The sequence below is a fragment of the Balaenoptera musculus genome, chromosome 2 (assembly GCF_009873245.2).
Source record: "Balaenoptera musculus isolate JJ_BM4_2016_0621 chromosome 2, mBalMus1.pri.v3, whole genome shotgun sequence".
Classification (NCBI taxonomy): domain Eukaryota; kingdom Metazoa; phylum Chordata; class Mammalia; order Artiodactyla; family Balaenopteridae; genus Balaenoptera; species Balaenoptera musculus.
In genome coordinates, this window is record NC_045786.1 from 99,543,270 (window position 1) to 99,606,037 (window position 62,768).

At 37.7% G+C, this 62,768-nt stretch overlaps 2 protein-coding genes and 2 non-coding genes across 11 annotated transcripts; all 4 read right to left on the reverse strand.

The window, feature by feature from the left end:
* Positions 1 to 12,960: 12,960 nt before the first annotated feature.
* TTC5 (tetratricopeptide repeat domain 5) lies at positions 12,961 to 31,313 on the reverse strand. 4 transcript variants are annotated; one of them, XM_036839557.1, is made up of 10 exons: positions 31,235 to 31,313; positions 26,973 to 27,105; positions 25,832 to 26,043; positions 25,320 to 25,470; positions 24,032 to 24,123; positions 20,904 to 20,960; positions 20,174 to 20,320; positions 19,612 to 19,826; positions 16,473 to 16,617; positions 12,966 to 13,573 (listed from the first exon to the last, which is right to left on the reverse strand). In XM_036839557.1, exons 1-10 carry the CDS (start codon positions 31,283 to 31,285, stop codon positions 13,454 to 13,456), a joined length of 1,323 nt encoding a protein of 440 aa, XP_036695452.1. In that variant the 5' UTR covers positions 31,286 to 31,313; the 3' UTR covers positions 12,966 to 13,453. The 4 variants fall into 4 exon arrangements, with proteins under 4 accessions (XP_036695481.1, XP_036695462.1, XP_036695471.1 ...); XM_036839586.1 differs by lacking the exon at positions 16,473 to 16,617 and having other exon boundaries at positions 12,961 to 13,573; positions 31,235 to 31,306; XM_036839567.1 differs by lacking the exon at positions 20,174 to 20,320 and having other exon boundaries at positions 12,962 to 13,573; positions 31,235 to 31,306.
* Positions 31,314 to 33,538: 2,225 nt separating this feature from the next.
* On the reverse strand, positions 33,539 to 60,280 carry CCNB1IP1 (cyclin B1 interacting protein 1). 5 transcript variants are annotated; one of them, XM_036843466.1, is made up of 7 exons: positions 60,108 to 60,280; positions 56,857 to 56,934; positions 55,464 to 55,528; positions 54,040 to 54,146; positions 41,517 to 41,837; positions 36,249 to 36,582; positions 33,539 to 34,474 (listed from the first exon to the last, which is right to left on the reverse strand). In XM_036843466.1, exons 5-7 carry the CDS (start codon positions 41,811 to 41,813, stop codon positions 34,272 to 34,274), a joined length of 834 nt encoding a protein of 277 aa, XP_036699361.1. In that variant the 5' UTR covers positions 41,814 to 41,837; positions 54,040 to 54,146; positions 55,464 to 55,528; positions 56,857 to 56,934; positions 60,108 to 60,280; the 3' UTR covers positions 33,539 to 34,271. The 5 variants fall into 5 exon arrangements, with proteins under 5 accessions (XP_036699361.1, XP_036699362.1, XP_036699360.1 ...); XM_036843467.1 differs by lacking the exon at positions 55,464 to 55,528; XM_036843465.1 differs by lacking the exon at positions 54,040 to 54,146.
* LOC118891557 lies at positions 54,441 to 54,588 on the reverse strand. Its single transcript, XR_005019113.1, has one exon. It is a non-coding gene; the product is annotated as a small nucleolar RNA SNORA79 (small nucleolar RNA).
* On the reverse strand, positions 56,311 to 56,387 carry LOC118891569. Its single transcript, XR_005019124.1, has one exon. It is a non-coding gene; the product is annotated as a small nucleolar RNA SNORD126 (small nucleolar RNA).
* Positions 60,281 to 62,768: the final 2,488 nt, after the last annotated feature.

Here is a 62,768-nt window from a genome sequence, read left to right on the forward strand (position 1 = left end):
CCTCAGAATGGGAGAAAATATTTGCAAACGAATCAACGGACAAAGGATTAATCTCCAAAATATATAAACAGCTCATGCAGCTCAATATTAAAAAAACAAACAACCCAATCCAAAAATGGGCAGAAGACCTAAATAGACATTTCTCCAAAGAGGACATACAGATGGCCGAGAAGCACATGAAAAGCTGCTCAACATCACTAATTATTAGAGACATGCAAATCAAAACTACAATGAGGTATCACCTGACACCAGTTAGAATGGGCATCATCAGAAAATCTACAAACAACAAATGCTGGAGAGGGTGTGGAGAAAAGGGAACCCTCGTGCACTGTTGGTGGGAATGTAGAGACTGTCATACAGAGTGAAGTAAATCAGAAAAAGCAAAACAAATATCGTATATTAACGCATATATGTGGAACCTAGAAAAATGGTACAGATGAACTGGTTTGCAGGGCAGAAATTGAGACACAGATGTAGAGAACAAACGTATGGACAACAAGGGGGGAAAGAGGCGGGGGGGTGGGGTGGTGGTTTGATGAATTGGGAGATTGGGATTGACCTGTATACACTGATGTGTATAAAATGGATGACTAATAAGAACCTGCTGTATAGAAAAATAAATAAAATAAAATTCAAAAAATTTTAAAAAAGACTATACAACACTGGATAGAAGTGAGAGTATATTAGGTCATTAAATGAGAAAAAATAAATATGAAGTCAAATGACCTTCCCCATCTTCCTTTCAAAAAAAATAAATAAAAACTAACATTGTAAAGTTCCATATTTTAAAGTTACATACACAGAAACAAACTCAAAGTTTTCATTTAAAACTTGGAAAATATATATTTTAGAAATGTTATGGAAATTCAGTATTTGCTATATTTTAATTTGTTATAATTTTAATCATATTACATATTTTTTCTTAGAACATAAAAAAATAATGAATTTTTCACCAAAATCTATAGAGATGCCTCCAAATTCCTTCATGTTTATTCTATTGTCAGACAAACAACATTTTCTTATGTATCATTTTCCAAGCATTGCCTTAAGGGACAGCAAATCTGTTCAGCCAATAATTCTTCATAATACCTTGTGGAAATTTAGTTACTCTAATTTAGTTCCTCCTCCCAGAATTGTTCAAGAAGATGAATATATTTATAGCTTTGAAACTTTATGAACTCTAGAAGGTTGGTTCTACATCAATACAACCTGTCAATATTATGCTGATTCTTTTCTCTCCTCAGCTCTTTAAACACACTGTTCCCAGGCAATCATCTCTATCCTTGATAACAGTACTTACTATAACCACTAACTCAATGTCTTCCTCGGTTTAATAATATTTTTCTCATATTTCTTATAATAACGTATGCCCTCATTTTAAGGTTTGACTTTGGCTGCTTATTTCTTCCTAGAGACTTGGAGGATAACTAATGTTAAAATAAACTATCACACTGGTTATGTCCTTGTATCTGAGCAACTAGACATCCAACAGAAGTGCTTTACTTGGATTAATGGATTAACACAGTTTTATCCTCAATTATACATTTTTCTTTAAAACAGGCAAGTATAAACATTAAGTATATGAAAAACTACATTTAAAAATTAAATCTAAACACCTAAGAAGAATAGGCACTCTACACACTAACCTTAACTATTAGAATTTTAGTCCTTCCTGCATTATCTCTTCCTGGGTTTAAATAAGAACACATAATTCCTTTCACTTTCTTACTTTGACAAAAGAACCCCACAAAACAGCCTGGTATAGTGTCAAAAGCAGTAAACTTAGGTCAGTAGACCCAGATTAAGCCCAGATTTACCATTCATTAGCTGTATGACCCTATTCATCTTAAAACTCTCATATTGCTATATCCAATACTAGAGTAGGTGTTCAGTCAACATTTATGAACTTAATCAGGAACTGAGTCTAGCAGAAACCAGTGAAGAAGTAAAAGAGACCTCCTCTTTGCTTGCAAAATTATGAATTGGGCTACAGCAATAAGCAAGTAAATAAAAGAAAAGGTATAGCCCTCCCTCCCAACTGTTCAACCAACTGGCAGGGCAGAGGAAATGTCCTGTGCCAGGGAAGAAGCACAAAGAGAAGCAAAGCTGGACAGGGCGAAAAGACTGGTAGGCTTACACCCTGACTAAGATTCATAATTCCCTGGGATGCATAGTTTTCCCTGACCACACTGGTAAACCACATACTCTCACATCTAGTGGGGCCATACCCGCAAATCCCAGCATTCTGGATCTACTTCTACATTCATCTGATGGAATTCTGGTTAACATCTTCTACAGCCACCCTGCCCTGACCAAAGATAAGCAGGACTATGTAGTCATTTTGTTTACCTTCTCTATCCATATAAACACGTAAAATACATGAAAAAACATGTGAGAACCTGACCTTCTAAATATAAACAACAACAACAAAATGTGTTCAGAGAATTGTAGTCAACTTCAGAATGTTTACTCATTCAATATGTATTGAGTGTGTACTATAAGTAGACACCATGGTAGAGTTAGGGACACATTCTAGAAAGACACAGAAGAGTTCACAATCTCTTGGGAGTTATATATATAATAATTTACAAATCACTTATATATTACATAGTGATAACAAATATATACATATGGTTGCTTTATCTAGAATGCAGTTCTCAATGAACACTGTTGAAAGTATAGACAGATTTCTGTGTCTTTCTTGGTCTTGTCTCAAGACATAGCCTTGTAAGCAAGTTTATCTGTAGGATAACAGCTACCTTATCATTCAGTATAAAAGTCACAATTCAACCCTCAAACAAGTGTTTTCCAACCTGGACCATAATTGTGGCGTGGTCAAAGAGTGTTGGTAATAAGGCACTCAAAGTCAAGTCTACTATTGCATTGCTTCTCCAAAGGTGAGCTTGTACAAGGACAATTTCCTTTAGCATTATCCATTTGTTCAAAAAGAGGTCACACAAATGTGCTTGTGTTTGCCAGAGATATATTTATTCTCTATCATAGCTTTAAAACCATGCTAAAAATAATTTTTAAATGTCATTTAAAAATATAACCCAAGAAGCCAACCTGAAAAGGCTACATACTCTTATGATTCCAAGTGTATGACTTTCTGGAAAAGGCAAAACTATGGAAACAGTAAAAAGATCAGTGGTTGTCAAGGGCTAGGAGAGAAGGAAAGAATGAATAGGTGGAGCACACAGGATTTTTAGGTCAGTGAAACTACTCTGTATGATACTATAATGGTGGGTACAAGTCATCATACATTTGTCAAAACCCATAGAATGTACAACATCAAGAGTGAATCTTAATGTAATCTGTGGACTTTGGGTGATAATGATGTGTCAATTTGAGTTCACTGACTGTAACAAATGCACCCTTCTGATGCAGGATGTTGATGGTGGGGGAGCAAGTGTGTGTGTGTGTGTGTGTGTGTCTGTGTGTGAGGGCAAAATGTATATGGGAACTCTCCGTACTTTCCACTCAATCTTGCTGTGAACCTAAAACTGCCCTAAAAAATAAAGTCTATTTAAAAAATACTTTTAGGGTTTCTCTGGTGGCACAGTGGTTAAGAACCCGCCTGCCAGTGCAGAGGACACAGGTTCGAGCCCTGTTCCAGGAAGATCCCACATGCCATGGAGCAACTAAGCCCGTGCGTCACAACTACTGAGCCTGCACTCTAGAGCCCGCAAGCCACAACTACTGAGCCTGTGTGCCACAACTACTGAAGCCCACACGCCTAGAGCCCGTGCTCCACAACAAGAGAAGCCACCGCAATGAGAAGCCCGCGTACCACAACGAAGAGTAGCCCCTGCTCACCGCAACTCGAGAAAGCCCGTACCCAGCAACCAAGACCCAAAGCAGCCAAATAAATAAATAAATAAATAAACAAAAAATTTTAAAATAAATAAATAAAATAAAAAAATAAAAATACTTTAAAAAAATGTAACCCAATCATGATTATTGTCAAAAACTGTACAACTAGTGTTTTTTTTCCCCTTTGGGCAGTGACAAACAGAAGCAGACACAGCAAGTTTTCCACAAGGCTTTTTGCTATAGAGGAGTCTGTGCACCAAAATGTCAAGGCACACACCTCAAATGATAAGTTTTTCATCTACTCCCATCATTCACCAGGCCCATTTTGGACACCTCAGCCAGAAATCTCCCTCTCTGCTAGGAGGAACAAAAAGCTCCAGGCCACACGCAATAGTTGGCAAAATCTAGAAGTTGGCGCTCTTCAAGCTGCCTCGGTGAAACCAATGCCCTAAGGATCCCTATACCCCCAGGCCTAATCCAAAGATAAGTTGTTTTAACAGATTAGAAAAAAAAGTTGAAGAAGGAGAGTCATAACAGAAAAAGCTAGGGTCCCCAGGCACCAGTTTAAGACTCTCTGCAGCAGCTCTGCTTTGGTTGATTAAAGCAGGAGTTGGAGGCCCCTGGGAGCCAATTAAAAAAGGAAGTTAGGATGAGGGAGGGAGAAATGATTCCAGCAACTACAAATTAAACGTGAATGGATCCCACAGCACGAAGGGACGGTGATTCAAACTGTTGCATCAGCCAAGTTGCAGCACCAACTCCCTGAACATGAAGAGAGAGCAAAGGGGAGGGGTGAAGGAGGGGGGCAGAGGTGTCCCACAATCTGGCAAGCTTCCACTGCTTATCCCAAGTGAATACATACCTGACAATTAAAACGCAAGTGGAATCTCTTGACTAGCCATGCAGAAAACCCCAAGACTGTGCCATAAGAGGGACAGGACCTGTAGGCAGGGAAACATGCCCAAAACAGTTAGGCAGGATGCTGCTGACACAACAGACCTGCTGCCAATTCAGAACTGCTCTTGTCAAATCAGATCACACGTGACTCACTGTCCTTTGTGGAGAAAATGCTACTTCCATCACTATCCCTCCCCTCCACCCTGTACTTGTAAAATACCTGATGATTTTCAAGCATGTTCACAAATACTACTTCAGTGATTGTCACAAACAAAATCCCTGTGGGTTCTGTCAGGTATGGATTAGTATTTTCATCTAGGAATTTTTAAAAGTTAATGCTGAAGTTCAAGAGATCTAAGAGCATAAAAGCAGTATTATTTGTATATTTTAAGTGATATGCCACTAAGTTTATATATACATAGAATATCTCTTGAACAAAATGTAAGAAAATGGAGCGATTACTACAGCAAAGGAACTAGGGGTCAGGAATGGAAATGAGGCTTTCTTTTTTCTGTTAGCTTTTTTATAATTTTACAATTTTACACTATTGTATATATAATTTCCTGAAATTCAATGAAAAAGAAAGTTACAATTAGGGAGCAGAAAACCACAATCCAATTCTCTTTCCCACCGTATAATGCTGCCTCCCATGTTGGGTAAACAGGACAGAACAGTTTTCTTTCTCCTGTATCTTGCCACTTATTCCCCATTCCATCACCACCATCCACATGTACGTATACACACACAACTTTCCGTGAGAATTTCCCCATGATTGCCTGCTCAATGCAAATCTGCCAGGAGCTGAGGGTGTGCTGAAAACCAACCAAGTGACAGGAAAGTTGAAAATGTGATTCTGGCTTGTAGGAAGAGTGATCCTAAACCATACATTTCATCTGGAAAAAAAATAGCATTTTTCTTCAAATATTTTGAGAAAACAGAAAAATAAGCTAGCACTTCAGCATGAAGGATCAATATTAGAAAGAATGAAGGCCACAAAATCTGCCAGTATTGAGAACGTGGTTCCCTAATACTCTACAGCCTGGCAAGTCACTGACAAAAAGGGAAAAACTTCTTTTCCTGGAGATCAAGGGAGATTTCTTGGCCTGATACAGAGGGAGTCTCCCACAAGAAGAAAGGTGAGAGGCTATATGACGCAATGGGAAATGCAGCTATGCACATCTAAAGATAAAATATATAAATTAAGTTAATGGAGTACTGGAAGACACTGCTTCTCAGGTCACACTCAACACTGATACCCTGACTCTACAAATCACAGATGTAGGTAGATCAGTAAGTAGAGAAGGAAAATGCTAACAGAATCCTGACACCAAGAGGCAGTCATTACCACGGACTAAAGTAGGAGACTACCATGGGAACAGAATGCATACTCTTTTAAAATGTATTCAATGGTTCCATGTGAATTATTGAGCACTTGTGTCAGGTACTGAGCTAGGATTTAAGACCACTAAGATGAGTACCTTCGAAAAGTTCACAGCCTATAGGAAACTGGCAAATAATTAAAACACGGTAAGTGCTCTGAGAGTATAGAGACAGGCACGCCAAAATCGAATATGCTCAGAACGGTTTTACAAAAGAGGTAATGTTTGAGCTGAATCTCAAAGGACAATCAGGAGCTCTCCAGGAGTGAAGACAACACATTTCAAGCAGAAGGAATCACATGTGCAAAAGTGCTGAGGTATGAAAGAGCATGGAAATTTCCAGATATTAAAAATATGCTGGGATTGCCATGCATTAGGATTATAAGAAGAGGGCAGACATGAGGTAATATAGATAAGCAGACCAAAACGTGATGGCTGTGGCCCATGTGAAGGAGTGTCTTACTGGAATTAAAGAATTGTTGAGGGTTTTTAAACAAGGAAATTATATGATCAGATTTGTTTTGAGAAAGGTGAAACTGTTGGCAGCACTTCCCACTTCTGAAACAGCAGAAGAGCACATTAGCGTAACGGGTAGAGTACAAGCTCTAGAGTCAGGAGGACTGGGTTCAAATTCCAGCTCTAATACAGCTGGAATTCCAGCATAATTGAGTCCTGCTTATCTCTACTTGTCATGTACCACCTGTAGGACATGTATTAGTTCATTTAATCCTCATAACAATCCTACAACGTAGGTAGTAATATTACCTCCATTTTACAGATGGAGACACTGAATCTCAGAGAGGTAAGAAACTCACCCATAGCCTTTGAAGCACAATAACAGTAAAAATTTCAAATCATGGCTCTACTACTTACAAACATAAACTTGGACAACACTACTATTATGATCATTATTACTAAAAAGTGAAAAAAAATTAGAGAAAGTAAGATTTCAACTATAGGGAGAACAAAGACCACCATTGCCATAGTCAGACAAGAAATACAGAATTACTGAACTAAGACAATATGAATGGACAGAAAATAAATGAAGAGATATTTAGGAGACATGATCAACATAACAGCCATGTGACAGACTGGGGGATATTAGACATGAAGAAGGAATCAGAGATGACTTCCCAAGCTTCTGGCCTAGATAACTGAATACATGGTGATGTCAGCTGCTAATATAGAGACAACAGAGGTGACTGCTAGAGATAATGAGTTCTATTTTAGATACGTTGGATTTAAAACGTCTGTGGCACATATAGCCTAGTAAGCAGGTGTAAACTTATCAGTAGCGCTAGGGAAAAAATCTGGAAATATAAATTTAGGAAAATTAGTAATTTGGTAAATGAACACATGGCTATGAATGAAATGGTTCAGTGAAAATGTTTTGAGGAAGAAAAGCAGTAGGCCACGGGTAGAACTCCTAAGGCCACCACCATTTAAAGAGAGGATGAGGAAGAAGTGTCCATATAGGAAGCAGGATTCAATAAGATTCTGACTTCTCCACCAGGGCTACGCACATCATATCCACGGATCAGAAACAGTTTGTGCTTTGGCAATTACCTGGGTTCACTATGTTCACGGTTACCCTCTCAGACTCAACACCCTAGGTTTTTATCCCTTCAGTTCTTCCCCTAATCACTGTAATTAGGCCTCTTTTCCTCCCATGTAGAACCAAGTTATAACCTTCAACTTCTGCTCTACTCTTGGCGTATCCTCCTAGCAGTTCTACATGTTGGTTTGTACTGTGCCAACCTGCTAAGTTGGAACTACATAAGGTCTTTTTTATATAATAAATATATTATCATATAAGACTTTGCATGAGGTCTAATTTATATAATAAATCCCTTATCCCATAACTCATAAAGGTTCTGCTCCCCTGATTGAACCATGACTGATATATTCCATCCCCGTTTCCTAATTCTGACCTCCATGGCCCACCCCCACAAGTACTGTGATAAAGAATAGCACAATTTCCACTCTCTCTCTGAAGGCTAGAGACCAAGTGAACCTACAAGAGAAGCAATTACCAAAGCAGGAGCCCTGTTCTAAAGGCTCTTCAAGCCAATAGAATAAAATTTCAAAATCATTATTATTCTGCATACAAGGTGTCAACACTCTCTATATTAATCTAATATATCTTGTTTTCCTAACCCACCATCTGTCCAGCCAGCCAGCCATTTGTTATCGAGTCAGGCAATGTCCAACACTCAGAGGTGTATATAATAATGTCTAGAACTCAAAGATAAGTATGAGTTAGTGGCTGTCCTTTAAGGTTCAAACCATATAATCAAGTAATCATAATACAATAAAATGTGTCATATAATATAGATGGTACAAAGTGCTGTATCATTTCCTAAACATAGCTCCCTAAATTTTTTTTCTTTAATACATTTTCCTCAGTCTTGGATGCTCTCTTTTACATTTTACATCAAATTTATAAGTAGCTAGCAAGTATTTTATTAAAAGATGTTCAACATCACAAATAAAGGAATGAAAATTTAAAACAATGAAATGTCATGTTGCCTATCAGATACAAAAATTATATCCCAGCTCATGAATAGGCACTCTTATAACAGGAGAAAAAAAGGATATTATGAAGATAAAAATAAAAACTAATGAAACAGAAAAAATATACAAAAGATGAGGGTAAACAAAGTCAATTTCTTTGAAGACTTGTAAGAGACAAAAGGCTGAAGGAGAAGTGATAAGGTACAAATGAATAATACCGGTAGAGAAAAAGGGGACAAAATGACTGATACCATAGAGAATAAACAAATAAGGAACATACTACAAATATTTAGGAGAGTAAATTTGAAAAGTTAAATGAAATGGATAAATTACTAAAAAATACAAAATATCAAAACTGAATCAAGAGAAACTTGAATAATTCTATCCAATAAACCTTAAAGAATTTAAATCAGAAGTTAATCTTTCCATAAAGAAAATGCCAGGTGCTGATTGATGACTTTATGGGCAAGTTCTACCAAGAAAAAGACAAACTGATTTTATATCATCTTTTCAAATAAACATACAGGAGAAATGCTCTTTACTCATTGTATGAGGCTAGCATAACTTTAATACCAAAACCAGACTAGAATAGATTAAGAAATAGTGTAGAGTCATAAACTAATATCACTTGTGACCCACAGATATAAAATCTTAAATATTACACAAGTGAATCCAGCGATGTAAAAAAAAAATACATATCCTGACCAAGTAAGTTTTGTACCAAGAATGCAAGTTTGATTTATTAATCAAAAGCTGAGTACTCTAATCCACCACACTAACAGATTAAAAGAAAAAAAAAATCTGCCATCTCAATAAATGCAGAAAAAGCATTAGATAAAATGTAATACCTTTTCATCATAAAAACCCAAATAGGCTTGAAATCTAAGATAAGGCATATGTAAAAACTATATAACAAACATCTTATTTAATATTGAAATTTTGAAAATATTTCCTTTAAGTATAAGAACAAGACAAGGACGCTTGCAATCATCACTTGTATTCAGCATACTAGAGATCCTAACTACTGCAGAAAACAAAGAAAATAAAAGGTAAAAGGACTGGAAAGGAAGACACAAAAAAGTTGTTATTTATACACAGAAAACCAAAAGGAATCAACAAATTATTAGAATGAGAGAGTTCTAAAAATGTCACAGCTACAAAATATATAGTCAATTTTATATCTATTCCCAAGCACAGTTAGCAAAATGTAATTTTTAAAATTATACTATTTACAATAGCATAAAGAACTACGAAGTATCTAGGAATAAATCTAATAAAAGATATATAGGACTTTTCCAGAAAAAGTATACAATTATATTGAAATACATTGAAGAAGACTTAAGTAAATGAAGAAAATCATGAATAAGATTCAATGTTATAAACATGTCTGTTCTTCCTAAATTGATCTATAAATTCAGTGCAATCCCAAGCAAAACCCAGAGGAGTTTTTCATGAAAATTTAGATTCTAAAATGTAAATGGGCCACTGGTTAAGAACAACATGGCCCATTGTTATTCTGATTGGATACTGACTTTTTATAAAACGATAAGACAATATGGTATTGGAATAGAAATAGACAAATAGATCAGAATAGATCAGAAGAGAAAGCTCAGAAACAGACCTATATACTATATATAAAAAGTTGGTTTAAGACAGATTGGGCTTTGGGGCTTACCTGGTGGCGCAGTGGTTGAGAATCTGCCTGCCAATGCAGGGGACACGGGTTCGAGCCCTGGCCTGGGAAGATCCCACATGCCGCGGAGCAACTGGGCCCGTGAGCCACAACTACTGAGCCTGCGCGTCTGGAGCCTGTGCTCCTCAACAAGAGAGGCTGCGATAGTGAGAGGCCCGCGCACCGCGATGAAGAGAGGCCCCCGCTTGCCACAACTAGAGAAAGCCTTCGCACAGAAACGAAGACCCAACACAGCCAAAAATAAATAAATTAATTAATTAATTTAAAAAAAAAAAAGACAGATTGGGCTTTAAGATCAGTGGGCAAAGGATGGATCTTTAATAAAAGGTGCTGGGGCAATTAATTACTCATTAAGAAAAAAATTATATACCTACATCATAACACAAGGAAAGGTCATAATGAAAGAAAAGGACAAAATGATAAAAATTCATAAATCAATAGAGGGGATATGTCTTGATGACTTCAGGATAGGGAAGGACTTCTTAAAACACAAATAGCACTAACCATAAAAGAAAATATTGATAAATTCAATAATGCTGAAATTAAGAACTCTGTTCAACAAAGGATCTAATACAGAGAGTTTAAAAAAAAAAAGACAAGCTAAAAACTCTTAGATGTTTGCAGCACATAAAATGACAAAAGATTAATAGAGGAGATAAATAAGTCCTACAAATCAATTTGAAATTCAATACAGAGGTGGGCAAAGACACAAATAGGCATTTTTGCCATGAGAAAATATTAGTGGCTCGTAAATATATGAAAAGATATATATTGGCTCAAACCCATTAACAGTGAGAGAAATGCACATTAAGGCCACCGGGAAATATCATTCAAACTTCCTGTATTTGTGAACCCTGAAACATAAGATGACACCAAACATAAATGAGGATGCGGAAGACTCATTAGTAGGAAGACTCATCCACTGAAAGCAGAGACAAACTGGTACAACCACTTTGAAAGTGTTTGATATTTCTCAAAAAAAAGTTGAACATATGTAGCTCCATGACCCAGCAATTCTATCCTTGTGCCAATATTCTGAAACAGTGGTTCTCACACATAAGAATCACCTGTAGGATTTGTTAAATACAGATTGCTGACTCTTCCCCAGAATTTCTAATTCGAGGACTGAGGCCTGAGAATTTGTATTTCTAAGAAGTTCCAGGTAATGCTGATGCTCTTGGTCTAGGAACACTCTTTAAGAACCATTGCTATAAAAGAAACTCTTGCACCTACACATCAGGACATGTACAGAATACTAATAATGTATTGCCTTAATAGCAAAAAAAAATGAAACCCAATATTGTTTAACAGTAGGATGGATAAATTGTGGCATAATCATACAATGAGATATTATATATCTGTAAAAACAAATGAGATAAGAACATGGAGAGGCACACAAGAGCTTCTAAGATACTAGTGATTGATATTTCCAGTTTTCAAGCCAGGTGGACATTTTCACAAGTATTCTAATTACTCTTTAAACTGTACACACATATTTTGCATCCTTGTTTGTACATGTATTTCATCAAAAAAATCTTTTGAGTTCTGCTTCTATCACCTGCTGGCCATCTTTCTATTGTCTGGCCCAACATGAACATGTCAACTTGTCTCAGGACTTGAGTAAAAGGGGTACAGTTATTGGATCTCCTCTCTACTGACTTTAATGTATACACCTCACCACCCTCCTCCTTCCCAATTGCTTTCAAACATTTCTCACGATATTTTACACCCCCTCAAGTTCCTGATCACTCTTCCATGACTATAGGCCTCAAAATCAACAACCAGAACTGAATACAAGGCTCTACATGTGGCCTGACAGACACTGTATTTAAAACACTCTCTGGCTAGCAGATTCATTGGTATAATCTAAAAACAGTGTTTTGCAATTATATCATACTGGTTACTCATATTGACTTTATCTTACCTACTAAAATTCCGAGTAATTTTTCATACATGATGTAGAAGATACACCTCCGAAAATTGTCCTTTTTGGACCAAAAGAATGGACTTTAAAATTTTATTTTAGATTCAGCCCTTAAAACTTCTTTAGATAGATTGATGTTTATTCTACCATCCATTTTCTGAGGACTTCTCCATGTTTTACATTCTTCATAAATTGAATGAGTCATCAGTGATATTCAAGTCTCTGATCAAGAGTTGAACAGGACTAGACCAAGGACAAAGACCTGAGCCACATCACTATAAGTCTTCCAAATTAATCTGTATCCATTAATGCACTCTCTGGTTATAACCATTCAGTTGGTTAATAATCCTCCCTCACATTTCCCTATTTTTCCATGAGGATATTAAAAGAAACTGTTATAAAATGTATCACTAGAACCTAAAGGAACTGCATATCTAGATCTCTCTGGTCTTTCACCCTAGTAACACTATGAGAATAGTACTGCTGTCATGTTGGACTATGATAAGGGCCACTCCTAAGGATGACAGAATGGGGAAGTGGAAGGAAGCTGGTTCCCAACAACTTTGTGGAACTGCCATTCCTGCCCTGAGCTGCTTATTGCCAGATTTCTTTTAACTGAGAGAGAAATAAACTATTTTGTTTAAAGAAAAAAGCGGGGAAGGAGGTATTACTCTAATGGATTGAAGTGATCCTAAAACCAAGAATTCAAGCCTAGAGAGAATGAAGCAGGCCAAACTACACAGTATTTTTTTTCCAAACAAATTTAATTCTGTTCCAGCCCCAAAGAAGGGGAAGCACCTAAATTTTAAAAATAAAAATTGCTCAAAAACTATGTCATTAAAAAAATTAAGCCCCCTCCCTTAGCAATAAATACTGAAATGATATATACACATGAGGCTCAGGAAGGAGGCAAGAACAGGAACCTTGGGGACTCTGTCCCATGACAAGGTCCCAACACTTCTACCAACTCCATGCTCTTTGCCTAAAACATAGAAGAGCAATGGAAGAGGCAGGAGATATACCAGGGACATGTGTGGTCCCAGAGAGAGCTGGAACATAACAGGAGAGAAAGAAGACACAAAGTGTCTTACAGGGCAGAGGAAAGGAAAGTTGTCATCTAAAACATCCCCCCAATTCCAGTTGCGTCACTGGATCTGGCTGGTGCAGCTGCCGAGTGCGCTTGAGCTTTTCTCCTCGCCTCCACTCCCTCTTTAGCATGCCATCCAAGGAAGGTCATTCACACTGTGGCCTCGATGCCACTGTGGCAGCGGCCTGGCTGCTGGAGCCCTGAGGCTTCCCATTCACCACCAGCAGGAGGGGCGTCTCCACACGAACACTGGAAAAGGAATAGTCCTGGAAAAGACAAATATACAGAGACTCATTACAGATCCTAAGATGAAACTCCAGCACAGGGATACACCACCTGTGGCTTTCTCACCCCCTCCTTTCCACCTCCCACAGTAGATATACCCCTTACCTCCATCTCACATTAAACAAAGCTGAACTAACATAGGGTATGTAATTTTCCCAAAGTTTTCAATCTTCAGAAGGAAAATCTGGGACAGGTAGAGTGCCAGTAACTGTCATTACAAGAATGGGACAATTCTGATTCAAAAAGAACAGGATCCTGGCACTGCCCAACAAAAGGGTCCCACCAGCTCTACAGAATCTTCCCTTCCCACAGTGTTTATCAAAAATTATAACTAAATACACACAGCAGCCAAGCCAGAGCCAATGGAAAGTCTGAGAAACTCTTAGATCAAGTGTTTGTAAAGTTATAAATTAATCTGCCTAATATAAATTAGACTTACTTCTCCTTTAATATCAGGAGGAATTAACAAAATGTAGGTTTAAACATTCTCCTAATAACAGAAAACATCAGCTCAGCTTATCAGTTCAAATGTACTTTAAGTTGCAAAATGTGTTGTTAAAAGATCTTTATCCAAAAAATACTGTTCCACTTGGAGTGTAAAGGAGGTTCTTTTAAGTCAAAGTAAAGAAGTGAATTAAAGAGTTTTCATAAATCAATTTTTAAAACATCCTAACAGGAACATGGGCAAGTGCCAAAAAAAAAAAAGCAATTTATAAAAGAATTATAGTCAATAAACATATGATAAAATTTTCAACCTCACCAATAATCAAGAAACCGAAGCCAAACAATATTGATGCTATACTTTTCATGTAAAATCAGCAAATAATTTTTCAAAGGTTTCTACACAGAGTTGCAAAGAAAATCATAGAAAAACAATTACTGACATCCACTGTTGATATTAACTGGTACAACCTTCCAAAAAATAGTTTGGCAATATGTATCAAAAGTCTTAGAGGGACTTCCCTGGTGGCGCAATGGTTAAGAATCCACCTACCAATGTAGGGGACAAGGGTTCGATCCCTGGTCTGGGAAGATCCCATATGCCACGGAGCAACTAAGCCTGTGAGCCACAACTACTGAAGCCCGCGAGCCCTAGAGCCCACGCACTGCACCTACTGAGCCCACGCACCACAACGACTACTGAAGCCTGCGTGCCTAGAGCCTGTGCGCTGCAACTACTGAGTCCACACACCGCAACTACTGAAGCCCGTGCGCCTAGAGCCCGTGCTCTGCAACAAGAAGCCACCGCAATGAGAAGCCCGTGCACCGCAACGAAGAGTAGCCCCCGCTTGCCACAACTAGAGAAAGCCCGCGCGCAGCAATGAAGACCCAATGCAGTCAAAAAAAAAAAAAAAAGTCTTAGAATTCTGCATACCCTTTGGAGCCAGGATTCTACCTTACAAATTCACTTAATTTCTTTAATGAATTAATTAAATTTATTTAATAATCATGGATATGCACAGATATTAAAATATTTACTAAAGTACTTTTATAATAAGGAACAATTATTAATAATCTAGATCTGGGGTCAGCAAATTTTTTCTGTAAAGAGTCAAATAATAAATATTTTAGGCTTTGTGGGTCACATGGTCTCTGTCACAGAACTATTCGTCTCTGACACTAGTATAAAAGCAGCCACAGACAACAGTAAACAAATGGGTATACTTTGTTTCAAAAAAATTTAATTACAAACACTGAAATTTTAATTTCCTGTAATTTTCATGTATCACAAATTATTATTATTCTTTCAACTGTTTTCATTTAAAAATATAAAAACCATTCTTGGCTCACAAGCCACACAAAAACAGGCAGTGAGCCAGATTTGGTCAATCGGCCAGAGTTTGCTGACCCTTGATCTAAATGGGGAAAAAGCCGTTAAATATTTGCTCTTGTAGAGTTTTGTAAGGATTAAATGATCCAATGCAGGCCATAAAACTCTTTGCACAGTGTTTAGCAGTCAGTTAAGTGTTCAGTAAATTTTAACTATCATCATCATCTTCATCACCACCTCTATGTGTTAATTCAAAACAATGTTGCAGAATATGGAAAACCACAGGAAATGTTCACAAACATTTGCATATAATATTCCACTCATAATTAAAAATATACATACGAATGTGTACATAAATTTATGAAAAGACTGGAGGTTTACATACCAAACTGTTAACAGTAATAACATCTGACTGACAATATTTCAGTCCATTTTTTAAAATTTACTTTTACTGAAATAATTGGCATATAACATTATGTAAGTTTAAGGTATTAATTAACATGTTAATTTGATATATTTATATATTGCAATATGATTACCACCATTACATTAGCTAACACCTCTATCACATCACATAATTATCATTTCATTTTTGTGGTGGGAACAATTAAGATCTGGTCTCTTGGCAACTTTGAAGTTTATAATACCATATTGTTGTCTATAATCACTATGCTGTGCATTAGATCTCCAGGACTTATTTATCTACTGGTTGCAAGTTGATACCTTTAAACAACATCTCCCCAATTCCACCATCCCAGGATAATCACCATTCTACTCTCTGTTTTCACAGTTTGGCTTTTTAAGATTTCACATGTAAGTGATATCATATGTATTTGTCTTTCTCTGTTCAGTCCATTTTTAAAATTCTTTTTGTTTACTAGTAGTTTTTTAGTAAAGAAAAACAAAACAAAAAACAAAAAAAATTACTTTTTAGTAAAACTATTAGTAAAAAATAAATTACATATATACATATACGTGTGTAAATATAGGATATCATACAACACACACACACATATATATGCATTACTTTATATATATTTTTTAAAAGAGGTAAACTTGTCCCACTTTGAGAGCCTATGAGGTGAGAAAGAATCCTAGCCATCACTCACCTTTCCCTTGTGCTGAATTCGGTGAAGCCGAAGGTTAGGCTCAGGGATGGCTACAGAGTCCCCAATGAGCACTCCCCAGCTCTGCACCATATTATATACCATCACTGCACAGCAAGGTCCATCTGAATCTACCAGGCCAAATGTACTGCCAGGTTAAGATGGGTTAAGAGAGAGAAGAGAAAAAAAAAAAGGAAGTGGGCAGGAAAGAAAAGCAAAAACAGGGGTTTTAAAATATCAGCAAAAAAAAAAAAAGCTTTCTTAGTTACTTATTTAGAACTCCTATGACAGGTACTATCATTCACTATGTATATCTGAGGGCTCATTTGTCTTAGATATGTATCTTTAGAGAACATGCACAAGACTCATCAATCTGTCACTTTTGTAAGAACTTGGGACACATTCAACAAATATTAATAATGAACTAGCTCAAAATGTTGCAGCGGAACAGTATTCCTGCTCTACCAATTTAACTATCACAACCTTCATCAAACTCTCTAACCATTACTGTCAATTTAATTTAATTCCACAAACTTTCACTGAATACCTATCATATGTCAGGCACTGTGAGTGAGCTTATTAGTCTAGTGGGTGTCAGACAATTACACCATCACCAACAGTACAACTGCAATAGGTGCCAGAATAGCTTTTTGCTTGTGATGAATTCAGTGAAGCCAAAGGATGGGCTGTGGGAGCCCAGAAGAGAAATGTCTAAATCAATGGAAAGCCAGGAAGGTTTCTGTGAAGAGGAGACCCTCAAACTTAATCTTAAAGAATGAAAAACTACCTGGGTTAAAACAGGAAAACTAATCCTCAGTGGAAATAAAAAAATCTCTAAGGGAAGGGGATATGGCTTGACTGGGAAGGAACATAAGAGAACTTCTGAGGTGGTGGTCATGTTCTCTATAGGTGTTTAGGTTATATGGGTGTATGCATTTGTCAAAACTTAGGAAATATACACTAAGATCTGTACATTTCATTGTATGTAAATTTTACATAAAAAGAATAAAATTATAAACAAATATTGAACTCTAGTTAATGACTACATGCTGAAGTATTTAGAGGAAAGTATACTAATGTCTGCAATTTACTTTGAAATGGACCAAGAATAAGAGAGACCAACAGATGAACAGGGGAATAAATAGATCTGTGATAAACTATAGTAAAATACTAATAGTAGACTATAGGTACACCAATGTTCACTGTAAAATTCTTTCAATTTTGCTGTATGTTTGAAAATTTTTATAATAAAATGTTGGGGGAAAAATGTAATCTATATCAAGAAGCAGCAAAAAGATTATCCAGGCATAGTAACTGTGTGTAAAAACACAGAGGCATGAAAGTAGCTGTTCTGAAACCTACAAAATAATCCCAAGGTTGGAACAAAACTACACAGTACCAGTAAGAGATTTTAAATAAGAAACAGCAATGGTCAGATCTGCATCTGGGAAATATTTCTCTGTACTGTGGAACACTGGAGGAAAAACAGGGAACAGGGAGACTTGTCTGGAGAAGTGTTAAGAGGCTGAATTAAATTAGTAAAGACAAGAAAGTAGGGACAAAAAGGTATATCTATTGGACTTGGTGATTGCCTCAAAGCAAGAGAATGGAGAAGTCTAGAACAACTTCCAGAAGTCTTAATTAAGTGACTGAGTAGAGGTGGTACCATTGATTGAAAAGGAATTCAGGGAGGACAAGCAGGTTGACAGAGAAAGATGAGGTGAGTAATTCTGAACATACTGAGTTAGAGGTTTCTTATTATAGTCCAGAGGCAGCTAGATATAGGAATCCAAAAGTTGGAAATGAGCCCTGGGCTGGAGCTAGACCTGTGAGCATAGAAGAGGCAGCCAAAGCCTTGGGTTTGTATGACATCACCAAATGAGACGACCTATAAGTGAGATGCTGAAGAATCGATGCTCATGCCATCACTTGGCACACCCAAATTCACAGCAAACACTGCAAATCAAGCACAGCATTCTCCTGGTGAAACCAGTCAAAGCCTCAGAATCCTTCTTTACAGTAAATCATGCAGCCACTGCCAAGTGATCAGAGCTGGCACCTATTTGCCGTCCTGATATAGAGAGAAAAGAGGAAAGGAACAAAAACAGAGGCCTCGTAGAACTTAACATTTAGCAATTGCGCATAAAAAGAGGAGTAGCAAAATATTTGTTCTCAAGGGTCCCTAAAACCCTACCTTTGTCTATATTTCTTTCTCATTCCTCTTAGCTCTAGGGTCTGCTCTAGTAACTAAACTTTTCTCAACTATCTTCTTGCTCTTCAATTCTTCAAATACGTATACCATGAAAATGCCATGGAGGAATATCAGGCATACAATGGGAGTTATATTTTAGTTTGAATGGAGCAGAAGGGATATGAAAGGGAACAGTGAGAGAGAAATCAGAATGTTTCCAGTAGAAGCTACTGGATCAAACACTGGTGATCCCAGAAACAAAAAAAATTCAGCAGAAAACAGAAAAAGGAAACTAGTCAACCAGGGATTGGGAAGTGAGTGAAGGACCAAGGAATGATGACACTGACCAAACCCTCATTTTTCAAGAGTTAAAAATTTTCTAAATGAATATTTTTAACTCATTTCCTCTGCTAGACTATAAGCACCCTTCATTTGGGTGTGTTACTTTTTTTTTTTTAACTCCCTACAACACATATAGCAGATGCTCAATGAATATTTGTTGAATAACATCTGAGAGAATCTCTCCATCAGGCCATAAATTCAAACTCCAAGCTCACCTTCCAGAACTGCTTAGGCATACCTAAGTCCAAACAGGACTTAGAATTCTTCCTCTTTTTGCCTCTATGATCATGAAAACACAAAGAAGTAGGAGAATTTTAAGGTTTCCATCTGTCTCATAAAAAAAAGTAGCTGTCAAATTTCAGCTTCGAATATAGGAGTCCACAGAATACCAAGCTCAGGGAAAAAAATGGATGGTGACAGAATCTATAGAGAGATTGTCAGATATCACCTAAACAATACTTGCTCACAGAAGGGAAGACAGTCACAGAAGTGAAGCAGAACTCACTAATCTCTGACCAATAACAATGTCCTCAACTTTTAGAGAAAGGCCAGGAAATAAGAGCAACTAGTTTAAAAGGATGAAGAAGAGAAAAGGCAAGAGAAACTCACAAGGGGACTTTCTCCTCCGTAGTAAGGCTGAACACCACCTTTCCCAGGACCACAGCTCCACTATTTACACCAGGCTGCAGAGCACTCAGGGGCTTGCGCTCCAGGGTCACCTTCTGCCCAGAGGCTGACGGATAGCGCCCATCACCACAAGGGCCTAGATGGGCTGGGCGCAAGCTTCCCAGCATGCTCTGTAACTTTCTGGTCTTCACCTTTCCCTGTAAAGGAAAAGGAAATAGGTAAGAAGCTGGGAACTGATAGGGAGGGTGGGAGGGAGAGAGACGCAAGAGGGAAGAGATATGGGGATATATGTATATGTATAGCTGATTCATTTTGTTATAAAGCAGAAACTAACACACCATTGTAAAGCAATTATACTCCAATAAAGATGTTAAAAAAAAAAAAAAAAAAGAAGCTGGGAACTAGTCACTCTCCTTGAGAGTCTAGACCTCCCCTCCCACCTACCCACTTCTGTAGGGTCACTACTACCGAGGCCTACTTTATTCTTATTTTATTGACCTACAGCAGAATAAAAAAGCAGGATTCAGCATTTAGACATCTCTACCTTGCTCTCAAGGAGGCTGGTTAATCTATTCAGGAAATCCAGGAGTTGCTGCTCTCGCTGCTGGGGCTCTGGCCAGGCAGGGTCCAGTGCTGCAGCCCGAGAAAAGCCTTCCAGGGCCTCCCCATAATTCTCTTCATATTTATGTAACTGCACAAGAAGTAACCAAAAACCTCCCAATTATAAGTGTGTTCAACACAAACTATCCGTGGGGTGGGAGAGGGGCGGGGGAGAGATTAGTAATAGCACAGTGGGCTAGGAATCTAGAGAAATAAACTGTTTTCCTTCCCAGCTGTCTTCCTCTTCTACAAATGAACAGCCTGAGGAGCCAGTAACACCTTACATCCTGGCCAAGGTGATCGCAACCCCAAAGATGGAATCATTTCAAAGAAGCTAACTTCCAAACTCTAAAACAGTTAAGTTGTATATATTGGGTGATTCTATTTTTATGTTTACAACGAACACTTCAGGAAAGTCTTCTAAACTGTGTCCCCTATCCTCTATGTACCCTCCCACCAACTCAGCCCCTTTTCCTTTCCCTCCAGATGCTTTAGTCAAACTAAGCTAGCTTTCCCCAGAAATAATTTGGCTTTCCTCTCGCAGTTTGTACCCAACCTTGTCCCTGTGAATACTCAGTTATCCTCACAGGCTAAGACCTAGATATCTTATGTATTTGACCTTCAGATGACCACTCCCCCACACAAATGATATTTTTTTTTTTTTTTTTTTTTACCGTTGCCCTGTTCAGATGAAGATCAGGATTGCTGGAAGCTGTCCTGTCAACCTTCTCCTATAGTGGGATAAAAAGACCATCAGTGGCTCTTGTCTCAGTCTTAAGGATGGCCATGCACAACATGTCCTAAACCTCCTTACCCTGGAAAAATTTAAGTTTCTTGCTTGTCAAAATGTTGCCCAGGGCTTCCCTGGTGGCGCAGTGGTTAAGAATCCACCTGCCAATGCAGGGAACATGGGTTCGATCCCTGGTCCGTGAAGATCCCACATGCCACGGAGCAACTAAACCCGTGTGCCACAACTACTGAGCCTGCACTCTAGAGCCTGCGAGCCGCAACTATTGAGCCCACGCGCCACAACTACTGGACCCCACGCACCGAGAGCCCGTGCTCCGCAACAAGAGAAGCCTGCGCACCACAACAAAGAGTAGCCCCCACTTGCCGCAACTAGAGAAAAACCCACACATGGCAACAAAGACCCAACGCAGCCAAAAATAAAATAAATTAAAAAAAAAAAGTTTCCTATACCCACACTGTTATACAGTAACTGCTTGTGTGGCACATATTACTCAATCCCTGAAACCTCAAGGATGAAAGGGTTTCGTATGTGCATGAAACTTTAAAATATGATTATAATTTATCCATGCAATAGTATAAAAATAGAAGAAATATGTGATTAACATCTGATAAAGGGACTTCCCTGGTGGCTCAGTGGTTAAGACTCCGCGCTCCCAATGCAGGGGGCCCAGGTTCAATCCCTGGCCAGGGAACTAAATCCCACATGCATGTTGCAACTAAGAGTTCGCATGCTGCAACCAAGGAGCCCGTGAGCTGCAGCTAAGACCTGGTGCAACCAAATAAATAAATAAGTCTGTCATACAGAGTGAAGTAAGTCAGAAAGAGAAAAACAAATACCCTACGCTAACGCATATATATGGAATCTAAAAAAACGGTACGGATGAACCTAGTGGCAGGGCAGGAATAAAGGTGGAGACGTAGAGAATGGACTTGAGGACACGGGGAGGCGGAAGGGAAGCTGGGATGAAGTCAGAGAGTAGCACTGACATATATACACTACCAAACGTAAAATGGATAGCTAGTAGGAAGCTGCTGCATAGCACAGGGAGATCAGCTCGATGCTTTGTGACAACCTAGAGGAGGGTGATAGGGAGGGTCGGAGGGAGGCTCAAGAGGGAGGGGACATGGGGATATATGTATACATATAGCTGATTCATTCTGTTGTATAGCAGAAACTAACACAACATTGTAAAGCAGATATACTCCAAAAAAGATGAAAAAAAAAAACCCTTGAACAACACAGGTTTGAACTGCACAGATACACTTACATGTGAATTTTTTCCAGTAAAAACTACAATACTAAAAAAAAAAAAAAAAAAAAACTGATAAAAAATTTATTTTAATCAATGAGATGCTGGTATAAATGAGGAAAGCCTAGGAAAGAAATGATGTCAATTTAATGCATTTCCTCTGCCCATGAGCCTGGCTCCAGATACAAACATCTACATCCAAGCTCCCTTAAAACACAGAGTGAAAGCCAAATTCTGATTCTCCAATTTAAATACATGGCCAGAAACCACATGACAATGCAGACAAATATGTCACGAAGGAAATGCTGGCTATGTTCATGGCTATGATCACTTTATTTTTTTAATTCTATTCACTGCCTGGCACACTGCAAAAGCACAAACAACATGAATTAAATTGTTTAAATGGTTGGTTCAACTATGTTTAAAAATGCAGGACTGATGAAGAAATTAAGAGTTAAAAGCAACTGTTTAGCAGAAGGCAAACATAAAATTTTAAGGAGTACATCATGCTTTAAAATGTAAACATTTACCAGATTAAGAAATTAGAGTAAAATATAATTCCTCAGCCTGAAAATGTCCCTGATTGATAAAAAGAACAACCCCACTGGCTATACAGGTTGGGCTGAGTTAAATGCCACCATTAAGACTACAGTGAGAAGCACAGTGTGTGAGGAAGTCATATCTGTCATTTCTTAAACAGCCATTTTATTACTGCACGCTCCTCTGTCGTGAGTGTGAGTCCCACCAGTTGAGCTGCACTCGTCAGCACAGCAGTGAGGGCAAGAGCACAGTGCACACGTGTGTGCCCACAGCTCCCGAGTATGGCTGCACCAGAGTTCAACCAGGGTAATGCCAAACAAATAGTATGAGAAGTGTACTTTTTAAGAAATTAATTTGAGTTGAGATATTTTTGAAATATAAAAATTGGTTGTATTTTTTAAAGCTATAATTCTTGTAGATATCTTGTGCTTAAAATTTTGACTGTGCTTATTAAAAATGGTTATCTATGTTTTGCACTTCAGCTTTGTGAAAAATAAAGTTTCTGTGGGATGGTGAAAAAAGAACAGTTCCTAAACTGCAAACATGAGTATAAGGTAGCTATATTCCTTATTCTGCCACTCAGAGCAAAATAAATAATGGTAAGTTAAAAAGCAAGTCTCCATGTCAAGAGAAAACAAAAGAAAGTGAATATGAAGCCTATATAAAAAGTGCTCAGAAGGTCAATGTAAACCTTGTAACAGTGAGCAGGCACTCAAGGCCTGAAGGAAATCCCCCTGCAAGTGGCTATCGATATAAACATAGCCTGAAAGCCTAAGGCAAAGCATGAGCTCCAGTGAATTAATCCCTAGGCTATAATGTAGAATGGGCTACATGCTGTTTTCCATTTTAGTCTGTGGGAGATTCAGAGCCATACTATCTAATGGTTAACCTGGGGATACTGCTTAATTTATACTTAAGCATCAGGGTTTTCATTTTTCTTTAAAAATGTACACGAATATTAATAAGCATTATTTTCACACAGAACATGTTAAAAAGATGAACATGTTGGCATGGGCTCTGTGGTTTGGTTATACATGCCTGTACGAAATCCAAACAGCTCAAGGAGCTACCTAGCACTGAGGCACACACTGCAAGTGGTTGATACATCAACTTTGCACACCCAGCTTTGCGAAACTATGCACACTGGACGCCAGCAAACACTGCCCGTGCATCTTGCTAAAAAGCCACAAGGAAGACTGAACAACACTCTTGTTTCTGTTGCTGCCTCTATATATCTTGCCTGGGTGACCATAAATACTTACTGCTTGGGCATAGGCACTGAGGGCTTGCTGGGAGATCTTAGGGTTCTGGCCAGTGCTGAAGTAAAGAGAAAGGTACGCGTTCCCCAGAATATCTGAAAGAGAAACACAGGGTTCCGCATGTAAGGAGCTTGAAGCCGCCACTCAATCCTAACAAGGAAAAAGCTGAACAGACTGAAAAATCCACAACTCTTCCTGGATGCATAAGAAAGGGGATAACACAGGGCAAACCGCTACCCCCAAAATTGGAGAGACAGATGAATACAGGGAGTTATGGCTTAGCAGAGCAGAAACTTATGAGCTACCACAGGAACACTGCTGGGGTAGGAAAACCTGAACTGAAACTGATGAATTCTGGAGGCTCAGTGTGGACAAGCCCAGGGGTCCCAGTCACAAGGGAGTCCCCATAATATTGTGAGATTCACCTCCAGGAACTGAACCAGATTCCCACAGCAAATATCGGAGAAGAACACCCTCATACTTCCAGCAGAGGGAGGGGGCAAAGGAACTTTTCTGAAATATGCCAGAGCACTCTCTTCTTCTTCTTCTTCTTCTTGTGGGGTTTTTTGGCCACATCACATGGCTTGTGGGATCTCAGTTCCCCGACCAGGGACTGAACCCAGGCCATGGCAATGAAAGCCTGTGACCTTAACCACTAGGCTACCAGGGAACTCCCGAGCACTCCATTCTTAACAAGGCCTGCCCTCAGGAGAAACTAATTAACCAGAGTCTAACCTGCTAGGGTAAGCTACCAGTTATCAGAGGGTAACTGACCTAAGGAAGAGAAATACCCAACTCCAACCCACTCTAGCCATCCTGTCCCACCTAAGGGGGTTGGGGGGGAGGAGAAAAAAACTAAGAAACACAGTGATGGATCATCTCAGAGCTCAAGTTCAAAGTATAACTATTTTGGTTACCCTCAAAAGTCTATAATGAAAGGCCCCGCATCTGAAACAAACCACTGATGACACTAAACTTACAAGTATACCCAAAATTCCACTGGGATAAAGAGGCAAACATGGACCCAAAGGAGGAACTACAACAGACTGCACAAAAGCCCTGCCTTGCTTATATGGAAACACAAGCCTGCTCTCTTCGATGAAAAGGTCCAAGAGTTCCTAGAATAGTAGTTCATCAAAATATCTTTTGGGCTTCTTCAAAGCGAAGATGCCCTGGCTTCACACTGATTGCAGTCAAACTCAATAGATGGGCTCCAGATGATTCTGGTGTGCAGCCACGGTTCAGAACCACTGCTCTAGAAACTTGCTGGAGATCTTTTGAGAGCACTCACACCAAGAGCGGCCATCAAGGATGTCCATCTGCACAGCCAGCTTAGCCTGTCGCACACTGTCCATGACACGGCGAGAATGTTCATCTCCAGAGTCAGTCCGCAGCTGGCGAAGCACCATTGACAGGTTTTGAAGGGAGACTTTGTTCTTGCACTGCAAATGGAAAAGGTGTATATTCAACCTTTGTGATTCTAGTTCCCCTTTCCAGATCTACTCTATCTCAATCTTATTCTAATTTTTCATCTTAATTCTTACTGCCATCTGTGTCTTAGACCCCCATTTACAGGATCAACTTGGTTGCTAACTTTTCTTCACTTCTCATCTACCCCTGAACCTGATCCCATCATCTTCTTCCTTTCTCAGTCCCCTGTCCCTGTTTTCCCTCCCTTCTGATTCTGTTCTCCTAGTTCCAGTACAATTCTACTCTGGTATTCATGATCTAGGGAAACTCACAGAACCAAAGAAATCCCATCCTTCCCATCTGTGTTTTCTAAGGGCATAATGGGTGGCTCACATGGGTGAGAGCTCCTGAGAAGCAGGTGTGGGCAGCTGCAACATCCCCTTTTTTCCAGTACACCTCACCCAGCTGGTTCCAGGCTTCCACCAGCTTGGGCTCCAGCTTCACAGCCTTTGACAGAAGCTCCTCAGCCTTAGGGCTATAGTCAGGAGTCACATTCAGTGCCTTCCCAGTTAGCATCAGAACCTGTGCCTTGCCCTGGACAGAACCTAGGAGGAAGGGAAAAGAAAAGTGGAAAGGAAAGTGGAAACCTAGGCAGTCTTACAGGTAAGACTAGCGTATTCTCTCTCAAGGAATAACCCCATGCCAGTTCTAGGAATGAAATAATTGAGAAAAATCTTCATGAACAAATCATTTATTGAAAACCTACCACATGCAGCGTACCGTTAGAAAACAGGGTACCAAAGAAAGCACCACCCCTACCTTTGAGGGGCTTACAATCTAGTGGAGAGGACAATGCATATCCATGGAAAATCAAAAAAACAATGAAAAGGAGCATATGGCATACACCCAAAGAATGAACTTTACAAAGTGAAAAGGAGAAAAGACCAGACACTCCAGGGAGAAAAATGATGTAAACAAAGAGGCATAAATACATGTAGCATGTTAGTGGGAGAATGGATGGTTCACCCTGAATGAAACAAAAAGTTCCTTTGTAAGTAGGTAGTCAGAGATAAGGGTAGGAAAAAAACGTCAGACAATGGAGACTTGAATACCAAGTGAAGAGGTCTGGACTTCAATCAGTCAAAAGTAGGAATCTTTGAAGATACTTGAGCAGAGAGGCAGACAAGGAATGAGAGTAAATGCGTGAAGTAAGGATTTAGAAACATAATGGCCATGGTCATTATTTAAGTTGATTTGGAAGTAAAAGAAATTAGAGGCAGAAAGGTCAGTTAAGAAGACTACTGCAATAGTCATCAAGCAACAAGCATGCTCTTTTTTATTTCATGGCATTGGGAAATGGAGTTTAGAGAGCTGAAAGGCTGCCATCCTTGCACTGGCACCCTTAGAAGAAATATTCTGTTGTACTATCTTGTGGCAGCCACAAATAGGATACCAAAGAATCTACAGAGAGAGCAAAACTCCACCACATTTCAGTGAGGGCCCGGGGGCTGGCATGTTCTTTTGGGACGCATACCCACTACTTCCTCCATCTGCTGCAGGGTCTTCTCCATCTCCTCCCGCACATCCTGTTGCTTCCTCCCAGCATCCTCAACACTGTGTGTCTCGAAATAGCACTCGCGAAATGAATAGAGCTGATCCACCAGTTCCTAGGAAGTATAAGAATGGTACCATTAAGTGCAGAGAATACCAGACAAGTAAATTTGAGATTGGCTAGCCATTCCAGCTTTTGGCCTGGAAATGCTGATTCTCTATCTTACCTAGGAATGACACAAGAGGCAGGTGGACAGGTCTATCAAAATACCACAGATCGTGAAGGAAAGTAGCCCAGCCTACTCTCACACTGTCCCAAGCCAGTCAGCACCGTGATGATGGTTCTCTCCTCCCAGATCCAGCAGAGCTTCCAAAATGACTAAGCACTTCACATACCATAGTCAGGAGGGAGGAAATGCTTTGCAACTTGAGATAAAACAAAGTTAATAAGATCATCCTATCTGGTACTGGTCCCCAAAGTGTAAAACTTCGAAATTTACCTATTTAAAACTGTACTTCCTAACAAAAACAATCCCTTACCCCTGATTTTCCTATGTCGGTATCTGAAAATACATGACCTCTGTGAATATGACAAGTAAGAGTCGTTTTCTACAACAAACAGACCAATTTAAGCTTGATAATCTTGGTATTTTTTACAGAGTTTTGATTCTTTAAACACTTGTGCTTTTGTTTGTTTTATTTTTGTCAAGTCACCTTCTGGCTCTCTTGCATTCTTTCCAAGTAAATGTTCTCTTTCCTCTTTAAATATTTCTATCTCTGAGTCTTCCTGGGACACCAGTCAAAGCTTTTCCATTATCTAGTCTTTCCTAAAACAAAACAGCAGCAGAAAGGTATAATCCAATCCTACCAAGTCTTATCAACTACCTCCACATCACATCCCACATCCATCCCCGTGTCTCCATCTCTCTATGACTATTCTCAGCTAAATCAGCATCATTACTTGCCTGGACTATTTCAATAGCTTCTTAACTGGTCGTCCTGCTTCTACTCTTTCCCATTCTCCTCACTATAGCTGGAGTGGCCTTACAGAAATGTACCTCATGTCACAAACCCTCAGACAGTTTCCCACTGCAGACAGAATAAAATCCAACTCCTTATTATGGCCTAGAAGACTATAAGATCTGACCTCCCACCATTCATCCTGCCGCAGACTTCTTATCACTCTCCTACAATACTCAAGCCACACTGGCTTTCATCTAGTTCCTCAAATCCACTAAGCCCAATCCCACCTTTACACATGCTGTTCCCTCTGCCTGGACATTCTTCCTCCTGACCTTTGCATGGCTCACTTCTCATCATTATTTAGATCTCAGTTCAAATATCAATTTTTCAGAGAGGCTTTCCCTGACTACCCAAACTAAAGTAACCCCTTCCTCCTCCGCCCCACTGTTAAATCACACTCCTACTTTCCTTCATGGTACTTATTTGAAATTATGTGGCCTATTCATTAATCATCCACTGTCTATCTCCACCACTGGGATGTAAGCTCCATGATGGAAGTATCTTAATCGATTTTGTTTAGAGCTATACCTGAGCACTACCAGAGGGTGTGGGACATGATAGGCTCTCATTAAATAAATTAATGAATCTCCCTTTCTCTAACAAATACTTATGTACTATACTTAATTTAAAATCCTACCCAGAATGAAGAAGTTAGACTCTCGCTTTCTGCAGCAGTGCTTTTCAAGTTGTGTTGTGTGTATTATTTCCAGGACCCAGCCTACAGACATTCTGATGTTAGTAGCTTTAGCAGAACCCAAAATTCTGCATTTTAACAAGCACCCTGCATGACTTTAATAAAAATGATCTGTAAAACACACTTTGAGAAAAATCGTTTTATATATTCCTTCTAACCTAAAATGTCTATAACAATGAAATAAAGTTTACCACCATTCCCATGAATAGCAACATCACCATCCTTTTCCTCTCTCTACTGCATTCTCCTATTCCATCCCTGCACCTTCCCCACTCACCCCCAAGATACCCCAGGTATCCTCTACCTAGCTGCTTAGGGCATCTACCACAAATCAAAGCAGGAAAAAACAGCTCTCAGCAAATACTACAACCCATTTCCTTTAGTCCTGCAATCAGCACAGCTACATATTAAGAATTATAGAAAAGGTCTTATTGTTTGCTTTTAGTTGTTATAGCAAACATGCAAGAAATTGATTTTGTTGTTGGTTTGTTTTCCTAGAGTGAACATTTTTAATAACTTTTTTCTCATGGCAAAAATCAATATATATTAGTTGTTAAAATTCAAATAGGTACATGTAAAATAGAAAAGGTTAAAAATTCCTCATAATCATCCCAATAACCTCAGAGATAACCACTGCTTAGTTTACCTTTTCAGGTTTTTTTCTACACATATGCAAACATACATACACAAACAATGTTTGTAATATGGAGCCAGGATTGAGAATCTCTGATTTCAGTCAGTCACACTAGGGAATAAAATTCAATTAATCCAAGTCAACTGGATGTGAAATAAAGCTCACACTCTAAAAAGCGTTATTATTTTAATCTGCTCAAGAAACAAAGAAATCTCACCAATGTTTAAACTTTTGCAGTAGAAGCCTTTAAGAAAGTTACAAGCTTGTCATAAGCCTAATGTTTAAATTTCAGGCTGTCTTAGAACACAAAAAACTCAGTTTCTGAGGTTTAAGAAAAATCTTCAGTCATCAAAAGAAAGGTAAAGAACCAAGCAATTAGTTAGCTCCTACCTACCAAGTACAAAAGACTGTCCCAATGTTTCAGACATTACATGAAATTTCTAAAAATCTTATATTTGTATTTGTATGGAAATATGTATGGAAATATGTTAATATAAATGTTTCAGACATTACATGAAATTTCTAAAAATCTTATATTTGTATTTGTATGGAAATATGTATGGAAATATGTTAATATAAATGTTTCAGACATTACATGAAATTTCTAAAAATCTTATATGTTCTGGTATAATGTTATAAGTAATAATCCTAGTTATTACTTTAAAATGTATATCTCAGAAATAACTAATTTTCTTGTCAACTGCATTATTATGAACTTTCATCAAATCTTTAACCGTGGTCATTTTTAAGTCTTTTGTCATTTACAGACAGTTCTGGGTGTACTCTGATGATTTTGCAAATATGTTCCTATAAAAGGGTTTCATCTTCAAGAAATTCATGGAAAAGACTCTGACAAGTACAGGTTTCTGGTAACTGACTGTACTGCTGAACTGAATGAATAAGCATTTTCAGAACTCTAATGAAAAACTGATGAACTCATAGAAGTGCTAACAAAAGATCAAGATGAAAAAAAAATTAATTACATGGGACTGAGTGAACTGATGAGGATGAGTATAATTTTTGTGACTTTCTGTCTGAATTAAAAAAAAAAAAAAATCCCACAAGGACTCAGAGGCAAAGAATATACAAATCAATTTTCACTGCAAAGTAAAGGAGCTGTTACAGTGGAGGATTACTGGACTGAATGTCAATATTATGACATAGTATGAGTGTGTTTCATGTTTGGTAATTGCAATCATTGTTGCTTTTGTTGTGGTCATCCATGTACAATGCTTGGTGTCAGTCTATTTATCTCTTGTAAAAATAAAATACAGTGTGTGTGTGTGTGTGAATAAAAAAAAAAAAAAAAAAAAAAGACTGTCCCACTCACCACAGTCAACTGTGGACTGGGTGGAGTCTGGAGCCTTCTGCCCCAGGCCCCAAACTGGAATTGCACAGTGTGCAAAAAATCAAAACTGTGAAGTTCTAAGGGGAGTAACCAGAATACACGCGGTGCAAGCCACTATTGTGATCGCTGCCAATTTGAAAGCAGAAAAGTACTGAAGAAATGGTCTTTGTGGGGATCAAAACAACATGAGATAGGTAACAGCTCCTGCAGATCTGCCAAACACAAGTGTATGCTATTTGTTGTGAGTGAATCTTGGGGAAAAAAAATTCCCAAGAAATGTACAGGAAGAAAGTTAGCAATAAATCCTCTTCCCAACAGGACCGAAATTGAGTGCAGTCAGGTCAGCAGCAGGCGGTCCCAACAAACTGGCTGCGCCCGTCCCCTGCCCGGGACCTCCCCTAGCCAGCGGCGGCTGCACCTTCGGGAGTTGTTACAGTAACCACACAGACACCAGCGTCGGGTATATGTCAAGAAATTCGAAGGCACTGCATAAACTGGGCTCTCTACTTCTTCCCGAGTAATATAGATTTTAATCTATGGCCTCACCTGCAATTTCGACAAAATCTCCCTGACTTCTTCCTCTTCCTCAGCCATCATTTCCCAGACACCCTTGGCTTCTCCGCCCCCAACTTTATAACCACAGAGACGCATACCCGTCCCCACCATGGAGCCACAGCGACATCTAGAGCTCTGGAGGCTTACCGCGCCTGAGTTTTCAAAGAAGCTGGTTTTGAGCTGGTTTTCAAAGAAGGGCGTCGCTCCAAACCTAATTAACCCAATGCCTATAGCTCAAAGGAAATGGTCTGCAATCACTTTCGAATTCATAAACTTGTTTCTTTTCCAAATCCTGTAAACAAAATGTTCTCGGATTAAGTGCATACATATTACTGTTTCGTATCTTCCTATTTATTTATACCAAGATTATAATACCCCAAAAAAGAAAACAAGCTAAGACAGTGGATGCCTGTGTTGTTAAGTTTAAAATTTTGCGGGAAATGTAGTACAATGGTAAGGTAACTTGTCCGAATGTTTTCCAGGCCTTACAGTGATTTTCTATACATGAGGAATTTTATGATTTTGAACACACTATCCTAATAAATCTACTGCACTTGGGATGGTATTAAGAAAGCCATCACTAATACACTAATAGTATATGTATTAGTACACTAATAATGCTTATTTATTGATAGACTATATCCCCAAGGGTATTTAAAAAAACAATGTCTCTGGAGAGGGAAATAGGGGGACTGAGAGTTGCCTAGGCAAAGAACATTCTTTTCACTGTGTACACTTTTGAATGTTTTATCATGTACATGTATTACCTATTCAAAAACAAACATAATTTTTATTTAAAAAAATTTTTTTTAATATATTTATTTATTTTTGGCTGCGTTGGGTCTTCATTGCTGCACGCGGGTTTCTCTAGCTGTAGTGAGTGGGGGCTGCTCTTCGTTGCGGTGCGCGGGCTTCTCATTGTGGTGGCTTCTCTTGTTCTGGAGCACGGGGTCTAGGCACACGGGCTTCAGTAGTTGTGGCTCACAGGCTCCAGAGTGCAGGCTCGGTAGTTGTGGCGCACGGGCTTAGTTGCTATGCAGCACGTGGGATCTTCTCGGACTAGGGCTCGAACCTGTGTCCCCAGGTGGACACAGGTGGATTCTTAACCTCTGTGCTACCAGGGAAGTCCCCAAACATAATTTTTACCTAAAAAAGTATTTGCTTCCACATAGACTATCTCTGAAAGAGACACAAGACACTGGGAACAGTAATTGCTTCCAGAAAGGGGAAGTGAGTGGTTGGGGAATAGGGGTGAAAGGTAGAATTTTCACTCTATGAATTTTTTTTGTACCTTTTGAATTCGTACCATATGAATGTATTAAACTCTTAAATAACTTTTTTTTTAAGTACCATGTAATAGTCCACCAGAGTTTTTCTTTACTTTTTAGTTTTAATCATAGCTTACTTACACTTCAAACTGATTCTGTGAACCTAACAAAGGAAGAAGCAGAGGTTCAGGACAGAAATCATGAATGTACAAAAATTATTTCTTCAAATCACTTTTTAACAAAATTTAAAACTTCATAGGGAAGAAAAACTTTGCAGTCTATAAAATCTGTGTAATTAGCAATGAAATAGGGAGGGATGTTTTTAAGCTTTTAAGTCAAGATTTTTTTCATCCTCTTTCTCACACACCATTTTAACTTTGGGGTTCAGTAAAAAATATTTTTGAAGAGATTTTAATTCTATACCCCTAAAGAAGAAAACATTACTTGCTTGCTATTAAATTATGTAAAGCAAGGGCATTCACTTGCCTTTCTGCAATAACTAAATATAAAATATCCTCAAATGATTTCAGTATGACTTTTATTACCTAAAAAACAATGGAATTTGGAATTTAGGGTAATTCCATTGTAGTTCCTCCCAAACCAGTAACAATAAATCATAAAATCTAAGACGTAGAAAAGGCTGTAAGGATACTTTAATTCAATCCCTCACTTTACAGATGTAGAAACAAAGGCCCAGGAAATTTAAACTCAAACTTGCACAACTAACAGATGGAAAAGAAAAAAACTAGAACCTTGATGTTCTGCCTCCCCAACCAGTATACTTTCAAGTCTTGCCTCTAATAGGATGTAAACTTACTGAAAGTGTCCTTCAAATTTCTTTCTTGGCTCTACATTTTAAATAAGTTTCCTGTGATAGTAGTCAGAAGTGATCACTATTTAATAAAGAAAAACAAGGAATAAATCATTGAAAGAATTTTAATTAGTATAACCTCTTGAGATCAACACCACATTGGTAAGTTTTCTGCAGTAGAAGTGCATTCCTAAATAAGTAGACTCAGGGCAACAGCTAGCAAAAGAGTAAAGAAAGTAATTTTACTCTAAAATAAATGCCAAAAAGTCAACTTTACAAAATAATTTTATCAGTGTGTGAGTTATTTTTAAATAGAAATAGGAACTAAACATACATGCATCAAATTGTACCTTCATTCACTGACATGAGCACACCTGCAAACAAGTTAATACAAGGGCAAATACATTAAATATATACAAATAAATGTACACACCCAAGTAACAAGCTACAGGCTCACTCACTATTTCCTGAAACCAAAATCTTCACATAAACATACTGTCAAATGCAGCAAAAGAACAATGTAAAGGAACATACATATACATGTATGTATAAATACCAGAACCCAAAGTGACATGTAGCCATATAACATAGGCGCTTATATAGTATGTTTAAAAACATGGCCTAGTCAGAAATAGCCCAGACAGAAACAAATGGTGATCTACAAAACACCCAATAATATTGTAAGCTTTTCACTACCAGTGAAAACTCAACAGTGCACCCTAAAATTGAGTTTAATAAAACGCTTACGCCTTAAAGAATAGAAACAGAAAAGGAAACCTGATTCTAAAGCCACCCACCACTGCCACTGAATCTCTTATAAGCTGAAAATGTGAAGACAACTTCGAAGACTCAATACAAACACAGAGAGGTTGGTGACTCTTATCTAAAACAAAGATATTTACTAAATGAAATCACTGAAAGTAAACAGAGAAACATTCTGTAAGGTGAACTAAATTCTTTTTACTTTAAAGGCCCTGCTAGAGACTTGCTGCTGCTCTAATTCATTACTTGGGGAGGCAAAATTAAAAAAGCTGTTGGTGGGTTCAGGTGCTGTGGGAGAACCCACAAAAAATGGTCTGAACGGAAAATCTCCATCTCCACCACCCCGATTTTGAACTGGTGTACTGTCCAAAGGAAACTTGGAGTTGTTCCCTAGGAGAAAAATAAGGGAAGAACTTAAGCATCTATTTCCTTACAGATCTTTTGGAACAAAAAGACAAAGTCATTCAATAAATATTGTAACAGAACTCAACTCCTATGAGATGGATAAAACATAAACCTTGGATAATGAAAAGGGCTATGATGGTCCCCTCACCTGACCATAGTATATATACCATACCTTCTTCTGTGTGCAGTTTCCAATGATAGCCATTATCTCATCACCAAAAGTAATTTAACACAATGAAATACTTTAGTAGAGCTAGAATTTATAGTACCACAATTTCATTCATTATCTATTAATCTACATCAAAGGAATATCATATGTATTCGTGTGTGTGTGTAAACTTTTGTTTAAGAACAAATCTTTTTTTATGATTTCCATAAACACTCTGGAAAATATATGACAACCATGAAAACCTGGCACATATTTATGACCCGAGATCAATTAGAATAGCTTTAGAAAAACTGTACAATAGATCTAATAAAATAAGCATTTAACAACTTTCACTGAATGCATCCTTGGCTTTAGTTACATAACTAAAGGATAATGCTGACTATATCTGCTTCAAGCCAACGATGGTAGCAAGAGGTAAAAGTATTAAAAAGGTAACCGTGCACAAAAAGAGGAACAGGTAAGAACTGGTGAAAATGAAAGAAATCGAAATAAATGTGGATAGTGACAAGGAAAAAATAAGAACACCTATAATGCCCACAAAAAATAATACTTTGATTGACTATATGATTAACTGAAAGTTAAGAAGAAACTTATTTTTGTTTCGATTCTCATATCTGATACTTTTCATCTCATTACTTCATGCCTTTTCTAGGACATCGTCTCCTCCCCCACAATAAAATTCAAAAAATGAGGTTTTATAAAAATCCAGCTCAAGAATTTTTACTTTTTTGTGTGCCAAAATTTATTAACAGCATAGTAAAAACTATTGGATTCTGTTATATCAAGAGTAGTATAAAGGGGAGAACTCAGGAAGAGATATGAGATTCATTGCATCTGACAAGGCATCTAATAAGCAGAAAAGCTAGACTGTACATTTCCATGGGGCAGGAATCCTACCTGGATAATCCTTATATCCTCATTGCCTAAGATTATGCCTAGCAGCCTGGCACATGAATCATGTTTGATAAATATCTGATGAATGTATGAATGAATAAACAGAAGAACAAACAAACCAAACAACCGACAATAACTTAAGAACTGTACAATCAGTATTGTCATGTGAAAGAAACTAAAACATGACCTTCTCAGAGGATAGCAAATACTTAAGAGTGTGGGCTCTGAAGATAGCTCTGTGACCTTGACCAATTAAACTTTCTGTTCCTCAGTTTTCTCATCTGTAAAATAGGGATGATGATAATAACACCTACCTCATAAAGTTTTGAAAATAACACAAATACATGTAAAGTTATAATAGTCTCTAGCACTTAGTAAGGAATCATTAAATGGCAGCTAATATTATTATTATTATTATTGCAACTAAATAGCTTTTCATTTGAAGTGGCAATTTGCAACTTTAATTTTGGAATTATTTACTCTCTGTTCAAATAAATTGAAGATGTAACTTAAATGTAAGCAAATAAAATAGATAAAAGTAATGATGGGCAGGTTGAGATGCAGATGAAGAACTTAGAGCCTACTACCACTCTAAGTCTCTGGAGTCTCCACTAACTGCCTGGAATTATGCAGGGCACAGTGTGAAAAATCACTGATTTAAAGAACAGATATTGGATATTACATGTCATTTCTTACCTAATGGGAAGCCAAAAACACCAGACTGTGCAATCATAGATGGTTCAAGGGTACCATCTTGGTTAGCAATAGTGATATTTCGTAGCCTAAGGCTATCATAGAGGCCTTGGAGCTTTTGATACTGGCGATTTCTCTCCATAAGTTTCTCAGAGATGTCACTGAACTTTTTCTTGTATTCTTCTAGCACTTTCTTCATGGAGGTGACCTCCCCTTTCATAGAGGTCAATTCTATATCCTTGCTCTGTATTTGCTGCATATATATCTTCTCCAACTGTTTCAGATGGCCCTCAGCCTTGCTGAAATTGTATTCTTGATAGAGACGCTCCTGGTGTACCTGTCCCAAGAGAGAAAAGAAAGATTTAAGGTAATAAATGCAAAGTTGTATATTTTAACTTTATACTGATACAAACACAGAAAGAAAAGAAAGACACACATACTGAGATGTTATTGAAGTTTAGAACCAGGTTAAGAAGCAATTAGGATGTACAATAGGATGGTTATTATAGAAAATAATACGCCATGTCACTAAATGCATAGAAAAAAAATTTGGAGGAATATTCTCAAACCACTACCAGACTACCAAAAAGTATTTGTTTAACCTTAACAAGTGACATGTAGCCCAAAGGTTTCTAATATATAATAATATATTTCAAGTAATCCATAGTGTGGATAACAGATTATAAGATAGCCCCCAATTATCCCTGCCTCCTAGTACTTATATCCTCCCCTTGAGTGTGGACAGGACCTGTGATTAGAATACAGGAAAAATGACGGATATGGCTTCATCGGTACATTACATAAGAATATAGGGTTTGTCTTACTAGCACACTCTCTCTCTTGCTGGATTTGTGGAAGCAAGAGGCCAAATTGGAAAGGCCAACAGGCAGGGAACTAAGAGCAGCCTCTGGGCAATAGCCAGCAAAATACTGAGGTCACAGTGACTTTAAGCATAGACTTTACAACCTTCACAAAAATTAACTCGAAACTGATTACATATCTAAATGTAAAACACCAAAACTATAAAATTCCTATAAGTTAACATAGGAGAAAATCTAAATGACCTTGGGTTTAGTGGTGACTTTTTAGATAAAATACCAAAGGCACAATCTATGAAAGAAATAACTGACAAGCTAGACTTCATTAAAATTAAAAATTTCTGTTCCGCAAAAGACAATGTCAAGAGAATAAAGACAAGCCACAGACTAAGAGAAGATATTTGCAAAAGACACATGTGATAAGATATGTACAAAATATTTGCAAAAGACACATCTGATTAAGAACTCTTAAAACTCAACAATAAGAAAACAACCCAATTTTAAAAAATGGGCCAAAGACCTTAATAGACACTTCACCAAAGAAGATATACAGATGACAAAAAAGCGTATGAAAAGATGCTCCACATCATATGTAACCAGGGAAATGTAAATTAAAACAATGAGATACGACTACATACCTATTAGAATGACAAATTCAGAACACTAACAACACCAAATGCTGTCAAGATGTAGAGCAAAAGGAACTCTTTCATTGCTGGTAGGAATGCAAAATGTTATCGCCACTTAGGAAGATAGTTTGGCAGTTTCTTACAAAAGTAAACATACTCTTGCCATACAGTCCAGCAATTGTGCTCTTTAGTATTTACCCAGAGGAGCTGAAAATGTATGTCCTGCATACAGGTATGTATAGAAGCTTTATTCATAATTACCAAAAGATGGAAGCAATCAAGATGTCCTTTAGCAGGTGAATGGATAAATCTAACAATGGAATACAATTCAACACTAAAAAAAAAAGAACACCGTCAAGCCATGAAAAAACATGGAGGAAACAAATTCATATTAGTAAGTGAAAGAAGCCAATATGAAAAGGCTACAAACTGTATTATTCCAATTATATGACAGTCTGGAAAAGGCAAAACTATGGAGACAGTAAAAATATCAGTGGCTGCCAGGAGTTGGTGGTAAGGAGAGATGAATAGGTGGTGCACAGAGGATTTTTAGGGCAGTGAAACTACTCTGTATGACACTGTCATAGTGCATACACATCATTATATATTTGTCCAAACTCATGGAATGTACAACCCAAAGAGAGAATCCTAATATAAACAATGGACTTTGGTGGGTGATAGTGATGTGTCAATGTAAGTTCATCATTTGTAACAAATGTACCACTCTGGTGGGGTATGTTGATAACGGGGAGGCTATGCATGTGGGGGGACAAGACATATAGGAAAACTCTGCACCTTCCTCTCAAATTTGCTATGACCCTAAAACTGCTTTAAAAATAAAGTCCATTAAAGAGAATAAAAAGGAGGCCCTCAGTCTGATAGTTCATTAGAAAGTGAATGCTGCCAACAACCACATGAGCTTCGAGGCTGATCCTTCTCCAGTCAAGATTCCAATGAAACTGCAGCCCTTGTCAACACCTTGACTGCAGCCTTGTGAGACCCTGAGCAGAATCCATGCGTAGACTCTTGATACACAGAAACTGAGATAATAAACGTGTGTTGTTTTTAGGCCACTAAATTTGCTGTTTAAGCCACTAAACTTGTTATACATCAATAGACAACTACTACACACAGAAACCAATTTTGGCTTATCTTTGGATTCACTGTCCTTTAAATATTGACAGAAAGCGAAATATGACCACTCTTTTTTTTAACCATTTTTTAATTTGCCCATTCTATATAGTTTGATGTAACTCTTCCAAGTCTGGGTTACCAGTCCCTATTATGTGGTCCCATAGCACTTTCTACTTCCTTTATCATTATCAGCATGAAAAATGTATTGTAAATGTCTGGGTTTTTTCTTTATCACCACTAAACTGTAGCCTCCTTGAAGCTCCTTATATATTGTTCATTACTGTATACCCAGCACCTAAGATGGTGCATGAGATATAAGTGTTTCCTGGTATTCAAAAAACTATATGTTGAATATATATATATACACATATACATATATACATATATAGAGAGAGAGAATGACTAATAGGAAAAAAGTGAATAAATGAAGTAGAGAAAAATCATTACTGGCTACTAATTCATTCACTGGTTTCCACCACATCTGAAAAGATGAGAACAATACCACATGTTCATGTTCAATCAATACTACCCTCCAAATTGGAATCTACTTTAAGACAGAGTGCCTATTCATTCAGTCAATAAGTATTTACTGAGACTTAAGACCAGTAATGATGGTCACTGAGGACCCAGAGAAATACAGGAATCAAAACTTGACCTAAAGAGCTCTCCTAACTAGAGAAGATGAACAAATATATAAATAATTACAATACAGGATAAATAATACAACAAAGGTAAGCATAAGAAGATACAGGATCATGTAAGAGGAACACCTTACCTAGAAAAATATAATGATAATATTTACTTGACAGATGACAAATAGAACCTTTAAGAAGCATTATTATAAATGCATATACAAGATATAACAATATACTCAAGGACATGATAAAAGTTCTCCACAAGAAAACCTTTCTAAGAAGGAGCCAAAGGCAGAAATCAAAAAGGGAAAGAAATAAGTATGTGAATTTGAAGATAAGAATGCTCATCACAGCATTTTTAAAAATAACTTACAAATTATGATACAATCCAATCATTAAAATTATGATTACATCAAATACACAAAAATTTTAAACTTCTGTATGTCAAAAAAATCAATGAAGACTAATAAAAGGTAAGTGGAAAAAAAATTTCTAGCAACATCTGAGTTAAGTATATGTATAGAAAGAATTCTTTCAAATCAGTAGGGAAAAGACTACAGCAACTAAAAAAACAAACTGAAACAGGCAATTAATAAAAGAAAAATACATTAAAAATACAAGAAAATGTGTTCATCTAAAAGTCATCCAAGAAATGAATATTCAGAGAGCAATAAGATTCTATTTTACCCATATCTAATTGGTGAGTAGAAAGTATGGAGAACAAGCACCCTCCTACACTTCTTAAGGGAACACAAACTGACATGATCTAACTGGAGGGCAACTTAAAAATACTACAATTATTAAAACTTTGAAATGTTTAAATCCACTTTCAGGAATTTAAATTTAGCAAAAAATTAACAATATGAATTTAATGATAACTGCTCATCACAGCATTTTTTAATAATGGAAATAAATTATGATATATTATGACCATTAAAATTATGATTATAGAATGGCTAATTTTTAAATATTTAATAAAATGCTCATAACAGGCATAATATATTATCAATTTACCTGGCCACAGAAACAGTGTCTGTGGTATTACCCTATTTTTGTACAGACAAAATATATATATTATTTTGTCTATATACAAAATATATAGACCATATATATATATATATATATATATATATTTATACGCAGAAAAAGTCTAGTAGGGACTTCCCTGGTGGTCCAGCGGTTAAGACTCCACACTCCCAATGCAGGGAGCCCGGGCCCAGGGAATTAGATCCTGCATGCCACAACTTAAAGAGCCAGCATGCGACAACTAAAGACCCCACATGGGGCTCCCCTGGCGGCACAGTGGTTAAGAATCCGCCTGCCAATGCAGGGGACACGGGTTCGAGCCCTGGTCCAGGAAGATCCCACATGCCATGGAGCAACTAAGCCCGTGTGCCACAACTACTGAGCCTGCGCTCTAGAGCCCGCGAGCCACAACTATTGAGCCCACGTGCCACAACTACTGAAGCCCGCACGCCTAGAGCCTGTGCTCCGCAACAAGAGAAGCCACTGCAATGAGAAGCCCGCGCATCGCAACAAAGAGTTGCCCCTGCTCGCCACAACTAGAGAAAGCAGCGCGCAGCAAAGACCCAACGCAGCCAAAAATAAATAAATTAAATAAATAAATTTTTTAAAAATAAATAAATAAAAAATAAAGATCCCGCATGCTGCAGTGAAGATCCTGAATGCAGGAATGAAGATCCCGAGTGCCGCAACTAAGACCCAGGGTAGCCAAATAAGTAAATAAATAAATATTTTAAAAAGAGAGAGAGAGAGAGAACAAAAAAAAAAGAGAAAAAGTCTAGCAATACACAAACAAAAATATATCAACATTGGTCATCTCTGAGTGATGGAATTATGGATGGTTTTTTATTTTCTTCCTTTTGGATTTTCAACAATAAACATATTACTTTTGAAAAAAAGAAAATGTATTAAAAAGAAAGTTTTCCATACATTCATTAAAAAATAAATACAAACACAGCGAAGGAAAAACATTAGAAGCTTTCACACGTGCCTCAAATCATACTCTCCAGAGAAACTAGCCTAAGCACTAACCTGATACGTCCAGAAGGCCAGTGCTCGGGAGCTAATGTCCAACACAATCTCTGGTCGAAGTCCCGCCAATACCATGGCTTTATATTCCTCTGATGGACTGAGTTCTGTGCGGACAATATCTAACTTTCCAGAAAGAGTACTGTTGCAGGCAGGGCAGATAGCTGGTGAACGACTAAACTCACCACTGCCATGCTGATCACAGAATATATGAGAGCAGGCAGTGACCCATGCATAACCAGAGAGCTTGATGCGACACTTACGATAGTTACAAAGCAGCATGTCTTCACACAAAGACATAATAGATAATAAGGTTTCCAGATGCTGAAAAGAATCCAAAAAAGGGGTAAATGAAAAAGTCAAATTGCAGTAAAATTAAATAAATAGATAAGTAAATAAAACATGTTTTTATTCTATTATGACAAAATAATGTACCTTTTATTAGGCTTTTGTATTTATTATAATAAATATATAATATTGATTTCAGTCACCCAACAATACTGGGTTCCTTCTTTGTGCAAACCACTACCAAGGCCAAGAAAAAACTTTTTAAGGAAAAAGTTAAAGACACAGGTGGTTCCACATCTTACTTACAAGTCAAAAATAATATGTTCACGGAAAAAAAAAGGCTGAGGAACATTTACAAAGTACAAACAAATAAAAATTAAATTACTGCTTTTTGCCATTCCTCAACACCTAAACAAAAATCCAAATTTATTACCCATTCATAGTTCTCTAGAATATTTTAGTATCACTTCTCACACTTGGCAGATATAAAAGTCCAGGCACTGATTTCAGGCATTCTTTAATGCAAAGTATTTTAAGTTATGTTTTTAGGTTTTCATATATGCTGATTCCTCAGATTCTTTACCTGTGCTGCCTTGACTAAAAAAGAGTAGTAATCTGATAGTATTAAATGGAAACTAACCTAATTCATCCAAGCAGTTGACATTATGAAGCCTGAAAATCTATATAAAAGCAGGTTTTAACACCAATTAAACAACTCACCTATTAATATAAATACTATTCAATGCTGCACTTCTATTTCAAACATTTGAAAAACCATATAAATACACAAGTTATTTTTCAATATAGTGTTCACTGTTACTGGAGTTTTACTAATCCAAACTAGGCAGCAGTATTCTGAATATACCGAAATTAGTCATATATTGTATAAAATAATAGTAACACACCAATTATACACCAAGGGAAAATGGTCACATTTATGAACTGATAAATTCCGTCAAGAATGTTGCCTTGGTCATGGGGTGAACAAGGATGCTCTGACACCTTTACCCCAAATGCCCCAGCTGAGGGTGTCTCCACAGGTACAGGCACCTGGCGGCCGGAGTTAGGAGGCCTATTTTCCCTCCGGCAGGGCAATATGCCGAGGGGAAGCAGAAGAGATGGAAACGGTTTGGAACCTGAGCCCCTTCTCAGGCAGAGCGAGAAGCGCAGCTAATTCCAAATTTTCCACAAGGTGGGAGAAAGAGCCAATTCAGTGAGCTGTCCAAGTCAGCGAGGACCAAGTTTTGAGGGTTAGACTCACGGAAACTTCAAATTCGCAGCCCGCTTTCCGCGCTCGAAAGAGAAAATACTAACAACACTAATACCAATAAAATATCTAACCGGAGGCGCCCAGAAAAAACGCGGGAAAACGCCGTTGCCTCCTCAACTCCACGACGAGCGAGGACTCGCCGCGGGCGTCGCCACTACGTCTGAGGGCGCATGCGCGGAGTCGCCCGGGAGCCTGCAGGGGGCTGAGCGCCCGGGTCACCGCCGCTCAGGATTCTGGGACCCGCCGGGCTGTGGCACCTGCACTGTGGGCGGTGCACCCCCAGGTACGTGCATCTCAGAGAGCGAATCTGACTGGGCCTGGCCTAGGTTTCCCACTTGGGAGCCCCGTAGATACTGTCATCGTGTGCTCTTTTCAGCCCTCGACTGGCACAAGAGTGACATCCTAGCTGTCATGGGCCTAACATTTGAGGTCAGAGCGGAGTGGGTACAGTTGAGAAGCTAACAGCCTCTGAGTACCCGCAGGTGTTTGTCCTGGGAAAATTTGGGGAGTACCGACTGGGCAACAAACACTTTCTAAGTATTTAAGGGAAAAAGCCCCCAAAATTGTGTGATACCTATAACTTGACGCCTAACACCTCTGTGTTGAGGTAGATTCTGCCATTTTTTAAATCCATCTTGAAATAGACATCTTTCCAGCTTTTCCACATCCTCTATATAGTATTAAAGAACTTTTCTTGATTCAGAGTCTGCATTATGATCATTCATTACAGCTCTAGGAACGAAGCGATAGGATCGGGTGTCACAGCTTTTTTGAGGTCATCTGCCTGTGTGCTTTCCTGGACCTGCTTGTAATTGTTTAAATATCTGTACTGGCTTTATCCTAATGCTGTTACTTGTCACTTTTTCTGTTCTGTGCTTACTGTATGACTTTCTGCTCAATCTATGAGTCTATTAGAATTCATATTAGAAATTAAGCCGAGAGCTTGAGGGGTCCTCAGGATACATGCCTTAATGCTGTCTTTTGTCGCCACCTTTCCATATTATATGAAACCAGTATGAATTAGTAACAGAAACAACCCAATAAATCAGTAACACAATGGACACTAAGCCCTGCAAACCCCTTTATGGGTTGTGAATCTGTATACTAAACCTTTCTCCTTCAAACAGAAACCTATCCTGATTAAACAACTTTCTGCTCGTTTTTTGTCTATTTGCAACTAGTTCATAGTAATCAGGGTCATCTTGGCCTTTGTATACTTTTCCTAAAACATCTTCTGACAGTTTAGAATAGAAACTCAATTCTAGTGGTACAAAATAGGTTTGAAGAAAATTAGGGGTTCATGTGTAAACCATGTAATCCTTAACATATTCTGGTTATCTGAGCCTTTTGTGCATTTTCTGGTTTTAACTATGCCAAATGTAGAAATATTACTTAAAGTACAATAAAAGGGTATAATCTCATTTCAAGTTATAAACACAAAGCATTCAAATTCTACCAGTACCTAACTTTATGATCCTAGCCAAGTTACCTTTGTGCTGCAGTATGATCCCTTCCTGCTTCTTCATCAATATCGATTCCCCAATGATACTGATTCCCCAGACCTTAGTGTTACCCACACCATTTTCTCTCTAAATCAGTTTCCAATTTCCAATCCATTTAGCTAAAAGCCTGTATGAATTAAAACACACATACACACACACACACACCCCACACACAGATTTTGGGATGGGGCAAGAGAACCTGTTTTGCCAGATAGGAGAAAAGGGGAGTGGCTACAAAGTCTTAATATCCCAGTAGACTGGAACACCAGGAATTGACCTGTTTCTTGGTGGCATGTTGTTGGGAAAACTAGTAAAGTAGTCTTGTTCAGGCTTGAGGCAGAAGCAGGCCTCTGCTTGACCTGTGACCCTGCCTGGACTGCGCGCCTGCTTGCACACCTAACAATTGCTGCTAGCAAGTCAAGCGGCGCTTACAAGAACAAAGGGAGTGGGTCTTGGAATTTCTTGAGTCCTGGGGACCTGGCCAGTCCCCCATGTTCTGGAAAATCTTGTGAGTCATATGGTGAAACCAACAGCATTGTTAAAGTGAATCCAGAGCTGCATTTTTGCACACAAACTGATGATATCAGTTTGCAGCCTGGAATTATAAACGGAAGCCCCCAGAACTCCAATCTGAAGTCTCACTTGTGGGGTGGATGCACCGTCCGGGACCCTTCCCAATTGGGGCTCCAGATTGCTGTCACTCGGGACTTTCCAGCTGCTGTTTGGATCTGGAAGTAGGTGTCGGCCCAATTCGGTGATGTATATCCTGTTATGTTTCTCTAATATTCTTATTCCTTTCCTTCTAATGACTGTATATTAAAATTAAGTTTAATCACCTTTCATTAAAGAATTGATTAAAGCTGTTTACTTATGTGAAACAAGTGGTTATTTTGCCAACGAATCCAACAAACCTTAAAACTGAAAGCAGGCTTTTGGCAAAACACGTGTCCTGTTCTCTCATGACATAGACAAAACCTTCAATGGCTCATTTCTAAGGTGCTCCTGGGGATGAGACCACTGAAATCAATCAACGCTGGGATACAGAGACCCATCCACCAAAATGAGATCTTTAAAATATTGGTTTTTATTATTAAATATCAAGCTTATCAAAAATGTATGGAGAATGACCACCACTCAGCTTTAATAAACCCAAAGCTTTCTCACATTTGATATTTTTAATGAGGTAACAAATTACAGATACAATTGAAGCTTCCCCTGTGTACACCTCAATCCACTTTCCTCTTACCTCTTCAGAGGTAAACAAGCCAGATTTTGGTGTTTATCATTCTCATGCATGCTTTTATACTTTTAATATATGTATGTACATCAAACTTTGTTGTGCATATTCTTTTTTTCTTTTTGTCAGCTTGTGTATTCAGAGCCCAATGGAGAGTGGCTCTTTCTCACATGGGTAAACTTACATCTCAGAATCTCCAGTGAACACCGTAACTGCCTTGTAGACTGAGTATTTATTTCAAGCTGACCAGTCTAGTGTCTCCCTATCACATTTTAATAAGAAGCACAGAATTGTGAAAGGTTGTGGGAGGCATGTAGGGAATTATTAAACTGTTCAGTGACAAAAGGCACTGATGATACCCTGATGCCATCACACTAATCATAGGAATAACACGGCCAGTGGATTGATGATACTTAAAATCGAACAGACAAAGTGCCCCCACTTGAAGAGTGCCAGACTGGGCACAGGTGCCATTTGCTTGTGACACTCCTTTTCCTGTATTTTCGGGACTGACCCACCCTCTTTATGATGGGCAATTCCCTCTTCACCTCTTTATTATTTTTTTGAATTTTTGAATTTTATTTTATTTTTTATACAGCAGGTTCTTATTAGTCATCCATTTTATACACATCAGTGTACACATGTCAATCCAAATGGCCCAATTCATCATACCACCACTCCCACCCCCCACTTTCCCCCCTTGGTGTCCGTACATTTCTTCTCTGCGTCTCTGTCTCTATTTCTGCCCTGCAAACCGGTTCATCTGTACCATTTTTCTAGGTTCCACATATATGCGTTAATATACGATATTTCTTTTTCTCTTTCTGACTTACTTCACTCTGTATGACAGTCTCTAGATCCATCCGCGTCTCTACAAATGACCCAATTTCGTTCATTTTTACGGCTGAGTAATATTCCATTGTATATATGTACAACATCTTCTTTCTCCATTCGTCTGTCGATGGGCATTTAGGTTGCTTCCATGAACTGGCTATTGTAAATAGTGCTGCAATGAACATTGGGGTGCACGTGTCTTTTTGAATTATGGTTTTCTCTGGGTATATGCCCAGTAGTGGGATTGCTGGGTCATATGGTAATTCTATTTTTAGTTTTGTTTGTTTGTTTGTTTGTTTAAATTTATTTATTTATTTATTTTTGGGTGTGTTGGGTCTTCGTTTCTGCATGAGGACTTTCTCTAGTTGTGGCAAGCAGGGGCCACTCTTCATCACGGTGCGCGGGCCTCTCACTATCGCGGCCTCTTGTTGTGGAGCACAGGCTCCAGATGCGCAGGCTCAGTAGCTGTGGCTCACGGGCTCATTTGCTCCGCGGCATGTGGGATCTTCCCAGACCAGGGCTCGAACCCATGTCCCCTGCATTGGCAGGCAGATTCTCAACCACTGCGCCACCAGGGAAGCCCTACTTCAAATATTTTTTGAGTATCTATTCTGGGCCAGGCGTTACAGATAAGCAAGTTATCCTGCTTTCATGGAGTTTACAATCTAGCAAACAATCAAAGAATAATAGAAGAAAATATTTTACTCATTTTTTTTTGCTGCCTCTTGCATTTTTGAAAGTTGATTCTATAAACCATTTCTATAAACCATTTTAAGGAACCTCCATACTGTTCTCCACAGTGGCTGTATCAATTTACATTCCTACCGACAGTGCAGGAGGGTTCCCTTTCCTCCACACCCTCTCCAGCATTTGTTGTTTGTAGATTTTCTGATGATGCCCATTCTAACTGGTGTCAGGTGATACCTCACTGTAGTTTTGATTTGCATTTCTCTAATAATTAGTGATGTTGAGCAGCTTTTCATGTGCTTCTTGGCCATCTGTATGTCTTCTTTGAGAAATGTCTATTTAGTTCTTCTGCCCATTTTTGCATTGGGTTGTTTGTTTTTTTTAATATTGAGCTGCATGAGCTGTTTATGTATTTTGGAGATTAATCCTTTGTCCGTTGATTCGTTTGCAAATATTTTCTCCCATTCTGAGGGTTGTCTTTTCATCTTGTTTATGGTTTCCTTTGCTGTGCAAAAGCTTTTACATTTCATTAGGTCCCATTTGTTTATTTTTGTTTTTATTGCCATTACTCTAGGAGGTGGATCAAAAAAGATCTTGCTGTGATTTATGTCAAAGAGTGTTCTTCCTATGCTTTCCTCTAAGAGTTTTATAGTATCTGGTCTTACATTTAGGTCTCTAATCCATTTTGAGTTTATTTTTGTGTATGGTGTTAGGGAGTGTTCTAATTTCATTCTTTTACATGTAGCTGTCCAGTTTTCCCAGCACCACTTATTGAAGAGACTGTCTTTTCTCCATTGTATATCCATGCCTCCTTTTCATATTAGTTGACCATAGGTGCGTGGGTTTATCTCCGGGCTTTCTGTCTTGTTCCATTGATCTATATTTCTGTTTTTGTGCCAGTACCATATTGTCTTGATTACTGTAGCTTTGCAGTATAGTCTGAAGTCAGGGAGTCTGATTCCTCCAGCTCTGTTTTTTCCCCTCAAGACTGCTTTGGCTATTCGGGGTCTTTTGTGTCTCCATACAAATTTTAAGATTTTTTGTTCTAGTTCCATAAAAAATGCCATTGGTAATTTGATAGGGATTGCATTGAGTCTGTAGACTGCTTTGAGTAGTATAGTCATTTTCACAATATTGATTCTTCCAATCCAAGAACATGGTATATCTCTCCATCTGTTGGTATCATCCTTAATTTCTTTCATCAGTGTCTTATAGTTTTCTGCATACAGGTTTTTTGTCTCCCTAGCTAGGTTTATTCCTAGGTATTTTATTCGTTTTGTTGCAATGGTAAATGGGAGTGTTTCCTTAATTTCTCTTTCAGATTTTTCATCATTAGTGTATAGGGATGCAAGAGATTTCTGTGCATTAATGTTGTACCCTGAAACTTTACCAAATTCATTGATTAGCTCTAGTAGTTTTCTGGTGGCATCTTTAGGATTCTGTATGTATAGTATCATGTCATCTGCAAACAGTGACTGTTTTACTTCTTCTTTTCCAATTTATATTCCTTTTATTTCTTTTTCTTCTCTGATTGCCATGGCTAGGACTTCCAAAACTATGTTGAATAATAGTGGTGAGAGTGGATATCCTTGTCTTGTTCCTGATCTTAGAGGAAATGCTTTGAGTCTTTCACCATTGAGAATGATGTTTGCTGTGGGTTTGTCATATATGGCCTTTAGTATGTTGAGGTAAGTTCCCTCTATGCCCACTTCCTGGAGAGTTTTTATCATAAGTGGGTGTTGAATTTTGTCAAAAGCTTTTTCTGCATCTATTGAGATGATCATATGGTTTTTATTCTTCAGTTGGTAAATACGGTGTATCACATTGATTGATTTGCATATATTGAAGAATCCTTGCATCCCTGGGATAAATCCCACTTGATCATGGTGTATGATCCTTTTAATGTGTTGTTGGATTGTTTGCTAGTATTTTGTTGAGGATTTTTGCATCTGTATTCATCAGTGATATTGGTCTGTAATTTTCTTTTTTTGTAGTATCTTTGTCTGGTTTTGGTATCAGGGTGATGGTGGCCTCATAGAATGCGTTTGGGAGTGTTCCTTCCTCTGCAATTTTTTGGAAGAGTTTGAGAAGGATGGGTGTTAGCTCGTCTCTAAATGTTTGATAGAATTCACCTGTGAAGCCATCTGGTCCTGGACTTTTGTTTGTTGGAAGATTTTTAATCACAGTTTCAATTTCATTACTTGTGATTGGTCTGTTCATATTTTCTGTTTTTTCCTGGTTCAGTCTTGGAAGGTTATACCTTTTTAAGAATTTGTCCATTTCTTCCAGGTTGTCCATTTTATTGGCATAGCGTTGCTTGTAGTAGTCTCTTAGGATGCTTTGTATTTCTGCGGTGTCTGTTGTAACTTCACCTTTTTCATTTCTAATTTTATTGATTTGAGTCCTCTCCCCCTTTTTCTTGATGAGTCTGGCTAATGGTTTATCAATTTTGTTTATCTTCTCAAAGAACAAGCTTTTAGTTTTATTGATCCTTGCTATTGTTTTCTTTGTTTCTATTTCATTTATTTCTGCTCTGATCTTTATGATTTCTTTCCTTCTGCTAACTTTGAGTTTTGTTTGTTCTTCTTTCTCTAGTTCCCTTAGGGGTAAGGTTAGATTGTTTATTTGAGATTTTTCTTGTTTCTTGAGGTAGTCTTGTATAGCTATAAACTTCCCTCTTAGAATTGCTTTTGCCACATCCGATGGGTTTTGGATTGTCATGTTTTTGTTGTCATTTGTCTCTAGGTATATTTTGATTTCCTCTTTGATTTCTTCAGTGATCTCTTGGTTATTTAGTAACGCATTGCTTAGCCTCCATGTGTTCGTGTTTTTTACGTTTTTTTCCTTGTAATTGATTTCTAATCTCATAGGGTTGTGGCCAGAAAAGATGCCTGATATGATTTCAATTTTCTTAAATTTACTGAGGCTTGATTTGTGACCCAAGATGTGATCTATCGTGGAGAATGTTCCATGCACACTTGAGAAGAAAGTGTAATCTGCTGTGTTTGGATGGAATGTCCTATAAATTTCTATTAAACCTATCTGGTCTATTGTGTCATTTAAAGTTGTGTTTCCTTATTAATTTTCTCTCTGGATGATCTGTCCATTGGTGTAAGTGAGGTGTTAAAGTCCCCCACTACTATTGTGTTACTGTCGATTTCCTCTTTTATAGCTGTTAGCAGTTGCCTTATGTATTGTGGTGCTCCTATGTTGGGTGCATATATATTTATAATTGTTATATCTTCTTCTTGGATTGATCCCTTGATCATTATGTAATGTTCTTCCTTGTCTATTTTAACATTCTTTATTTTAAAGTCTATTTTATCTGATATGAGTATTGCTACTCCACCTTTCTTATGATTTCCATTTGCATGGAATATCTTTTTCCATCCCGTCACTTTCAGTCTGTATGTGTCCCTAGGTCTGAAGTGGGTCTTGTAGACAGCATATATATGGGTCTTGTTTTTGTATCCATTCAGCAAGACTGTGTCTTTTGGTTGGAGCATTTAATCCATTCATTTTTAAGGTAATTATTGATATGTGTGTTCCTATGACCATTTTCTTAATTGTTTTGGGTTTGTTTTTGTAGGTCCTTTTCTTCTCTTGTGTTTCCCACTTAGAGAAATTCCTTTAGCATTTGTTGAAGAGCTGGTTTGGTGGTGCTGAATTCTCTTAGCTTTTGCTTGTCTGTAAAGCTTTTGATTTCTCCATCAAATCTGAATGAGATCCTTGCTGGGTAGAGTAATCTTGGTTGTGGGTTCTTCCCTTTTATCACTTTAAGTATATCATGCCACTCCCTTCTGGCTTGTAGAGTTTCTGCTGAGAAATCAGCTGGTAACCTTATGGGAGTTCCCTTGTATGTTATTTGTCATTTTTCCCTTGCTGCTTTCAATAATTTTTCTTTGTTTTTAATTTTTGCCAGTTTGATTACTATGTGTCTCGGTGTGTTTCTCCTTGGGTTTATCCTGTATGGGACTCTCTGCACTTCCTGGACTTGGGTGGCTATTTCCTTTCCCATGTTAGGGAAGTTTTCAACTATAATCTCTTCAAATATTTTCTCTGGTCCTTTCTCTCTCTCTTCTCCTTCTGGGACTCCTATAATGCAAATGTTTTTGCATTTAATGTTGTCCCAGAGGTCTCTTAGGCTGTCTTCATTTCTTTTCATGCTTTTTTCTTTATTCTGTTCCGCAGCAGTGAATTCCACCATTCTGTCTTCCAGGTCACTTATCTGTTCTTCTGCCTCAGTTATTCTGCTATTGATTCCTTCTAGTGTATTTTTCATTTCAGTTATTGTGTTGTTCATCTCTGTTTGTTTGTTCTTTAATTCTTCTAGGTCTTTGTTAAACATTTCTTGTATCTTCTCGATCTTTGCCTCCATTCTTTTTCCAAGGTCCTGGATCATCTTCACTAACATTATTCTGAATTCTTTTTCTGGAAGGTTGCCTATCTCCACTTCATTTAGTTGTTTTCCTGGGGTTTTATCTTGTTCCTTCATCTGGTACATAGCCCTCTGCCATTTCATCTTGTCTATCTTTCTGTGAATGTCTTGCATGTTCTAAAACTACTAAATCTTCTCACACAACAAATATCAGTTGGCCATATTTTTAATTCATTGTTTTTGAGATGTAAAGTTAATACACATACCTCGTATTAATTTATTTTAACAGCCAAATGCTACAAACCACAATTTATTCATTCATTCTTCTAATGGATATTAGTTCCTGGCTTTTACAATTAAAAATACGACTGCAATGAACTTTCTGTACATGCCTCCTTGAATACACATGTCAAGAATTCTTATAGAATATAATACTCAAAGACCAGGTATAAGCATCTTCCAATAAACTAGATGTTGCCAAACCATTCTCTAAAGTAGTAACATAAATTTCACTGCCACCAGCAAAGATGAGAGCCCACTACTCCAGCCTCGGCAACACGTTTAAGTGTCGAGGTTGTTTTGTTTTGTTTTGTTTTCATTTTTGCCCGTCTGATGGCAGTGAAATAGTATCTCAGTGTTGTTTTAATGTGGAAATCTTATATTACTAGTTAGATAAAGCATCTTTTCATGTGAATTACTACTCAGGGATCCTCATCTCTGTATTGTCCATTCATATCCTTTGATCACTTTCTTGATTTAAATGGAGACTTTGTCAGTTACATGATGTGCAAACATAAGTTTGAATTTTAGTGTATACAAATTTATCGATCTTTCCTTTTTGTGCTTTATGTGTACTCCAGTGTCATAGTCTTTGCTTTTCTACAGGTTTAAAGTTTTGCTTTTCATTTAGATCATTCATAGATCTTTAATCCATTCTTCCTAAGAAGTCTGGATAAACTCTGAAAGCACAATTTGTGCTTACATATCACTTATACCATTTAACTGCAGGTTACTTTACCTTTCAAAATGGTATTTTTACCATGAAGTTTGATTTTGATCTTATTCAGATATTTTAAGTACATATTGGCTATATTATGAGTATTTATGCACCACGTTTCTCTAAGAGCTTCAGAGATAATAATCTTCCCCCCTTATTATCTTTGAATCTGACTGTCAGCATCATCTACTCTAATACTAATTTGATACTTATATTTGTTTTAATAGAAGAATCTAAAGAATAGGTTTCATATTCTAACAGAAGTTATTATAGTTGCATACCATTTGTGTGATTCTGGCATAAGCACAAGTATTAAATTTCATTCCAAAACACAGTGAAGTATACCAAACTTCCAATATTTGGATGTATATTTTGTATCCCTTGCATGTTAAATATACCCTCATGGATGTAAATAAAGAATATAGGGCAAAAAAATCTGTAAAGTATAATTTAGCCAAAACAATTGAGAATATTTCAACATTAAATATAAAGCAAAAAAAAAAAAAAAGACTTTTTAATCATACCTGAGTGGTATGTGCAATTTAAATCAATGAAAAATTTCCAATGAAATGTACATAATAAAAGATTTCCTACTAAATATTAGTAAGCTTTTATATATCTATTCCTCACATACACAGTTTGTTTTGGCAGCCATTCTTCATTGCCTCTTAAAGGATCAAGCATCATAATCAGATATTAAGTAGACTCATTGGTATCCAGATAGTTTATACATCAGAGTCAAAATTTAAGTCCCAGTTATTCCATGTAATTGTCTTGCTGAAATGCCATTAAAATGGTTGTTATTTTCCAGGGATTAAAAAAAACAAAATTCTATGGAAATTTTAATTAACTTAAAATATTTTTTTTATGATGATGAAAGCTTGATGGTATTCACATTGCTTAATTTGTGTCATGTTTTATTTATTTATTTATTTATTTATTTATTTATGGCTGTGTTGGGTCTTCGTTTCTGTGCGAGGGCTTTCTCTAGTTGTGGCAAGCGGGGGCCACTCTTCATCGCGGTGCGCAGGCCTCTCACTATCGCGGCCTCCCTTGTTGAGGAGCACAGACTCCAGACGCGCAGGCTCAGTAATTGTGGCTCATGGGCTTAGTTACTCCGCGGCATGCGGGATCTTCCCAGACCAGGGCTCGAACCCATGTCCCCTGCATTGGCAGGCAGATTCTCAACCACTGCGCCACCAGGGAAGCCCTACTTCAAATATTTTTTGAGTATCTATTCTGGGCCAGGCATTACAGATAAGCAAGTTATCCTGCTTTCATGGAGTTTACAATCTAGCAAACAATCAAAGAATAATAGAAGAAAATATTTTACTCATTTTTTTTGCTGCCTCTTGCATTTTTGAAAGTTGATTCTATAAACCATTTCTGGTAAGAAAAGTCAGTGTCCATCTTTAATTTGAAGAATCATCTACCTTCATGCTGCAAAGAAAAAGATATTTTTAATACTTCCCTGAAATGTGTGAATAACTACTCAATAGAAAACTGAGTAAACCATTTAAAATTTATACATGAATGACTTCAGAGTATAATGTTACAATAACTCCCAGAATCAACTGACTAGAGCTCTTTCTTTCATAGCCCTAGATCAGTGCTATTCAAAAGCAATTGCAATCAAAATGTTCTCTATACATTAGATCCTCATGTTTTAAAATTAGTGGGGTTTTTTTTAATCACAGGTATATTTTCTTAACCTAGAATCACCACCTGCTTTGCAATTGTTTGACTCCGCAAAAATCAGATGGCACTAACGGACAGCCAACCCATCCTCATGGTGCCCTGAGTGAAGACAAGTCAGGTTAGATATATGACAGACTAAAATCCCACTACTTAAGGCTCCAAGGAGTGAGAGGAACAGCCGTCAAATATTATCTCTAATCATTTTAATAAACATTTTAATAAATGTTTTAAGAAACATCACTACAATCACTACATCTAACTTTTTAAAAAGTCAGTCAAGAACTAGAACCATTAAGTATCAACTGGACCAGCTAGATAGACAAAAAGAGGAATTAGGTGACAAATAAATTAGTGCCCAAAACAAGATTAATTAAGAAAATGTTATTGGAACAGTTATATAGGGATATACACTATAGACCTTATTACCATACTTTGCCTAATTCTGGAACTAAATTAGGCTTTGTGTGCTAGGGGTAAAGATGATGAGGGATAGACCATCTGGCAGAAAGATGTACATAAGCAATAAAAACAAAGAATTTCTGATAACCTCTTAGGCAGATGTCAGAAATTGCCAGGTAGTACAGTCTAAGATAAATATAAACATGGACTCTGATGATAAAATAGCTAACATCTATTGAGCATTTACCACATGTTAACAATGTTCTAAGCCCCACACATTTACTATCTAATTTAATCTTCCAAATTAAGTATTATTCCTTTGAGTCAGGTACTATAATTATCACCTTCTAAGACAGAAAGACCCTAAGACTCTGAGATGTTAAGAAACTTGCCAAAGTTACACAGCTGCTTAAGTGATACAGAATGGGTTTGAACACAGTCTGACTCCAGAAGCCATGTATAACTACTATGCTAAGCTACCTCTCAACATGTTTAGTTGACTTTTTAAAAATTGAAATTTGTAGCACCTTAGCAGCTAGCCATGAAGTCACTAAGCTGAGTTCTCACAGATTCATATGTATATCAAATTTCTCAATTTCAACATAAGCCTTACCATAAAACAAAAATACTATTATTATCTATTGTATATCCAGGACTTACAGCTCCCAAGAGTTCCAGGCTGGGAAAGAAGTGAGACTCCAATCTAGTCTCCCGAAGTTTCATTTCTGCAAAAGACACAGCCAAAAGCTAAAAAATTATTTCAAGTGCTGATGTTACTTTGAATTATTTGTATTTCCTATATTTCACCCTCATATGTAACCCCATTCTATGCTGAAACTTGCAGGTACAAGAATATGAGCCTGTCCCACCTGGGTTGCTTTAAATAACTTTAAATTATACATGAATATCATAAAGTCAGAAAATACTGGTTAACAAGATCACCCATACAACCCAATTCTAAAGACAATAATCCCTTGTATTTGAGTATATCCTTTCAAATGACTTCTCAAGTAAACATAAGCATATAAAAATGTTTAAGCAGAAAAAGGATTATACATATTGCTCTGTAACTTGTTTTTAAATTAATGTATCATGAATACTCTTCCATTTCAAGAAAGACAAACCAGTATCATAACTTTTAGTGATTGTATAGTATTGCATTTTATTATTTTGATTTTAAAATTGATTTAACCAACTCTGGGGTTCTCTTAATCTTATATATATAGACTAACAAAATAGTGATTAGTTTAATACTGTCAAGTTAAGTAGTTAATAGAATTATACCAGTTATCAGTGTTTTTTCTGTACTGTTTGAATTATTAGATTAAGGATTCTAGACCCAAGTTCTGTCTATCTCAAAGAGATATCACAAAAGATCAAACCACAACAAAATGTTGTAGTAGCAAATTCATAATTCAAAGATTTAAGAATTACCTAACATCACAGGCTAGATTCCAGTAAAAATTTCAAGACGCAGAATTCAATTCCAGGTGTTTACCCTAGGTTTAGTCTGCTCAGAGCATGTGTTTAATCAGGGCGATCAGCTGAAACATGAACTTAACATGCGTTTCACCATGGCAAACTGCAAATGACTGACTGGTAAAGGACAAACCACCACCAGCTCCTCATCCCTAAACCAGGGAAACTCTGTTAAGGTTAGAACTAAGGCCCCTTCAACTACCACTACTTTCAGCCACTAAGAAAATTGAGCCCCCAGGGACTTCCCTGGTGGTCCAGTGGTTAAGAATCTGCCTTCCAGTGCAGGGGATGCAGGTTCTAATCCCGCGTGGGGGAACTAAGATCCCACATGCCACGGGGCAACTAAGCCCGTGTGCAGCAACTACAGAGCCCACGTACTCTGGAACCCGTGCACCACAACTAGAGATAAGTCGCGCACCACAGTGAAAGATCCCACATGCCACAACTAAGACCCAATACAGCCCCCCAAAAAATAAATATTAAAAAAGAAAGAAAGAAAATTGAGCCCCCCCCAAATTGCTAGGTGATTAGAAATTCAAATGAGGTAAAAATGAAGGTTTTCTTTTATACTTACCTGTGGTATCAAATGAATCCAGCTTGTATCTAGGAATCAAGTTGAGCTATAGGATTTATCAACTATCTGGCATCATCTCTGGAAAATAAAAAATTAATAAATTTTAAAATATTCAGGGGCTTCCCTGGTTAAGAAAGTGGCATAGTGGTTAAGAATCTGCTTGCCGATGCAGGGGACACAGGTTTGAGCCCTGGTCCAGGAAGATCCCACATGCCACGGAGCAACTAAGCCTGTGCACCACAACTACTGAGCCTGCGCTCTAGAGCCTGCGAGCCACAACTACTGAGCCCACGTGCCGCAACTACTGAAGCCTGCGTGCCTAGAGCCCATGCTCCGCAACAAGGGAAGCCACTGCAATGAGAAGCCTGCACACCTCAATGAAGAGTAGCCCCCACTCGCCGTAACTAGAGAAAGCCTGTGCACAGCAACAAAGACCCAACGCAGCCAAAAATAAATAAATTAAATAAATAAATCTTTTTAAAAAATATGCAAATGCTCTGACTATAAGACTTGAATGCACACCAGCCTACTCCACACCAAGTCACACCCATATAACCTCAAGGAAAATTAACCTCAAAGAAAACTGTTCATTCTTTATTTGAATCTCCATTCAGCAGTATAAATTGACCCATCTACTTGGAGGATGTCATCAAATGCCCAAACTCAGTATCAGACTAGGGCAGGACTTCTGTACAAGCTCCGCTATTTGTATAAATTTAAAAGTTTGGGTAAAACTGTACGATAAATCTAACCAACCTCTGAAAGGTTATAAAAGTCAACAGTCTAACAAAAGAATAGGTATGCAAAAAGAAGGAGCCGTGTGCTGGCTGCAAACAGAGCTTGGCAGCCATGGGATAAATGGCATGGGTTACTGCCAGTCTCTCCAAGTTCACAGGGTATGTGATTGCAGAAAACACTCGTAACCACCACAGGATAACCACAGTCATTAAATTCACAAAATCCTTTAAAAAAAAAAAAAAAAAAAGGAAGGAGCTAAGAACTCCTAAGAGTCAAATAAATGAGAAGTCAACGTAAAATAGTCAGCTTTTTTTCAAAGCATGTTTCAATTTCATTTGAGCCAGTGTCAATTATATTTAACCTCTACTTCTGTTAAAGTTTTATCACAGTAAACTAAAGAAAACCTTCCCTTGACATAGCAAATTTGAATGAGCATTCTTTGGAGCACAAATCGGCCACAAGATGGCACTGTAAGAAAGAGGCTTTAATTTGTTCTTCCAGAGCTTGAGTGTAATCTGAACTTTTAGGTGAAACAGACTGGACACAAAGCTCATCACCTAAAATGATGAGTGAAACAGACTAGACACAAAGCTCATCACCGTAAGCAACCTTCATACTATTCCCTACTCTTCACCTAATTACTAACTAGAAAATTCTATTACATTTAATGATCATTTAAAATTATTAACTACACGTTACAGTTATATTTTTATCATGTTCCTTTTCACGCAGCAATGGGGAAATTTAAAACTCCACAATCTCAAATACAATCTAGCTAGAAAGACAACACTCATGAAAATTAATGTCTATGGTAAGTACAAAATAAGTGGGAGAGAGAACCAAGTAATGTTAAGAAGAATCATTGGTCAAGGAAGGCATCATGAAAAAAAAAGGTAGGTCTTGAATGAGCCTCAAAATTGCACTTAGAATAATATTTATTATATATATGAGAGTTGCTAAGAGAGTAATCTCAAAAGTTCTCAACACAAGAAGAAAAAATGTGTAACTAGGTGTGGTGATGGATCTTAACTAGAATTATTGTGGTGATCATTTTATAGTATATACAAATACTGAATTATTATGTTGAACACCTGAAACTAATATAATGTAATACATCAATTATATCTCAATAAAAGAAAAATTGCACTCTCCAATAGGTTAACACCACATACAGCCTAAATTTAAATTAAACTAAAAATTAACTTCTTCAGTCACATTTTGATTGCTCAATAGCCTCATGTGGCTGATTGCTACCAAACTGGATAGTACACATATAGAATATTTCCATCATCACAGAAAGTTGTGTTGGACAGCAGTGCCTTAAAGGGTGGGTAAGACTAAAATAAGCTGACAGAAAGGAAGTAGTAGCTATCGTTCTTAAATATTCCTACAATCTGTCAAGAACTATTGAAACCATTTCAAACTTTACAACAAAAGTTTTTCTCATATTTACAAGGAAATTTGAGGCTCAGCGAAGTTAAATAAATTTCAAAAGTCCATCTAGCTATTAAGAGCTAGGATTTAAACCCAATTCTGTCACAACTCCATATTTTCACTTCACAATGCCACTTCCTACGTGAAATAAGAAGCAGAGCTACAAAAGATGGTTTGCTTTAGAACGTATTAAGAATGGCATACTGGCTCAATAGGTCAGAAAGAAAATGAGGTGTTTTAAGTAACTCAGAGATATAATCAAAGTGTTATTTTACTCCTTCTTGTCCTATACTTGAATGGTGCTTTAATTATTCAAAATGTATTGGAGATCAGCAGCATGAGAAATTAACTAAGGGAACATAGGAAGCAAAACTTATTGCGAGATTTCACCATTTCTTATTGTGAGAGTTTCAACATTGTCTAACCTCAAAAGTCCATGTCCAAGTACTTCTTACACAAAAATAATTATAGATTTAAAAGTGTAACTTCTCTATTTGTCTCATCTCACAAACAAAACCCAGATTGCAAAGGGCCTGGTCTTTGTGTCCTTGGCACATAGCACAAAGCCTAGCACATAAATCCTGATGATATATGATGCCTTTCCCAATGTGTGATGCTCCCTGCAGGATTCTAGTCACGCTTCAGCAAGTGTTATTCTACCACCTGAAGGCCATTGTATATTTACTGAGTTGTTTAGGGAGCTAAAGTAAACATTCTGTAAATACCCCATTAACAATCAATGACCTGCTCATTTTGTTTCCTGTGGCAATAAGTTCTTCAAAGGACTGGTGCTCACGGGCGAAAGGTACATTTTACATGTGAACAGATGCTTCATGAGGCCTGATACCAACCACAAATTGCTAATACTGAATCAGCTGATGCTTCTATTTTAAGGTTATGTTATCACTCAATTTTACTCAGTTCCATTCCAATTTACTCAGTGCCTACTGTGTATCTCACACTATGGGATACAACGGTAACTCGATGAACCTATCTTTTTTAGATAGAAAAGGCACATACACATGTGAAACAGAGAACACTTTAAGGCACCATATCTTGGTCAAAGTTCAAGTACTTACGTTTATGATCCCATCAGCGCTTAACCATTCCTACTGAGGATGTCCAAATCCAACCCCCCCTGATTTTTAGGGGTCTACAGCAGATGTTGCAGAGGCTTTCACACTGCTGCTTCTGGGCTGGCACACATGGTGCTGAAGACCTAGGCCTTCCTTCCTCAGTGGATTCCATCTTCAACCTGAAGCAGAAGGAAAACAACACAAAACTTTGTATAGGAAGTAAAAGCTAAATTGGTTGCTTGCCACCATCCTCTTCTAGAGACAGCTCTGTAAGGCTGTACTATCAGAACAGACACCCACATTTTATTTCCCATTCACTGTCAGTTATTTTAGCCAAGAATACCGATTGTTTTAACCTCTCAGTGCAGGAGGAATCCACTCAGGGCACATATGAAATGAAAGTGGTGGGATCAGAAACACCGACTGATCATACAGCTCACCCCAAGAGACCATCATTTCACCCAATCCCAGTCCCACTGCTGGTGGAGCAAAATAAAAATGAAATAAAAATATAGTACCTGAGGGCTTTGGGTCAAAACAGCAATAAGGAATGATTTAAAATCAATATGAAAAGGCAATAAAACCTACTCTGTTCACTTCATATTTTATCTATTTCATAATACTTTGCCTATCTTAGAATTTATAAAGCACTGTCCATATATGTCCACATAGTACCTCATTTTGCAAGTACTACATCATCTCCATTTTATAGGTATACAAGCAAGGTTTAAATAAATGGCAGGCAACTTAGCTTAGTGTTTAAGATAAGGGATTTTGAAGTTGGACAGAAGTGGATTTGAGTCCTAGCTCCCCCATATATTTGCTGTGACCTGGGGCAAGTTACGCAACTTCTCTAAGTCTCAGATTCCATAAAGTCTCATTTCCATAAAATAAGGACAAATACCACCTACCTCTTTGAACTGTTGTGAAGATTAAATGACATAAAATAAATATAAAATACTTTGCACAGTAGCTGGCATGTAGTTAAATATTTAGTATGCTGTTTCTATTAAGTGTCCAAGATCAACCAGCTAATAAGAATGCAAATATTCTGCCTAAAATTTCACACTTTCACAATAATCTTGAAGCCAGGAAAGTCACTCATGTACTCATAAATGCCCTTCCAAATCCAAGATTCGTGTCTTTTAAGGAAAAAAAAAAGTTTGCTTTCCCCTTCCTCTCATTCTTTACTTAGCAATGAAGACTCCAATGTATTCTAAATAAAATTACTCCATAACAACAAAAGCATACTTCCATTGAAAACTAATTTTTCTCCCAATCAGCAAAACCTCCTAACTGGAAAACTAGATGTTTCACAAGACATGATCTGGGCCTTTTAAGACTTTTAAAATAGCCTTGGAGGAATTCACAAAGGCTTCCTCTTTTATTTTGCATATTTACTGCCCCCAAAACATTTCCGTTTTTCCTAACTTAATGCTAAAATATGAGTTTACTCACTCAACACCATAATTTCAGAAAGATATCCAGCCCGTATTTTGCCAAGTAAACATGGCAAGCATGCTCCTTCTGCCCTTGCGAATATGAAGACCATGTGGCTTCTCTGATTCACACTGTCATTCCTTCTCAACATTAAATATGTGTTCACAACAAAATAAACCATCCCTTACTTAAACTGAAGTGGGCAAGGATATATTCACATAAAGGCCATCAGCATGGTTTTGGTTTTGATAGAAAATACTTTATTGTTCAATCAAGATATTTAGGGTGTTGGTTTCTAGTCATCACTATGTGCACAAAATAAGAGGAAGTACTGCATATTTAGAGTCCTTATAAACAAGAATATATCAAAACCCAACTGAAATGTCATATGTTGACAAATGACTTATGTACAAGGTTTTTCATTTTGAAGGGAATAACAAGATTGTAAACCACCTAAATGTACACCAACAAAGGTTAAATAAACTATGGTATGTACATACATAGATTTCTATGTAACCATGTTAAAGAATGTGGATCTTCTATATTTTCTCACTTGGAAATCCTAAGTGGGAAAAGTAAGATACATGGTAGAGCATATATAGAAGAGGGGTAAGTACATATATTTGCTTATATACACATAAAATATCTCAGGAAGGATACACAAGAAATTATTAACACTTACTGAGGAGGGGAATCAGGCTTAGGAGACTTCATTATGTACAATATGATCCCTTTTGAATTTTGAACAATGTGAATGTATTACCTATTCAAATAACATAAATTTAACAATAAAGCTTGAGAATTATAAGGATTATGGGGGATCTACGCCTGGCTATTACCACATTCCATGCACTAGTTTATGTCTCTCTCACACCTTCTACCTGTAAGGATAACACATACATTATATTCAGACTAATGTATGTCACTCAAAGTCACTAGGCAAACTTTTTATGAGAAAAATAATATCCACAAAAAATTTATTGCCTACTTCTAGAAGGTATGTCACATGGACTAGTGTTTGGACTTTGTATACTTTGATCTTCAAAAGCTAAGCCTGGGACTTCCCTGGTGGCGCAGGGGTTAAGAACCCGCCTGCCAATGCAAGTGATATGGGTTCGAGCTCTGGTCTGGGAAGGTCCCGCATGCCGCGGAGCAAGTAAGCCCGCGCGCCACAACTACTGAGCCTGTGCTCTAGAGCCTGCAAGCCACAACTACTGAGCCTGC

Excerpts from the sequence above, each read along its gene's own strand:
- TTC5 (XM_036839557.1), bottom strand. The coding sequence starts at position 31,285 with ATGATGGCTGAGGAAGAGGAAGAAGTCAGGGAGATTTTGTCGAAATTG. Across the intron at positions 20,961-24,031 it reads TCAGTGCCTATGCCCAAGCA|GAGAAGGTTGACAGGACAGC; the intron begins GTAAGTATTTAT and ends ATCCCACTATAG. Across the intron at positions 13,574-16,472 it reads GAATTCAGCACAAGGGAAAG|GACTATTCCTTTTCCAGTGT; the intron begins GTGAGTGATGGC and ends TGTCTTTTCCAG.
- CCNB1IP1 (XM_036843465.1), bottom strand. The coding sequence starts at position 55,526 with ATGAAACTTCGGGAGACTAGATTGGAGTCTCACTTCTTTCCCAGCCTG. Across the intron at positions 36,583-41,516 it reads TGGCCTTCTGGACGTATCAG|GTACACCAGGAGCGTCTCTA; the intron begins GTTAGTGCTTAG and ends CTCTTGGGACAG. Across the intron at positions 34,475-36,248 it reads TGTTTTTGGCTTCCCATTAG|GGAACAACTCCAAGTTTCCT; the intron begins GTAAGAAATGAC and ends TTTTTCTCCTAG.